This window comes from Thermobia domestica, chromosome 6 (genome assembly GCF_964235325.1).
Source record: "Thermobia domestica chromosome 6, izTheDome1.hap1.1, whole genome shotgun sequence".
Classification (NCBI taxonomy): domain Eukaryota; kingdom Metazoa; phylum Arthropoda; class Insecta; order Zygentoma; family Lepismatidae; genus Thermobia; species Thermobia domestica.
Window position 1 is genome coordinate 248239288 of NC_137459.1, and position 72089 is coordinate 248311376.

General features: G+C 36.3%; 1 protein-coding gene across 1 annotated transcript; it reads right to left on the bottom strand.

Annotated features, from left to right (window-relative positions):
* Positions 1-8574: 8574 nt before the first annotated feature.
* LOC145688468 (tubulin alpha-1 chain-like) lies at positions 8575-45083 on the bottom strand. The gene is made up of 4 exons (XM_081762734.1): positions 44924-45083; positions 31357-31579; positions 20376-20677; positions 8575-9701 (listed from the first exon to the last, which is right to left on the bottom strand). Exons 1-4 carry the CDS (start codon positions 44924-44926, stop codon positions 8877-8879), a joined length of 1353 nt encoding a protein of 450 aa, XP_081618860.1. The 5' UTR covers positions 44927-45083; the 3' UTR covers positions 8575-8876.
* Positions 45084-72089: the final 27006 nt, after the last annotated feature.

Here is a 72089-nt window from a genome sequence, read left to right on the forward strand (position 1 = left end):
AGGATCCAGGTGTTAGCGATCTCTGGACGAAAACGACGGATGCGTTTTCGAAGTCTTTCGAGAATTTCTGTGTGGAAATGTTGATTTACTGTCTGCTCTGAAGGTACCCAATCTTTATGGACAATTTCCCTGAAGTCAAAAAAGCACACAAGAATGCATTTCACCTTGGACTTCGACATGAGGGCTGTCTTTGGTCGTGGCGAATCTTTCCAACACCATTGCGCACTCTGACGTTTCGTTTCGGGGTCATATTGATAACACCAACTTTTAGCACTAGTGATAATTTTAGTAAATCCGGGTTAGATTCCATTTGGTCCAACAAATCAGCCGCCACAGTCCTCCGGTCATCTTTTTGTTGCTGTGTGGCATTTTTTGGAACCACTTTGGCACACACTTTTCGCATTCCCAAATTTTCAGTTAATATCAGAGGCACTGTTTCTCGATTCATATTCAGTTCATTCGCAATCATTTTCACGGTTAATTGTCTATCTGCTCGCACAAGTTCCTCACCCTGTCTGTGTTCTCTTCCGTTCGTGTTGTTGAGGGTCGCCCACTGGGGTGTTCATCTTCGATTTTTTTTCTGCGTTCCGCAAACATTTTGTGCCAACGATACACCTGTGCCATTGATAACATTTCATTTCCAAAGGCCTGCTGAAGCTTCCGGGACGTTACCGCGGCAGTCTCACCAAGTTTCACGCAGAAGATTGCGTAGCGCTGCTCAATATTACGTGCTTCCATTGTTGTGACGGGAGTCCAACATACGACTGCACTTTTCAACCTCTAGTTTCACGTACTGTACTAATGGAGTAGGCTCAAGGTCACACGCTGGCGGCAGTTTCAGTCTGCAGGTTGCCAGCATCAGTTGAAAAAAAAATACATTCTTACTACTTTATTGTAGGACCTCGTATTATCAACATTTATAGTACTTGCTATGAAAACGCATGAGTTTTTAGATTAAACTTATTACTAAAAACTATGAAACCTATGTGTCAGTTCGATTTTTTTAAAAATTAGATTGTTCCTTTCTACTTTTGAGTTCCGAGCGAAGAAAACTTGGTAATTAAAATAATCAACGGATTTACACGTTTTATGTTCTCTGCATACCACAAAACTGAAATTCGGATGTCTATCCGTTCGTTCATCTATCTCGACCTGGTGTATTTAGACTCGCCTAGTACCCATACCGTTAATCGTACCTCAATCAAAAAGTTTGTTTTTAAAGATTCTCTAGGGAGATTTTGATCTATCTACTCTCAAAAAAGTAGTATACTTAAGGATGAGAAAAATGTACAGGGCTGCGGTGGCTCAGTGGTCGAGTGCTCACCTCTAGAGTATGGGATCCTTGGTTAAATCCTAGCTCGTGCCAAGTGAGATTTCTAGTGTACAAATGCCATGTACATGGATTTTCTCAGAATTCTCCTACTTCCCCCAGTTTCTTCATTCTAATGTTTTATCATCATCATCACAATTTTCCTTACCCTCGGGAAGTAACCGAGGGACGTTCAACTTAAAAGAAACGAATTTCTCAAAAACAGTTCTGACGATTTCGTTTATATTTCGTACACCAATATTTCATTAATGACCTTATAATACAGTAACAATATTTTTTTCTAGAAAAATCCAGAAAAGATAATTTATTCTTGGTGTTTTTTCTCGATCGATATTCTCGAAACTACTTAAGCGATTCGATTGTACTTCATAAATACACATTTCATTAATAACCCTACAAAATGTGATTTAATTCGTAAAAGTCCACAATGATTCCGATTTCTGTGTTACTTATGCGGAGACCCATTCAGTTGTGTCAAATTTCTTCTAATGAGAATTGTAATACAAATGCGTAGGCCAAAACGAATTTCAGGGGGCTCAGGCTCCTTCTGCCTATCTCACAGTCGGTGCTCATGAAGAAGTGGTTTACTCTTCTTTTCGGATACCTTTCTCAAAATCGGCGCAGAGGCTTGTGATCATATTTCATTCAACCTTACAATGTGTCGTGATTTTTGATAAAAAACCGAAGAGTAATTTTTTCATAGGATCAAGTTTTCTTTTCAGAAGATTTTATTAAGAAATGCTCAAGCGATATTTCTCTCATATTTTATTAACTTACAATATGGTATAGTCATTTCTAATAAAAAGAGGTCGACAGGTGATAATTTCATCTATTGGGTGTGTGTTGTTTGTACTAAGTTCCCCGTAAACGCCTATTATAATTTTGTTAATATATCAAACATTTCTATAATAGCTACATGCCACAGTGGTAGCGAGAAAGTTCAGTGCAGTGATCCGTACCCTTTATTTCGATTATTCCTTACTGTCGCTTAATATTCAATGGTATGTTTTGCATTGTATTATGTTATATTTGACTTGTACGTTCCGTTTCTCTATTCAGAGTTGTATTATTATTCCAGATCACATTCAGAACCAAATGTGGAAAGTGGCATTACATCGATGTCATCTATGGATGTTACACCAAGCGCTTCTGGTATAAATGATGCTTCTAATATTACACTCATTGTTTCCACATCTCAACCAAGTACATCGGGAATACGTGATGTAGTTTCCACTTCTCAGCCAAGTGTTCCGTTATTAGAAAGTGAGAGAATTAAACTGAGAAAAAAACAAAGTAAAATCCCAACATTTTATCCAAGTAACCGGCCCTGTCCGCCATCGCGAAGGGTTATTGGACGATAAAATAACGAACATTATTGTTGATGATCTCTTGCCATTATCTACAGTCCAAGGTAGAGGATTTCGCGAACTCATGGCAAGTGTTGAGCCAAAATATCACGTTTCATCTCGCCAGACTATCACTCGTTGGGTGGAAGTATTATACAGGAAGTGCAAAAGTGATGTTATGCGGACACTTGCTAATGCAGGTTATATCGCGTTAACAACTGATTGTTGGACCTCTATAGCCACACTTTAACAAAAGAAAATAAATTTTGTTCTAGAAACAGTTGAAATGGAAGAAAGAAATACAGCAAGAAATCTTGCTGACACGCTAACAGACAGTATATATGATTGAAAAATTGAAGACAAAAACTGTGGTATCGTGCATGACAATGCGAGCAACATAGTAGCAGCGGAGGCTTGCTTACCGTATGAAAGTGCACGTTGTTTTGCCCATATAGTGCAATAACCATCAACAAGGGACTATCAATAGTCGAAGTAGATGACATCTTAAAATTGTGTTCTATCCTAGTTGCACACTTTAAACACAGTCCTTTAGCCTCCAATGAATTATGTAAAAGACAAGAACTGTTCGAGCTTCCAAAACAAATTAATACATGTTAAAACCAGGTGGAATAGTGCGTACGAGATGATTGCTCGACTTACAGAACAACGCCGTTTTAATGGCCAGAACTCTCACATCATCAAATGATGTAAGTAAATTTGAAATTTCTAGTGACAAGTGGAAAGAGCTTGTAAAGTGTTTGGAACCTCTGAAAGCAGCAACTACAGTTTTTTGCAGCCAAGAACATGTTACTCTTTCTAGTGTGCTTAAGTGGAAATAGCTGAAGATTTAAAGCTGCGCTTAGACTTAAGTTGCACAGACACAAAAAAGATTTCTAAGTCCGTTTTGATGATAGCAGCTGTCCTTGATCCGCGATACAAGCACTTACCATTTCTTACTAGTGAACGTAAGAAAGAAGTGCAACTTGCTCTTGAAACATTATTCATTGAAGAAAAGTCGAAAAGTATCAGTGACGATTCGAGGAAAGATGATCAAGAAATTCGTAGCGTGGTGGATATGTTGCTTGGAGATCAATACACTACTCTACAATCTTCAAGTCATGCTGATGAAGTAAACTCTTATTTGTCCTATCCACAAATACGACCCTCAGATGACCCATTACAGTGGTGCAAGAAAAAGGACACAGATTTCCCATACTCTCAAAATTGGCCAGAAAATATTTGGTTCTTCCAGCAACGTCAGTTCCCGCAGAAAGAGTTCTCAACAACTGGAATGATTGCAAGTTCGCGGAGAAGTAGAATCACACCTGAACACGATAATATACTGTTTTTTTTTTTTTTTTTTTTTTTTTTTTTTTTTTTTTTTTTTTTCATGAAATCTCAAGAGTAGTCCTTGTATAAGATGTATACTATTGGGTTTATTATTTTCAAATTAGTCCTTGAAACATAGTATTAATAATTTTAATTAATAGTTTTAATTTTTGATGTATAATTCTTGAGGTTAATTTTTCCAGCCCCGGGGCTATAAGAAACGTGGATAATAGGATAAAGTACGTTCCGCACCACTGTAATTCTTTCAATATTCTCTCACTGATCATTGAACCCGGGCCCACGTGCACCAAAGGCACATATGCTAATCACAAAGCCACAGGAAAGGGTTGAATTTTAATTATGTTCATCTATATCACAAGTCACTATTCAGTGAAATCACATTAAAACTATGTGTATATTTTTATAATTGATTTAAATTTTGTTTTAATACTTATTTATGAACAAACGTTGGAAACAGCAAAATCAGTTATAAGCTCCCGAAAATAAGTAACTTTGGATTTTATGTAGTTCAAAAACTATGAACCTATAAAAGGTTGTCCAAGGACTTCCTTAGAGTAAAGTATGTGCTATCCATTTATCAGAATCCTACGAAACATGTATAACTAATATGGTTGAGGAAGTCTACTTACTGAACACTGCATTTCCATTTCTACATTTGTTGCATAAAATGTATGTGCACGTGATGCAAGATTGTAAAACATGTACACATGTCCAAAATTATTGTCGCATACCTATAAATATGTTGTTGCAGGAATATCATTTGATAACGAATTCGCCTGGTATTTCTTACAATGTTACTATGTGTGTAATCGGCAAAGACATGCAATGTGGCAAATTTCATGTCAAAAGAGCAGTAAATAAGAATAAAACTTTCTTGTCCATTTAGTAACATTTTGTTTTACTCATTCTAACTTTCGTATTTATAATACTTTTCCTATGAAATTTACCACAAATATACATTTCCCGATTATACACATAATATCAGTATTTAAAAACCCTGCGAAACCATTACCAAATTATATTCTTACAAGAAGACAGTTATAGATATGCGACAATCATTTTGGACATGAGTGTAAATTTATATGGAGTTCATATTAATTAAGCTTCTTATTAGTTTGTATCAAAGGTTCTCGAACTACTTCGATAGGTACATAGTTTTAGAGCTACAACAGATCAAATTAATAACAATAGTGGTATTTCCGATGTTCGTGAGAGCTTTTTCTGTTCTTTCATTCCAAGTATTTCACTAGTGATTTTTGTATAAAATTAACACCCTATGTATATTAAAATCACTTTATATTTTAGGACTTAATACTAATATATATATACATACTGGTAAATATGCCAAGGATAATGTGTATTTTGGTAATATTTATTCATATAATGCTGATTCTTGATGTTCTTTAACAAGGAGTTAAATTAGCGTTCATGCAATTTACTTGGACTTTAAATTTTGCAAAGAGAATTAAGAACACTGTAATTTTAGAAAATAAACCAATTCGATCTTACTGTCTATAAAACGTCAAGAAATTAGGGATGACCACATTTTTTCGAAATATGAATTTTTCGAAAACGAAAAAAATTGAGAAAACGAAAAATAAATAATTTTTCGAAAAACTAAAAATGAAATTTCCGAAAATCGAAAAACAGATTCTTCGAAAAACGCCATCCCTAATACTAATATTCTTTCGTTCCTATTTATGTTTTCAACAGACCAGTATTTCATAGCATTTTTTTTTTTTTTAAGGTGTTAGTTCACAGTTAAGAAAGATACTAGAGGCAATTGAAAGCACCTCAGGTAATATTTGCTCTGCTCTTCTGGCCGGTATTGAGTACCAACTTGCTACTTTCATTTCGAATACTTGTATATTTAGTTTCGGATGTAAGCTTATTTTTATATTTTATTAATGGAAAGAAATCTAGAACGCCCTTATTTTTGATTACCTAGGTAGAATCATACTTGCAGCATTATTAGATTAGACAAGAAAAACTAACAGAATCAAACCACATATAAAACTCTAATACTACAAGAAATGGCTGTTCCTTCGACAAAAAGAAAAAATTGCACTTAAGATACGAACATGGATCAGCTGATTGATAGGTTAGTATGTTAACCACTACGCCACATATACTCGGGTGCTTGTTTCCTTGCTATACACTTTAAAAATTCAGCTTGTAATTTTTGCTTTTGTCGTCTTACATATTAGTTTCTCTGCTTTCCTTGCTTGTCACACTATTCGTGTTATTTGTTGTGTAAATTGCATTTGCAAACTTAATAGGTTTTTTTTTTTTTTTTTTTTACCAGGATCCGCAGCTTTTGAAGTTTTTAAGGTCGCTGGTTGCAATAACAGTCATTTTGCTTGTAGTATTAAGGTCCTGAGTTTACACACTTTGTCAAATGTATTGTATAGGTTACTTAGATTCGTGTTTAGTTTAACGTCTCACGCATGATTACTAAAAGTTTAGGATTATGGCCAATTAAATATTTGTTCTCTCCCAACGGAATAGAACCCGGGACCAGGTGCACCAATTCCTCAAGCGGTAGCCACTAGACCAGTGGAGAGTTGCTTAAATTCAAACTTGCAGACAAGAATCAAACCAAAAATCTGTACCTGAGAGAATGAAGTGCGTAACTCCAATTTCGGCGAAACTGAGTTAAAACCAGTTTTGTATATATATTTCGCAGGTCTGCAACGAATGATTGGTTGTGTATTGTTGTATACGGGTTGATGTAATTAACCAAGTATATAATGTAGTATGTCCAATATGTATTTAGCGCTTAAGTGTTTTTGCTGTTTTCTGGAAAACAAGGAATTGTGACTTACGCACTTCATACTCTCAGATACAGAAATTTACCCACGATTACGCCCATTAGAGGACACGGATAATTAAGGCAAGTGAATGATTTAATATGGAATGAGTATGTCGGAGGAAAAATGTCCGAGGAAACCCACGCACCAAAGGTAAGCGCTCTGCCACAGCCACCGTCCCCTCTGCATCATAAACCAACAATCAGATGCACACCCATGCCTATTTGGTATAGAACTCCACTTGCACATCGTTCTCAGTTTGGGAAACACTTGTGAGCTTCAGATACATATTAGGTCCTAATGTGCATTCAGTTTCAAAAATGAAGCCATAACACCTATTTTGGGTATGATGATAGTTTAATGGTAGTAAAATTGTTCTTGATATCCTGTTGGAATATATTTGAAGTAGAAAATTTTGTTGTAGTTTTAACCTTCTCTCGCTCGAATCTGTAGCCTGAATAAATTATATTATATTTAATCACTTGTTCCGCGTAACCTACACGCAATGGTGTCCTGCATTTTGAATAAAATAAAATGGAAAATAAGAAATAAGATTTAGTTTATGCATAAATTGTAAACGACATTTTTTTTCATTCAGTCTAAATACTACATCTACAAAATAATTATTGCCATTAAATTTTCTCAAATATTTTTATCAAAGAACATTGTTCTAATTGCTACAAACAATTCGTTCTATCACAAACCATTGAGTTCACCGATTTGTCCTTTTTACTATCGAGTGATCGATTTTTATTGCGTCAAGATAGAAAACGTACTATCGTTTCCTCGTTAAGGTTAAAATTAAAAAAAAAAAAAAAAAATATTAAACAAAACCGCATTGAAAAGAAAAAAAAAACTTCAATTTTTCCAAAAGAAAACTTTTCCAAATCTTTACACACAGTGCTCAGAAACTCCAACTACATGAACTACGCCATTACTGTGGTACGTGGACAAAGCCAGTGTCTACATTACAGAATATCCGCACTAGAATGTCATTTCTTATGAGATCAGCGAAGTCAAATCGCGTTTGACTTGGGCACAAGATGACAGCGTCCGTCCACACCAGGTGGGCTAACTGAGGCGTCCAACAGAATCGTGAGAACAATTGGCAAATTGCTTGAAAAGAACATACTCCAGTGTAGGGCAGCAAATGTGCTGACCGACCACTCATGCCCCCATCCCAAGGTTTGTTGCACCAAAATAACATTGTATAACACCAATTCCTCTATAGGTGGAAATTGAACTATATAAAGGAGTGAAACTCATCCCGTATATAACAATTTGCACCTATACAAGAATTGGCATATTCCTAGATTTATTTATTATGATTATTATTATTTTATTATTATTATTATTATTATTTATATATATATATATATATATATATATATATATATATATATATATATATATATATTTTTGCAACCAGTATGTCAAGTTGAATTTCGTAACGACCTTAACCAAACACGCACTATAAACTCAAACCGGACTAACCGGATTTCAAATATATTGCGACAGGATATCAAGAATAATTCTCAGCCTATTTTCTCAAAGAAAAACTGCGTAGGCAATTATACATTCATATAACTTCAGAACTTATGATTTGACATCTTACAGGGTTTTGTTGCACACCCAAGTATGACATATTGTAAACAAAATTTGGATTTCATTTAACACGTATTAAAAAGCTATACTCACTGTATCTCAATTATGCTTCACGGTGGTTAGAGACTAGTACTTTTTTCCTTTTTTTAAGAAATTTATTTCTGAAAAATATAGAATATAAGAACCAAGTACAAAAGTCAGTCATCGGGATTGAGTATCATAATAATTGAAAGACAAATGTATGGAACTCAGTAACAAAATTACATTACAAGCAACTTGGCATTTTAACGAATATACTAAAATAAAAATTAAGAAAAAAAAAACGTTAATGCTAAGTTACATAAAATTGCATATACAAACACTAAATGAAAAGCACTAATATATAAAATATATGTATCTTGGTCTCATTTAGGAATGAATTTATGGAAGCACAGCTTAATATTCCTCAGCACCTTCTCCCTCGCCTTCAACGGAATCCATGCCTACTTCCTCATAATCCTTCTCAAGTGCCGCCAGATCTTCACGAGCTTCGGAAAATTCTCCTTCTTCCATGCCTTCACCTACATACCAGTGAACAAAGGCTCTCTTAGCATACATCAAGTCAAACTTATGATCCAAGCGGGCCCATGCTTCTGCAATAGCTGTAGTATTACTTAACATACACACGGCGCGCTGGACTTTGGCAAGGTCTCCTCCTGGAACGACTGTGGGAGGTTGGTAGTTTATTCCTACCTTGAATCCTGTAGGACACCAATCAACGAACTGAATCGTGCGTTTTGTTTTGATTGCTGCAATTGCAGCGTTCACATCTTTTGGCACAACATCTCCTCGGTATAGCATGCAACATGCCATGTATTTACCGTGACGTGGATCACATTTCACCATTTGATTAGCAGGCTCAAAGCATGCGTTAGTAATTTCAGCAACAGACAATTGTTCGTGGTACGCTTTTTCTGCTGAGATTACAGGTGCATAAGTTACAAGAGGGAAATGAATTCGAGGATATGGAACTAAGTTCGTTTGAAATTCAGTGAGATCAACATTTAAAGCCCCATCAAAGCGAAGAGAAGCTGTTATAGAAGACACTATTTGCCCAATAAGTCTATTGAGATTAGTATACGTTGGTCGTTCTATGTCCAGATTTCTTCTACAAATATCGTAAATAGCTTCATTGTCTACCATGAAAGCACAGTCTGAATGCTCTAAGGTTGTGTGCGTTGTCAGAACAGAATTGTAAGGTTCAACAACCGCAGTAGAGACCTGAAAAGATGAAAAAATGAATTATTTCTTCACATATATACGTATAGTACACTTTCACTTTTTGTTTAGTTTCGATGAAAATAATTATCCCTGGATCCCTCTGAAAGAAAACCCACTTAAATAATAGAACTTTGTATTTTCCAGAACTGTATGAAAGCTAAGAATGCATTTTAATGAGAACAAAATGACTAAGAATGTACAAGACTGAACGGAGTAAATATATACAGGGTGAGTCAAAAGTCCTTGGACACCTGCATAAGTTTGAAAATCGACGGGAAAAGTAAAAAGTGATTATGGAAACAGAGGTTTGATGAGGGGCCGCAACTTTTGGAGTGTATGTCATTCATGGCCGCCATTTTGGATTTAAGTCAATTTTTTAAAATGGGAAGGGGGGGGGTATGGCACATCAAATAACACTAGCTTAAGCTCAGGAATTTAGTGGTGTAATTTTTTTTTTCTATCTTGTACAGTTTAGAAGTTATTAATGTTCAAAAGTGGGAAATTACCTTGATACTGACCCAGTTCTCTCTTTGTTCCAGGTGATCTAAAATGGGTCTGACACGTGAACAGAAGATCGAAATCATCCTTATATCAGGGGAACGCAGCTACCGAAAAATAGCAGCTGATTACAACAGACGGCACCCAGACAGAAAACCGGTATCGCACAGCACGGTGGCTCACGTGATCACCAAATTCCAGGAGACGGGCTCTGTTCAAGATAGGACATGTAGTGGGCGACCAAAGACTGCTACCAATGAGGAAACTGCAACGGCGGTTGTTGCGTAGTTTGTGAAAAGTCCTAAACGAAGTACCCGTCGTGTGTCGCCAGCATGTGCAATAAGCCAATCCTCCGTTGTCCGGATATTGCACGCCAATCAGTAGCATCCTTACAAGCTGCACATGCAACATAAACTGAACGAGGGTGTCCCTGATCGCCGGTTGGAGTTCTGCATGTGGGCTACTGAGCAACACGAACTGGATCCTGCGTTTGCCAAGGGCATACTGTTCAGCGACGAGGCGTATTTCACTTTGAACGGGGAGGTTAATCGACATAATTGTCGATACTGGTGCGACGCAAATCCGAACTGGGTTGACCCGAGTCGAGAACATAGTCCAGCGAAGATGATGGTGTGGTGTGGCATATGGGACATCCGCATCATTGGGCCATTTTTCATTTACAACACCTTAACTGCACCACAGTATCTGATGCTGCTGCAAGACCTTGTGTTCCCTGCCACACTGAACGCTGACGGCATTTTCCCCATCTTATTTTCAGTATGATGGAGCCCCTCCACACTATGGACTGTGTCCGTGAATGGTTGGATGATCAACTGCCAAGGAAGTGGATTGGTCGCCGTGGTCGCGTGGAGTGGCCGCCCAGATCCCCTGATTTAACGCTCCTTGATTTTTATATATGGGGACATCGTAAGCAGATAGTGTATGCTGAGACAATCCGTGATTTGAAACACCTGGAGAAATGCATCCAACAAGCCTGTGATCAAATTTCAGGAGACATTCTCCTCCGTGTGCAGTCAGAGTGGTTGCGGCGACTACAGTTGTACATTGCACGGGATGGACAACACGTAGAACGTGTGTTGTAGCATTCAGTATCAAGGTAATTTCCCACCTTTGAACATTAATAACTTCTAAACTGTACAAGATAGAAAAAAAAAAAGAAAAGAAAATTACACCACTAAATTCCTGAGCTCAAGCTAGTGTTATTTAATGTCATACACCTCCCTTCCCATTTAAAATAAAATGAATCCAAAATGGCGGATTTCAAGATGGCGACCATGAATGACACTCCAAAAGTTGCGGCCCCTCATCAAACCTCTGTTCCCATCATCACTTTTTACTTTTCCGTCGATTTTCAAACTATGCAGGTGTCCAAGGACTTTTGACTCACCCTGTATATATATCTGCCATAAATGTAGCTGAACGAAAATAAGAAAATCGTATCAAAGCATTACCAAATTAATGTAAAACTGCATGAGAGACGGTTAATAAAATAAGAAGCAGCAGCAATAATAATAATACAAGGTGTGGCTATTAATATCCAGGACTGACGTCACAACACGAAACCCATCACTCGCCCGAGAGAGGCGCTACTGGTATCCGGAAGGTAATAAATCTGCACATGCTCCCAGAAGCGCGCGCCAGTTGAAAACAAAAGCTTGGCTGGAAAAGACGCGTGCAAACTTATCTGGTGCAGTGTTGTGGAAGTGCAGAAATGGAGCAAAGGGTGAACATCAAATTCTGCTTCAAACTGGGCAAAAGTGCGACGGAAACACATGCAATGTTGAAGCAAGTGTATGATGAGCAAGCATTATCCCGTTCCCGCACATTTGAATGGTATGGACGCTTTCGGGGCGGGCGCGAAAATGTTGAAGATGACGCCCACACCGGAAGGCCGATTTCCATACGTACGCCTAAAACAATTGAGAAAGTTCCCGAGCTTGTAACATCGGATCGGCGACTGACTATTCGAATACTGGCCAGTGAACTAAAAGTCGCCAAAGAAATGGTTCGCCAAATTCTGACGCAAGATCTAGAGAAACGCAAGGTGTTTTCCAGACTTGTTCCGCACTGTTTATCAGACGAACAAACGCAACTCAGAATGGACGCGTGTGGTGAACTCATCGACAACGCTCACGCTGACCCTGCTTTCCTGGATTCGATAGTAACGGGTGACGTATCCTGGTGCTACCAATACGACCCTGAAACCAAGAGATAGAGCGCAGAATAGTGGTTACCCAGCTCCCCTAAACAGAAAAAGTTTCGATTTCAAAAAACAAAAGGTTGAAGCCATATTAATCGCTTTCATCGATAGTGAAGGACTTATGAATTTGTTCCACCAGGCACGACTGTTACAGGACAGTATTACGCAGAAGTTCTTGTCCGACCCCGTTTTCGACAGAATGGGAGTTGGTTTCCGTTGCACAACGCCCGCCTCCACATTGTGTTGCCAGTGAGGCGGTTTTTGGCCAAGTATGAGGTCGTGGAGCTGCATCATTCGCCATACTCTCCTGACCCCCGTTTTTTCTTTTTTGTTCCCACAACTCAAAACTGTGATGAAAGGTACACGGTTTGTGGATGTTGAAGACATCAAGAAGCACGCGACGTCGACATTGAAGAGCCTTCCGAAAGGATTTTAAAAGTTGTTCCCACAACTTTTACAGCCAAGCACAGAAGTCTATTACGCCAGGTGGGGATTACTTCAAAACATTAAAAGGGTACGTTTTTCATATGTTCTGGTGTTATTAGAGCAGTCCTAGAAATTAATAGCCACACCTTGTAATAATAATAATAATAAACTGTCGCCTGGTCTCTTACAACACTTTTTACCTACTTCAATAGAGGAAAACTCATTTTATTAGTTTCATGCAAGCCTATTTGAATATTTGCAAATAACTCAAAATTATGTCTTTAAAAATGTTAAAATTATCAAGAATTCTTAGTTCACTTCTACTCATGGGCATAATTATACGTAGAAAAATAATACATGAGCAAACTTCAATAAAACATTACTTCTCTACAAATGCTACGTAGAGTTAAATTTGTCATTTCACAGTAAAAGGCTAACGTTGTAGAATTAAGCCTTTTTCTACAGCCAGCGATGTAGTTACTAGCAGGGTTTAAAAAAAACTGGTATTTCTGAAAAAAAAAAAAAAAAAAAAAAAAAAAAAAAAAAAAAAACACCTGGGCCCATATGGGTTTTTTCGAGTGTTTTCAGGTTTAATTGTTTTTTTTTTTTTTTTTTTTTTTTTTTTTGTCGAAATATTTCAATGTCTTTGGGGTATAAGTGTTAAAATGTGATTTATATATCAAGATTGTCATTGTCGCAACTTGCAACAGTTTTCTGTTCACTACTGTTTTGGAAAAAAAAAAATGGCATTTTGAAAATTTACATTGGATCGGCGAGAAAATCTATACAGGAAATTTAGATTGTCTCTTGCTTCTACCCTCAATTTCCACTTAAAAGTCCAAAAATTACACCCTGCAGCGTGGATACCCGCTAGTTGAATAATGGCCGCCATTTTGAAATTTTACGTTGGATCGCCGCTAATATTTATATATATATATATATACTAGCAGCGTTCACCCCGCTTCGCTGCGGTCACCCCGGAACGCAATAAACTTTGTTACTTAGATAATTTTTACTTTTTCGCTTTCAAGTGATATGATAAAAACCATAGAAGATTGCACTAATGTTAACATTATATCGCCTGTCATTTATGTTAACCCGCCCCGCTTCGCTGCGGTCACCCCAACCCGCCCCGCTTCGCTGCGGTCATCCCGGAACGCAATAAACTTTGTTACTTAGATAATTTTTACTTTTTCGCTTTCAAGTGATTTATAGCGCCTGTCAGTTATGTTAACCCGCCGAGTCACAGGGTCATGCGGGTTGCATATAAATACGTTTATTTTTATACCTATGATGAACTAATAACAAAGGATTTGTACGTATGGACACCTGAATGGTCAATTATCTCAAGACACTGGTAATTGAAAATTAAAGTGATATGATAAAAACCATCTAGGGTCCACATCCTAACAACCCCCCAAAAATGAAAGAAATCGGTTCAGCCGTATTAGCGTGATGAGCGGACAAAGGATTTTTTGTACGTATTGACACCTGATTGGTCAATTATCTCAAGACACTGGTAATTGAAAATTAAAGTGATATGATAAAAACCATCTAGGGTCCAAATCCTAACAACCCCCCAAAAATGAAAGAAATCGGTTCAGCCGTATTAGCGTGATGAGCGGACAAAGGATTTTGTGCGTTCTCTTTTATATATATAGATATATATATATATATATATATATATATATATATATAGATATATATATATATATATATATATATATATAAAATTTAGAATGTCTCGTGCTTCTACTCTGAAAATTTCTATTTAAAAGACTGAAAATTGAGTTTTGTAGCGTGGATACCCGCTATTTTCTTAAAAACAGCTACCATTTTGAAATTTTACGTTGGTATGCCGCCAAAATCTATATAGGAAATTTAGTATGTCTCGTGCTTGTACCCTGATAATTTAAACTTAAAATATCGAAAGTTGTACCCTGTAATGTGTATGTGGTACAGGGAGAAACGAACAAATGTAGATCGAGTCATCTCAGGAGCCTTAGTAACGTTCGCCAAATATGAAGACCAAATATATTAATTTAAAACAGATATAATTCATGTATTATAAAATAAATGTTTCAAAATTTCTTACATGGCAAATATTTTCCAGCGTAAAATAAATGCTTTTATTGTTGAAGTTACTTCCGATACTTTGCGCGTTCAATTACGGGAATTTCCCTAGCATGTTCTTTTCCGAAAATGAATTTAAAACAATTAACAAAGAGATAATTCATATTTTATAAAGTAAATGTTTGAAAATGTCTTAAATGAAATTAAATATCTTCCAGACCCAATGCTTTGTGCGTTTAACCCGAGCACTCCTTTCACGACGAGTTTTCCCCGAAAATGCAGCTTTCTTCAGTCTACATCGACACTTCCACTATTTCCTGTTCAGCGTAAGCTCTAAACTCCGATAAACAAAATATTTGTATCCTTTCACTTGTCACATACGATTGGCCAGTGAGGTATCACTCCCACTCCCCACGGGGAGGAGCAAATTATACACGTGCATTTTGACAACACTGTCTCGTGTTGTCCAGATACTTCAGCAGCAGCAGAAAAGAAAGAAAAAAGTCGAAAGATTAAAAAATATTTGAATTTCGCTGGTAAACAATTCTTGCTTACTAGGGAACTACATGAGGTGGTACGCGGGGATCTGCAAGTGTTATATATCGTTGAAAAGATCACACCGCGTATACCTCATGTGAAATATCTCGCTTGAATGGGGCCTGTAGGGACCGTGGCGACCATTTCAAAATCAGAAGGTACGCTCCGAAACACCAGAAAACATGAACAAAATAGGAAGCTGTGATGTAATTGTTTTGAGACGCGGTGTATATAGGTTCGAAAGATAGCTAAATACGAATCTAACATCAAATGTTTACAAATCAAATTGGCGGACACAAATTACAAAAAAGCTATGGATCTAAAATTGGGTATATAGATACATTCGACGTAGCTATGAATAAAACGGATATAAAAAAATGTAAAATTCAAAATGACTGATCCAATATGGCGGGCAAAATGCAAAACACTGCTACGGAACTGAAAGCAAGTAGATAAATATTTTCGTGGTCGCGGGGCACGAATCTAATGCTAAAAGTGCAAAATGCAATATGACGCATCCCAAATGGCGGACAAAATGTGCAGAACTACAGAATGAACGTATATGTATCGAGACGAACCTGGGCTCCGTCTCGATTTAGAAAAGCACATCACGGTCTCGAATTAGAGACAAGATCGAAACTACTCTCGATGTCAGTATCATCCCCACTACGGAGAGTGGACATTTGTCATACGTATTTCCCACAAGTGTACACGGCATAATGTGAAACCGGAAAGACAGTTATGGAAGCATAACGATATTTTAAACACGCACTTTTCACTCACTGTTCGGATCTTCAGATGGTATCTGCCAATAGTCGCAATGTATCCTACAGGCGCCATTCTTGTGAGATATTACAGATGTAAAGTATAGTCGATGTGAGCTTTTCAACGATATATAACACATGCCGATCCCCGCATGTCTCTTCGGGGGGAGGGGAGTTGGTAGTAAAATTATTGCAATCTGTTCGTATCATAAAACTTTCATATGCCCTACAAAACCTGCCCTGTATTCTGTACCTCAATTTCAGCATGATTGTATAGCAAACCACGCTCCCTGTTTATCGTAAAACATCATCTGCCCCTATTTGCCCCCTTATGTACTATAGGTATTTTTCTACTATATGTCTAAGAATAACATGTCCGTTCTGTACAGTTTTTTTTTTTTTTTTTTTTTTTTCATTTTACGTCCTCCACATTGGATCCGTCATATTCCATTTTTCACTTTTTACATTCAATTCGTACTCAGCGACCACGAAAACATATATCCAGTTTCAGTTCCATAGCAGTGTTTTGCATTTTGTCCGCCATTTTGATTTTTAACATTTGATGTTAGATTCGTATTCAGCTACCTTTCAAACCTATATATACCGCGTCTCAAAACAATTACATCATAGCTTCCTATTTTGGTGTTTCTGGTGTTTCGGAGCGTGCCTTTTTCTGATTTTCAAATGGTCGCCACGCCCCCTACAGGCCACATTCAAGCGAGATATTTCACATGTGAGGTATACTTGGCATGACCTTTCCAACGATATATAACACACGCAAATCCCCGCGTACCACTTCATGTACTTCCCTAGTTAGTGAGTAAAGGTGTTTCAACACAACACTCACGGAACCGGGATTCATGTCAGACGTCATTCAGACTTAAGAGCCTGCCTTACTAAAAATAAAAAATTTACCATTTTTCTTTTGCTTGTTTATTCATAAGTGAAAGGAAATAATAAACTGCAACTTACCACAATCATAGATAATGTTATTCCACAACAGAAAATATAAGCCTGAAGAATGTTCAGTGTTGCCATCCATAGAAATTAGTGTTCCCAGAATAACAATTCCCCTAAAATCTAAGTTAAGGCAGCGACTAGAAGAACGAACTCAACTGCATTTGATTATGTATCGTTGTTTTGGCTTGCTGTGAACTACTTTTTAAATAGCATTATTATTTAATTTTAATAACTGTATGTTAAAACTATTTTGTTTCTTACAAACCAAATACAACTATTATTTAAAAAGTAGTTCACCGCAAACCAGAACAACGTGATACGTAATCAAATGCAGTTGAGTTCGTTCTAGTCGCTACCTTAACTTAGATTTTAGGGGAATTGTTATTCTGGCAACACTGTAATTTCTGTGGATGGCAACACTGAACATTCTTCAGGTTCATATTTTCTGTTGTGGAATAACATTATCCATGATTGTGGTAAGTTGCAGTTTATTATCTCCTTTCACTTATGAATAAACAAGCAAAAGAAAAATGGTAAATTTTGTATTATTTTTGGTAAGGCAGGCTCTTAAAAGCAGAACACCTCCACAGTTGAATTGGCGCCATAATTACTGCGCATGCTTATTGTTTATTTCTATTGTTTTATTAACCACACTCGATTACAGTTTTATTAGATAACCCGTATTATATTCTTGTCATTTATACACCGTAATAATGTAGCAATTTTATATGGAGATTCATAGTAAAAGTAATAATCAATTACTATGAACTATTTTGCGGAGGAGTGCAGGTGTCGGTAAGGCAACAGGAAGTCAGCGAGATTTAGTTTCACGTGGCTTTGTTTATCGCAGTTTAGAGCTTAGGCCGAACCGGGCTTAGTACGGAACTTCAAATTTAGCACTTGAAGTAGTAGCGTTGCATAGTCTTCGAACTCCGAGCAGTAAGCTTCTTAAATTTGACAAGAATTTTTAAGCTATTGCTGGTGTTGATTCTACAGAATGCTTATTTGAAGAGTAGCAACTAATGACTGAGCTAAACTACTGTTGTTAGAAAACCAAATGTAACTGAAGAATACTTGTTTTATCATCAAATGTATGAAATAATACTAATAGTTTTACTAATGTATTTACATATTTACTGCTGATACAGGCACCTATGGCCTTAAACTCGTCAAATGTCCGAGAGATAACGTCCCCCGGCGTCGCCGAGCACACTATTCACGGAAAGTATTTTCTAAAATATAAAAACGCATAATTTACTTCAAATAGGCTACAAACACAATCCATACATTAATTTGCTCTATAATTATCTCAAGCTAAGGCATGCGCGCCGACTACGTTCTGAAAAACATTTTCAGGGATTTCTGTTAGAATCTCATCATATTTGAGAGGGGGGGGGGTATAACCAAGAGCAGGCAATTAAAATATCCTTGTTTGGGACAATCTGTCAGAAATGCTGTTCAAAGCCGAACCTAAAATATTGAAATATATTGTTTTCAATTTTACAATCTGATAAATTCGGCTACTATTATCTTCAGAGTTCACCACTCAGTTTTTTCCTCTGTGGGAATTTTTTCTCGGAAAAAAGTGTTTCCATTTTGATGCCATTGTTTTCAAAAAAAAAAAAAAAAAAAAAAAAAAAAAAAAAAAAAAACTGAATTGACGTAATGTACTTTCCCAATTTCGTTACCAAGTTTTCAAAGTTGTTTTTTATGTTTAAAAAACATAAAATTGATGATTTTTTAAAAACTACTTTATTTCTATGTTCAGCATTCAGCGTTATTCGTTTTATCTCCACTGTTTAGCACTGGGGTTCCCCGGGCTCGAGGGCCCCTGGCAATTGCCAGGTAGCCAGTCTGGGCCTGTTCCTCGCTTTCATCTTTCCCTCTATGGCGGTATGAAAATTTCTCCGCAAGATGTGTCCAATCCAATTGGCCTTCCTACAAAGGATGCTGGCTAAAAGCAGCGTCTTCTATCAGTTTTAAATCATCGTTTGTTACTCTGTCCGTTTTATCTTCATTTTCCTCCAACACATTTTGAAGCTCTAAACATTTCTCTAACTCCCACAGTGTTTAAGTCTCTGAACCAAAACAGATGGGCAGATTCAGGAAATATGAAGAGCAAGATCACGAAATTCACTGTTGATGCAAAGGACGATAGATAAGAAACGCGAGGCCGTAAGCCGAGCAGACTCGGGGGGGGGGGGGTCTGGGGGCGGAGCCCCCTGCTAACCGAAGGCTAGTTACCATTTAAAAGGCGTACTGCTAATTAAGTCGACATAGGCGAAACATCCGTGTTATGAACAAATTTACTTCGACTTGACATACGGTATGAGAAATTACCCACATGGGCACTGAAACACACCGCGAAAGAAAAGCTACGTTGTCTGGAAGCTAAATTGTGGTTGTCACGAGAGCCCTGAATTAGTGTGCATAAATCCACGCTGTCAAGAGCTCAGACGCTGCAACAGACTCCGATATAAGCACAAGCGACAGCCTCAACACAAAGACTAAGAACAGTAGGAAGACCAACAGATTTTCAAGTGACAAGGAGGGGCAGTCGGTAATGGTTGGATGGGGAGGGTTTTGGCTTTTATAGCGCAACGATCCTAGAGCCTTTGACGTATCGTACGACAGCCACGTACCAAATATTAATCTGTTGCCATTTTCGATGCGAAGTGCTGATGCTCAGTCGATGTTTCAACATGTCAATGCTCCCATCCACGTCGCTGCAACCACTAGACTCTTTTCGGATTTCTTGTACTAGCCTGGCAAGTTAGGAATAAAATTAGATGCAAAACTTGTGGGGTATTTTCTGCCGTTTGGTGTACGCTAACTGAACCAACTACAATAATGTTCGTGATTTCCTTGTGTAATCCTTGCCAAATGGAATCTAGCACCGGTAAACCTATCGTAAATGCAGGTGGATGGCATCCTGAAGTGATATCAGGAGCAGCTAATGGAATGGTTCTTATTAGAAATAGCGCCCATATTTTGCCAACAGAATGTTTCGCCTTTTAATAATCTTATTTACACCGTACCTTCCCTTGGAAATAAACATGTACACGTCTTTTGCACAATCATGCAAATTCTGTATTAATTCGGTTCTACAAGTTTCGTAAAGATGTCGCATATTTGCAGTGTTCTTATTTTGCAACGCATCTTACGAATCCGATCTCTACAAATAAATGGACATACCTGTGGAGCTGGATATATGGCAAATTCCAATTTGCTCTTCTTGCCGTAATCAACTGACAATCGTTCCATCAACAATGACGTGAAGCCTGAGCCAGTTCCTCCTCCGAAAGAGTGAAAAATTAAAAATCCCTGAAGTCCAGTGCACTGATCAGACAACTTTCGAACTCTGTCCAGAACCAGATCAACAATTTCTTTTCCTATTGTGTAGTGGCCTCTTGCATAATTATTAGCCGCATCTTCTTTACCAGTTATTAGTTGTTCTGGATGAAACAACTGGCGATAGGTCCCTGTTCTAACTTCATCTGAAAATAAAGATTGTTTTCAAACACCTTGCATTGTATTTAAAAAAATGAATATTTTAAAGTAACTTAGTTTTAAATAAAACTGAAAATAATACTTCTAATTATATATATATATATATATATATATATATATATATATATATATGCAGAAACTGACTCAAGAATTACAAAAAAAATAAATAAAATAAATAAAAATCACACATTCTAACCCGCCGAAAAAAATACTTAAAACGCATTGCTATCGAATCGAAGTTGCCGTCAGTTTATGTATATAAACAGCATAACGCCTTAATAATCCCCACTGACTTTTTCAAAAAGGAAATGAAATATTTAAGTTTTACGTCCCATACTTATGCTGGTTAGGCTAAAGGAGAGAGAGTGATGAATGAAATTGTGGAATGAAGAAAGTGGGAGAAAACGGGAGAACCCCGACAAAACCCAAGAGCACGGTGTTTGTTCACCACAAAGTTCACACGGCGCGAACTGGAATCGAACCAAGGACCCCAAGCACCGGAGGTGAACGCTCTACCATTGAGCCACCGCGCCTCCAGTTGACTTTTTCAAGATTTTCCCTTGATTTTGTTAATTTTCTTGAACTTCGTGAAGTTTTCTGTGTTCTGTAAATAACACTGCATCAATAAAACAGGAGCTTAATATTTCAAACAACGAACTGCGAGCTCTGGAATGTTTCGTTACTACTAACGCTCGATGCACTGTAGCCAAAGTTCAAAATTCACAAGTGCAACTAAAATTTGGAAGAGTGAACAAGGCTACCAAACTTTTATCGGTTGCTTACAGTTGAAGATACTTAAATTTTTAACTTTTTCATTATCTGGATTCATGTTTCTCAAATCTTTACGGTGTCGCAATTAAGGCCATTAGCAGCTACAAGTTCGGAAAACGTTACATTTCTCGAGTGCTTATTTAACGTCTTCCGAAGTTGGTGATTTTAGTTGGAATGTATTCCTTGTTAGTGTAATATGCCTACAAGGAAGAGCGCTGGAGTGACATCAAGTGAATTTGGCAGAATCAAAGTGGTTAAACCTATACAGACAAAAGCTATCCATCCCTAAGATCATTAGGTACGATCTGGTTTGGACTTGCAACTTGGGTTTGAAAAGCGAGAGCTACACAGCTGAATGTCATGCTCATGCCGAAACTACGCCTCAGGCTACATTTTTTCATACACAAAAGGTGTACAGAAGTAATCCTTCAACATTGTCCACACACACACACACACACTTACACACAAACACAAAGAAACAAAAAACCGAAAATATAGTATGTTAGAATGCCGGATTGAATGTTTCAGATTAGAAGTTAAAGATTTCCCAGTAATCCTTAATGGTATATCAGATTTATTGACAAAGCCATTCTCAGGATTACTTTTAATATATTAACTTTCACTGCTCTAACTGCATTAGTCGTTCACTAAAATGCAGCATATCACTCTCCTAAAGAAACATGTATTAATACTGATCAAGTGCAGAATTTCCTTAGCTACTATATTCTATTGATGTGTATGTTTTTCTTGTCACTACACCTTCAATTGTTGCCGAAATAGAAAAATCATACTGTAGGTTTTAACACGAACTGGTTTTAGTGCCGCAATATGAGTTCACTAGTTTAAACGGGTTAGTAAAATTGATTTGACTTTTGGTGTTTTTGTACCAATCGGATAATAATCATAATCCAATTAATTTATACTCAGGTTCACCTAATTTGAATAAATTGATATGAACACTATTTGCATTAATTCCTGACTGAATAAATTCTTCGCGCATCTTGGGCTTCGCTAGTATAAATTTGATCGAAACAAGCATTGGGAAGCTAAAATGCACACCACGGGGAACGAACTTCAAATCCCTAACCCTATCGTTAATATAAAAGAAAAATTAGTAGCAATATTAATAATACTAAGATCAATCCTACTCTTTTCCAATACTATGTTTGCAAGGCACTAATTAGAATGTAATCAAGAAAATAATGAAGTCCTTCCAAAGGATGTTCACACGCTGCAACGATGAAAAAAATTCTAATTTAGTTTTTCTGCGATTAGTTGTGCTGACACTCCAATAGACAAATTAATCTGAAAATTCAGTTGCCAATACACTTGATTGAATTTCAATTTAAAAAAAAAAATAAAAAAGCCCACGAAAACTATGATTAAATAGTTTACGATCATCAGCTCAGCTATCTCCTAATGAGAATTAATATACAGTGAAACCTCTCTAAGGCGGACAGCCATGGGGAATCAAAAATTGTCCGCTATAAAGAGGCGTTCGCCTTAGAGAGGTTTCAATATTTTATGACAAATTAGTAAACAAGGTAATATGCAATTAGAAAAAATATTTTTGCATGAATCATGTATTTACGAATATTACAAAAATGCCTGCATTGTCTTCCGCCACCCAATACTCTATGTTCAAGGCACAACATGAAAATAAGATGGTATAGTTCCCTGCTCTTTACACTTATAACTACTTACTACATTTTCGGTATGTTGTTTTAATTTGTGAGTTGATTGCAGTCCAGTAGTGTCTTTTTTGAGACAATATGTGTACCCGCAGGCCAAAAAATACCAAACTTGTCTTCTGCTTGGTTACAGATTCCAGTGGGACAGTACCATAATGTGTCATTTCAAACGGTGGGTAACTGTCAATCACTTTTGTGTCTCAAACAGCTTGGGTGGGAGTGGGATGCAAGCAAAAGACATGAGAGTACTGTTAAACAGACTTCGTTTGGGATGCTGAGCAGCCAGTTGAGGCAAAATGTCACAATGCTTCCTTGATGACATGTATGAATTACTAAAAATTTATTTTTACTGTACTTTTCAACTTGTTTCTAGAGAAAGTGTCCGTAATACGGAGGTAAATAATACCTATAAAAGACAGGAAAGACTGTCCGTGTCCGTACTAGTGTGTCCGCTTTAGAGAGGTTTGTCAATGTTTTTTCCTATTACAGTGTTTGGGGATTACAAAATGTCAGTTACGGGAGGTGTCCGCTTTATAGAGGTGTCCGTTAGTAGAGGTTTCACTGTATTTAGCTGAGATCAGGGGCCCAATCTTAATGTTACTTTGCATAAAATAATAATAATAATAATAATAATAATAATAATAATAATAATAATAATAATAATAATAATAATAATAATGGCAGAGAATTTCATGTGATAGTGGTATCAGATTTTCAATGAAAAAACTGAACAAAAACAGCACCATTTAGTTACGTCAGTTATATATGAACAGTAATTTAATTGTACAATTTGAGTAAGATTGATTACAAATTCCTAGAATCTCTCAACCCTAACTCTGTAAGTAGAATCTGATAGATTCAATTTCCTGATGTGAAACGAGTATCTCGAGATTTAAGCAGTTGATCTTTCCAAATAGAACTGTTTCCGAAATACTAGCAGTGAGTCTGAATTACTTTAACTTTTTCAATGCAAGATCTCAATGGTATATCTGGAAATAGTAATATTTGATCTGTACTTGAATTTATATCGCAAATATGTTCATGGCGAACAGCTATTACACTTTTCAAGAAAACTATCAAAGGATTTGAGTGACGAAACAACAGTGTCAAAGGGAAAGTAAGCAAAGTAGAAAGAATGTTTATTAAGATTTTACATTCTTTTGCATTTTAGTAAGTCATGATTTGCTAACAAAAAGGAGTGAGTCAAATAATTGAAAAGACTGATAGAAGAGTTAGAGTTTAGTTTAACGTCCCTTTCACAGCGAGGCTATGAGACGGGACCTACTGATTAACGTGGAATCCGAACCACATGAGCTTCCGCCGGGAATCTAACCCAGGTCTCCCACGCCAAAGGCGCGCGCTTAGCCACGAAGCAGCTCGCTGATAGAAGAGAAGTGAATTCATGGAGTGTATAAGATATATATGTGTTCATGTATGTGAAACAGTTCGATACATAAAACAAGGAATGTGATGTGTGTGTGTATTGGCGCGATAAAACTTTTTTTATTATTATTATTATTATTATTATTAGACAAGCGTCGTTTTTCATCAGGACAAGATTTTCTTTATTTCCATTCATAAAATGGAATTAGTACAATGATTCGTTGTATTTTGACTTGCGCTAAAATTTGAGGATTGGCTTTTAGAAAAACAGGTTGTGCTAAAACATTTTCTTACTGGTGATATCTACGAAATACTAAGTATTTGAAAAAGATTATATATAAAATCGGACACATTACGAATGTTTCCAGCAGGGTGGAAAAAAATCATGATTTTTTAAATAAAAATCATTTTAGTTGATTTTTTTGATTTAAATCGATTTTTTTGATTTAAATCAAATCTTTCTCCTCGTATAATACAAGTCGCGAACTGGATAAAAAACATTAGGAATTAATATTAAATGACAATTATGCCATTTTAGTGAAAGTATTTTGGTTTAATTTCGAATTAATCCTCAATCGTTAACCTATTTCAATCCGAAACAATATTTCATAAACATTAAGGAAAAAACGTACAGCAACGTTTATCAACATGACACTTTTCTTTTCACGAAAGTTCCTGATATTTGGCAGGAGTATATTTTTAAAAAATCGAAACTAGCCAGCGGCACGAAATGCATGTAAAGCACATAAATTTCGCCTAAAATTAACTAATTAACTCTATGGCCTATGGAACCCAGAGGTTCAATGCCGCGTTCACGGAAACTCTCCACTGACTTCTATCCTTAGCCAACTGGATCCAGTTTCTATTTTGTATTCCTATTTCTGCGAGATTCATCTTAATATTGTCATCCCATCTGCGCCTAGATCTTCGTAACGGTCGTTTTCCGATTGCTCTTCCAGTTAAGAATTTGAAAGTATTCCTATTTTCTTCCATCCTGGCTACATGACCTGCCCACCTGAGTCTCGTAGACTTGATGACCCTAGCAATGTTTGGTAAACCGTATAAATTATGTAGTTCCTCGTTATGAAGTTTCCCCCATTCCCGCTCCTCTTGGGTCTGAATATTCGTCTCAGGATCTTGTTTTCAAATACTTTCAGTCTATGTTCTTCCCTCAGAGTAAGCGACCATGTTTCGCAACCATACAGAAGCAGGGTGTCTACCAGTCAGGGAAAGTCAGGGAATTTACAGGGTCAGGGAAAATGTCAGGGAAAAATCTTTTCCAGGCTGTGAGGGGTGAAGGAATGCCAGTAAAATAGTCATAAATTACAGGTAAATGAATTGGTTCGTTTGTACTTTTGTAGAATATTGTATAAGCATATAAACAATGGTGAAAACTAACAGTTTACTTTAAATATAAGTTGGGGGCGCGGTGGCTCACTGGTAGAGCGTTTACCTAAGGTGCTTGGGCTCCCTGGTTCGATACCAGCTCGCGCCGTGTGGACTTTGTGGAGGACAAACAGCATGGTCGTGGATTTTCTCGGGGTTCTCCCGTTTCCTCCCATTTTCTTCATTTCATTCATCACTCATCACTGTCTCCTTTAGTCTAACCGGCATAAGCATGGGATGTAAAACTGAAAGATTTCATTTTCATGATTTAAATATAAGTTACTTTTCATGAGTTACTACGAAAAAAAGAGTGAGAGTCAGGGAAAATTATAATTTTGTCAGAGAAAGTCAGGGAACTTGATTATGCTTGCTTGCTAGACATCCTGAGAACAACAGGCATATACAGGGTGTTTAATAAGTAATGGTCATAAATTAAACCGTAGATAGTACACGCCAAAACTAACAAAAAAGTCTTAGTAAACATGTGTTTGAAAGCTTGTTGTTTGAAAGCTTATTACATCTAGTTTCACATACACAAAAACTGTACTGGGCCATCCAAGCACTAAGGAGATATCCCAGTCAGTGTTGCCAACTGATTGGGAAACATTTTCCAATAACTTCCATACGATTTAACATACCCCTTCCCCCCAAATATATATATATATATATATTGGTATAAGCATTCCTTGGTATCCTGGAAATACGCCTGTAAACATTACCACTCATCCCAAGCAACCCAGTTATCAGTGTTGCCATCCAATTTCAGGCTTGCCTGTCACAGCGTTAGACGTATCTGTGCCACATTTTACAGTAATCTTATTATATCTATTTTCACTATACAAAAATTGTGATGGGCTATACAAGCACGGAGGAGAAATAGTGTTCCGAAAACTTATAGGTAAGGGAAAAAATACAATAATCTAAACACTAAATGGGCATTAGCATTTTTAAATGTTGATCAGATTAACTACCAAAGAAGCAAATATATATTATGTTTTTACGAAATTGGTAGTTCAGTAATTAGCGGTATTAGGTCCACACGGTTTCGTATATTTATAATGTCGCACGTAATAATGCAAAGCGTGGACACATACGTTTAACGCTGTGACACGCAAGCCTGAAATTGGTTGGCAACCCTGATAACTGGGTTGCTTGGGAGGAGTGGTAATGCTCACAGACGTGTTTCTAGGATACTGAAGAGTACTTATACTAATTTTGGGGAGGATATGTTAAATCGTATGGAAGTTACTGGAAAATGTTTATTTCGCAATCAGTTTAAACCACTGACTGGGATATCTCCTCAGTACTTGGATGGCCCATCACAATTTTTACATACGTGGAGCTAGATATAATAAACTTTCAAACAAAAACAAATTCATTGAAATCCATGATGGGGATTGAGAAATAAAGGTTTGAAGCTTACAAAATGCTGTTCTATTTTTTTTTTTTTTTTCCTCCTTATGTTACCTTTCAAGTGACTTGATAAATTTTCTATCAGCTCTAAATAAACTTTTCATGCTTTTAATGGTAAACAACTTCAAAATCTGAATAAATAAAAAAAAAAAAAAAAAAGAATATTTCTGGCATTTTCAGGAAACGAAATATGATTGTTTTAGTGTTCTTCCAAAAGGGAAAAATATCGTGTCACGACTGTTAAAAATGGATTTTCCTCTCATTTTTGAAATGCAATAACTTCTGAACTACTGATGCTATTGCAATAAAATTTACACACTTGTTATCAGCATAAAAAGTTTTATAACACTACCAAATTTCATCCAAATCTAAGATAGTGGGTTGAAAGCCTTGGTTGATCTGACGTGGAATGACCCTTAAACGAAATAATGTGAGACGACTGCACTAGCATTCCGGATGAATGTTATTGCATTTTTTTTTTAACAAATACGCATTTGCCCCAAAATCCTTAGAAATAATTATTGGAGAACTGCCTCCAAAATTTAACACTGATTCTCCATAAGGAAAATTAACTGTTTACGCCCCCAAAAGGGGGCTAAAGTGATTTTCTCTTTTATACTTTAAAAATTGAAAAAATTTAGACATTTTTCAATAAGGATGCCAAATTTCACGTTAATAGTGTGAAGATGTTTTCACACTATTAATATGAAATTTGTCATCACAAAACTATATCAGCGTGTTTAAAATCTCCTCTCACATAAATTACAAGCTACACGGAAAGTCAAGAACCGACACTAAAAATGCTCCGAACTTAAATTCTGTATATTTGATAGTTGACACTTCGTAAGCGTACTTGTATCTGCTTTGCTCGGACAAGTCGTTGCTTTGCGAGAATAGGCACATGGGGCAGTCAGTTGTGGAATAACAAACAGCAGAAAAGTAATCTTATAGTTATGACCTCGAAGTAGGTTTAGACACCAGAAGTTATGGATGTTTATAACCCTTTTTTAAGATCTTGGGTTTTTGGAGTATTTTTTAGACTTTCAGTCAAGCAACTACCGCATCGCCACTATTCATCCTAAGATTATGGTTCATACCTCATTCTCTTCAGAATAGAGCAGGCTTTCAATTAGTACCACTTACATGCCCATATTATATACCAGAAGAGGGAAAAATTGGGGGAGAAGGGGAAATTTCTGGGATTATTTGTCACGCCTTGGGCCTCTCTGGAACGGCCCTGTGTGAACGTAGATATCTGAAAAAAATCTTATAAATACTACTCGGTATACTGAATGTGTGCACCAAATTTCAAGCTTCTATCTTGAATAGTAAGGGCGGGAAAAAATTACCAATAATCCCTACAATGCCCCAGATTACCGCAAAAGACCCTGATCTCAGGTTAAAAAAAAAAAAAAAAAAAAAATCCTGAGACATCCCTGTTTATTCTAAGATCATGGTTCGCCTATCATTCTCTTCAGAATAGCCTTTCAAACGCTACCATTCACATGTCTCCATGTATCTGAGACCGGAAAATAGTGAAAAAAGGGATTTTTGGTAAAAAAAAAAAAAAATCCCCTTTTTTTTGCCCCTCTGGACCCCCCTTGTGCTAACGCAGAGATCTGAAAATATCTGATAAATACTATTCGGTGGACTGAATGTTTGTGCAAAATTTCAATCTTCTAGGTGCAAAAGGAAGCCCGCCAAAAAAATGAAAACAGGCCTAACAAAAGAAAATATTCTTTAAAGTTATGACGTCATCACCACCTATGTCGACGCAGGAAGGCGTGAAACCATACGTAACATTCTAGACTTGAGGAGAAAAAGAGAAACCCGGACCGAAAAGTTCAAATAGGAGAGTTATAACGCAAAGTACCATAGAATACCCGTATGGTATAGGCCGCAGCAACCATGAGCATGTTTGCGAAACTACGCCTAACAGCGAAGGGAATCAACATAACGTCTAAGTGGCACGAATCACGCCAGGAGAAACCTCGGCGTCGTCCCCTGCACATTTAATTTGGAACAGAAGATTTCGTCGTTTCACAATAAACTTACATGCTTTTTTTTTTGCTGTGGACTGTACAAATTGTACTAAAGATCTTAAAAGGGGTAATAGCCATTTGGGAGATCATCGTTGAAAAGAAGTTTACAATTGGTTTCGAGAATGCCGTAAAATGTGAACACCAGAAACCGCACTACTGCTGAGAAAGTCCATGATCAAGTCATCAGGAGGTAAGACCAGAAGCAATATTAAATGGTTAGCATTGAGTACGATATTACATAAAAATTTCAAGGTTGAAAAGTTGGCCAACTGGCCAGAACCTCACTGGGAACACTATATGCATTATTTGAAAGAGAGTTTTAAACACGTTGCAAGGAATTTAAAAACAGGAACTCGATCTATGTCTATTCCAGATACACTTCAATACAGAGGAGTGATCGCTGCAAGAAATGTGAGCAAGATATTACAGCCAATAAAGCCTTGAAAAAAAGTAAATTGTCCACATGTTCAACGGCGAAAATGTACGAAGTAAATCTGGGTGTCGGGTTCTTGCATGCTTGAAATGCTCCGATGACATTCGTGAAAGTAGTTTCCAGTCTTAAAAAAAAGTGTATTATACGATCGAAGACAATTTACTAATGCATAACTTAGAAAATTACTTTGTTAATCTGCCATCGCAACCATACCTTTTCAAGCAATACTAATATGTATTGTTATACTTAATTCTGTACCGGAGAGAGAAATGGTCGGCCATCTTTAGATAGTTTTTATTGGTCTATATGTAATTTTACACATTCTTTTCTATGGAGTGAAGCCTGACGTCACAAATATACATATAGATAGCAAGTAATAAAACGTCACATATCCTTCATTAGTTTCGTGGGAAAAAAAAATAGTTTTTCTTCTACTGTAAAATTTAATGTGACAACCGACCTTATATCTCTGAGGTACGGAATTTGACCAAGTAATTTTATCTTCGAACTCGTATAGTGTTGAAAAAATTAACACTGCTCAAACAATTTTACAATGATCAAAAATTATAAATGCTTTCAAAACCTGCCTAATTGCGAGCGTGCCAAATACGTTTACACTCCCAAGCTCAAATTGCGTATCAGCAGACAACCAAAATGAGAATCTGAGCTACAATTTTGATTCCCGTCTTAGAGAAAGCAAGCTACTTTTAGTGAGTGCTATGCAGTTTTAATGCCTCACTGTACATTAAATTTTCTTCATACTAAATTACTACAAGTTATTAATATATACAAGTCACCTAACATAAGAGGCTGTTCGACTACCCTATATAGGAAGATTTTTCGTAAATATACAAGCCGCTTTAACTTCTGATATTCTGTACAAGAAAAAGAATATGATTCTATAGTAATATAATTTACAATTTCAATAATATGCATGTAATTAACCAATACGAAGAAGATATTTCTACATAAATCACATTTCACAGCAAGTCTACGCCAAATTTTATTTCAAGGTTACACGTTAAAACACGTGTTTTATAAAAGACTACTTAGTTTCTACTTCGGCCAGTCATACTTAAAACTCTTAGTAACAAAGTAACAATTTAAGCACTATGCTCAAAACTATCTTTATCCTTCTGTAAATTACTAAATTAAGTGTCAAGTCACTATTATGAACTAAATTACACAAGTTAAAAGATATTTCGTATCTTCAGCTCCTCCGAAGATATATTACCAAGTTCAAGGTTCAAATGGACATCAAGCTCTGGGACAATAAAAACCTGAGAATAATGAACCCACACAATGGTAAAATCCTGTAAGCCATGCTAAAGAATTGCTGAGCACCCACTTTCCAGTTTCCAGCCCTGAATTTCTAACGTAAGATTGCATCTCATGACGTCCTTGGAAGCCACAAATACTACTGTCTATAAAACGAGTCTAAAAACTGAAAGTGGCGGGTGTCTCCAGTTATTCTGAACACGAATGCACAACATGATCAATAATATTGGATAAATTACAATGCTAACAGTTCAAAAGACCATACTTACCCACTACAGTTGGTTCCAGATCGACAAAAACTGCTCTCGGCACATGTTTGCCTGCACCAGTTTCGCTGAAAAACGTGTTGAAGCTGTCGTCCCCGCCGCCAAGTGTCTTATCAGAAGGCATCTGACCATCTGGTTGAATTCCATGTTCAAGGCAATACAGTTCCCAGCAGGCATTACCAATCTGGACACCAGCTTGTCCAACGTGCACACTGATACACTCACGCTAAAGAAAGAAAAAAAGTATAACCTAAGCGTACATATATCTTTGAACCCTCAAACTATTTTACGTGACCATATTCAAGCAGTGGCTTGGAGAGTGGCGAATTAACTTTTGTTATACTTCCATGGAACTACTTTAATAAACTTAACCATTAAAGGCTTTTCATTAAACCCATTTTTCAACAAGTTCTTAAAGATCAATATTCCCGTCCGTGTCCTATGTTTCAACACGTTGAGAAGTAAAATACTAAAATTTCTTTCAATTATTTAGTGTTTAGAAAATGGTATTCAGTAAAATAGTTTGTCGATATATTATTCTCCACTGTCAATAAATCAGAAAAGCACTGATGTACTAGGCCTAGAAGAAACTAGGGAAGCCCCAACTCCCGCCGGGGCGAAATTTGAACGTGTTACGGTGGTCCGGATTCCACTTTAAACTGCAGATCCGTATCTCATACACCCTCGCTGCCGAGACGCTAAACTAAACCCAATGAACTAGGCAAGAATGAAACTCGCAAATACCTTTACTTACTAAGCAGTACTTTGCGCTTTGGAAAAAATTACAGAATATTCGGGAAACAAAAATTCTGATTTCAGCAATATAATGACTGAAGTTAAAAAAGGAGGAAGGGCTGCTGAACAAGTTTGTCACATAAACCATAGCTGGCTGAACCTTATGTTCAGAAACCTCATACAGTGAAAGCTTACTATATTAGCTATCATCCGTTCAATTTAAGAGCCGTCTTTCCTCTCATCTATGACGGCACATCCAGGTAAGAGTTCCACGAAATATTCATTTCTGACACTTTTTAGTAGCGAACACCAAAAGTGACACCTTTGTGCACTTGGAAACATTTGCTACTGTGTTAGCGAGCAAAAAGTTGAATGAAAATATACTTGCCCTGCTATCTAATTTTTTTTTTTTAACACTTGGAAACTTGAATACGATAATTTGTAAATTTTTGCCAGCCACCAAGGAAAATGATTGAAGCGCGTGCGAAAACAAACAGCAAGCTCAATAAGTTCATCTCGACAAACATTTTAAAATTTAGAATATGAAGCCTTAGTGGCATCAATTTATACATTAAAAAGACAGTCGACATAGAAACAAACAGTACCACTGCCTCTATTTCTGGAAATGTTCCTTTTAATAGACAGGATTTCCACCAGATCTCCGTGGCTTTATTGACCAACCGAAATAGTAAAAGATGTTCTCGAAGGGTTTCTAACAAAGATCTCGTAGGTGTCTAACATAAGGAAGTGAATTTAACAGGATAGGAATAATGTTTCAATGCAACTAAGTTGGGAGTCAGGCGAGCAACTTGCAAAGTAATGACTTAATGGAGCCAAGTTAATAGGTTTCACTACATTAAATAATACTTCGCAGGGTTGAGATCCAGAATTACTTTCGTTTAAACATCTGCCCTGAATAGCAAATCTACTATTGGCAACAGTTTTGGCTGAACTGGTCTTTTCTACACACTCCCACTTTCCCAGTACAAATCAAGCACAAGTACCGAACACAAGACAACCACAACAACTGGAGTGTGTTTTAAGGTAACGATATATATATACATATATATATATACATATATATATATATATATATATATATATATATATATATATATATATATATATATATATATATATATATATATATATATATATATATATTTCATATATATATATATTTTTCAACATATTTAGACATTTTCTACCTGAAAACATTACATAGCGTTCAGGCAAAAGTAGCGAGCTTTTTTGGATCAAAAGACCCAATATATTTCAGGCAAAAATTTTCTTGTAGGCCTTATATTTCGAGAACTACATATAGTGTAGCCAAACCACAACTAACAATTTACTCAGTATGATGTGCTTATTCCGTAAAAAAATACAAAAACTCGATGTAGGGACCGTTCAAAACTTTTGCGGCCCCTGACCCAAAAAATTCAATATATTTCATACAATCAAACATTTTCTTGTACGCCCCATATTTTGAGAACTACTTAGTGTAACCAGGGTTGTCAAAAAACATTGTTTTTATTGAAAAGAACAAGAAACCAGTTTTTTTTTTTTTTTTTTTTTTTTTTAATAATTTGCTCTATGTGTTTATATCACATATGGACAGAAATAAGTTTGTTTCGCCTTGGTGTTGTGCAACAACCGGGTTATGCTGGAAGGGGGGTCACATAAGCTTAAAGCTGAATCTAAACAGCTTCTCGGCTTACATTCGAGAAACTATTCTCCATTTGAGCTGGAAACCGGGACTAACTGGCCACAAATGCGGTAAGTCTGCCGACTCACTCACGAAGGACTCCTGATAAAAGTACGTTGTACTGATCTTTACATACTTGTTAATATAATTCTCAAGAGTCATTTCTGAAGTACAAAAAGATAAAGAATTGCACAAGTGAAACCATTATACAGAATTACATATGGACAATTTCAAAATACTGCAGAGTACAGAAGAACTAATTTAGTCCAAGTTTGTTCACTACAACTTTTATTGGTCCAAGTTAAATATAACGACTTGAAAAAAAAAAAAAAAAAAGTATAATCTCCTTGAGTAATGAATGGGGATTTTAGGTCTGAATACTATACGGGAGTGAAACGTGACTCCACAAATGTGTGTTCATCAAGATTTTACGAACACTACATTTTTCGTTTTTTGGTTTAAACCAGTCAACCCTGAGTGTAGCCAAACCAAAACTAACAATTTACTCAGTATGACGCGCTTATTTCGTAAAAAAATACAAAAACCCAATTCAGGAGTCCTTCCAAACTTTTATGGCCCCTGATCCAGAAACAAATTATTGACCAAGACCGCAATCTTTTGATTCTGGATTATTCCTAAAATTCTTGTTTGATTTATTTGTAAGGAAAGCGTTACAAACACCTTTTTAACAAGTCCGATTTACCGAAACTCCTTTATGTATTGAGTAACTAATCCGTATCTTGCACACCAGTGGAGATTTACAGTGAAACCTGTCAAATTGGCGACCTGCTCATCTTGGCCTGGTTCGTCTTGAACCTGCATTCTCCCATAAGAGATTCGTTATTTATTACTCTATTATTATCGAGGAGTTGGCCACCTGTATCTTGGAAGTTAGCCGCATTGAAGCAGTGTTATCCTATGAAGAGAATGATAAATTTACCTGCTTATGTTGGCCTCGCAAAATACCGTTTTGTTATTTTCCTTAACTTTTTCGTACTTACATATGAGAGATGTTCTGTATTTACAACTGGAGACAAGAAGCATAGATTCCCACGATTTGTTCTTGGAGGTCAATGGCCAGAACGCTACCCTGATAAAGGGATGGTGAAGGAAATGTGAATAAGAAAAAGCACGTACAGGAATTCAGGAAATGGTTGTACGTATTTGGTTACCCTAACTGTTCTGGTAAAACCATTAGCTATATCGGCTCCTTTCATCAGTGGGGAGCTTTAGTCATTACGGAGAATTCTCAAGGTTAAAGCTAACCACCTCAATCGTCAACTGTTGGCTCCTGAGAGCTTGTCGAAAGGTAGCGGAGGTTCTGAATTCCCATAAGATCTCCTCGAAATATCTTTTGCTCCGAGGGAAACACTTGTAGCTCATTAACAAGATGTAGACGATACTATACAAGAATTACAAAATTAGAATGTGCATACGTGCCAAAAAGAATAAAAAATATGTCCCGAATGAACCACCATAAACTGTCACTAATCAGTTCAAATGAAAGTTTCTTATTCTACAGATGGCAAGAAAAAGCGATTTCCGATTTCTGTGTGTGTATTCAGTGGAAGGGGACGTGTTGAGTTCATGAACTCATAATGGATTCAAAACGTAGAAAGCTGAATGAACTGCGCGTAAATAAAAGGAAGAGTTAGATTTGATAAATAAAGATGTGAATCAACGCCCAATATCTGTATAATTTGGGGTACCAATATCTACGGTAGGGAACATTAATAAAAACAGGGACACAATTATTAAAGTCGGGGAAGAAAACTGCAATAATGACAGGAAAACAAAATAACGAAAAACATCACGAAATAGTCAATTCGTTAACCCCTGAATTTTTTCACAAGTGTCGAGCGATGGACATTCCTGTTACGGGGCCGATACTGCAGGAAAAAGTAAAGGAAATTTCCCGAAGATTTCAAATTGAAAATTTTCATGCTAGTAATGGGTGGTTAATCGTCTCGATCCCGTCATTACATTAATTTTCGTTTCCTTTCCGGTGAATCTAAAGGAATAAATAAAAGTAGTCTAAGACTGGAAGTCAAAATTGCATGAAGTTATTAGTGGTTACCCATTAGAAAACATTTAATGCCGATGAAGCGGGATTATTTTATTGCCAACTCCCAAAAGTTTGGTGCAGAAAGGCGAGAAATGCAAAGGAGCAAATCTTGCTAAAGAAAGATTGTCCTTTTGAGTTCCAGAGCTACTGGTGAAAAGCTGGAGCCGTTAGTGATCGGTAGTGCCGCATGTCCCACGGTGCTCAAAGAAAAGCGAATCGACGTGAAGAATTTGCCAGTTCATTGGTACTCGAACAAAAAGGCATGGATGACATATGACATTTTTGAAAACTGGCTTGAAAATTTGAACAGTTCAATGAAAAAGCAAAATTTTGTTGATTATTGACAATACAACCAGTCACCGCAAAACAAATGACTTCAGCAATATCAAAGTGAAATTTCTCCCTCCAAATGTAACAGCAGAAGTTCGGACTCTTGACCAGGGAATAATTCAGAACATGAAACCTCGGTATCGTCAGCACATGCTACAATATGTTGTAACTGCAGCTGAAGCTAGTAGCAATAAGGTGGACTTTGTAAAGTCGGTAACAGTGTTGGGCGCTATCCGTTGGTTAGTCAGTGCCTGGGATCAAGTTTCAAAGGAAACAAAGAAGTGTTTTGGTCGTGCAGGGTTTTTCACCGAAGTGCAAAGTACCGAATCTGGCGATGCTGAGGTTGTTGAAAGACTAAATGAAGTCATCAGCACTTCCCTGTTAAACACTCAAGCAGATTTAGTGCCAGTGGGTGAAATTAATCGTATCGACGATTGTTCCGTTGTTCACGAGGAAATCCCAACTACACCAGAAGAAATTTTAGAAACCATAATAAAGGAAAGGCAGCATAAGGTGTCAGTGTCTGAAGATAGTGAAGATGAGGAGGAATCACAAGAAATAAAACACGTCCCACTAATGAGTCATGCAGAAACTTTGTAATGTGCGTCTCAACTTTTTGCATACACATCCACTTATGAACCTCAGTTTACAGATGTTTCGTCTGTACAACAGAATTGAATCACATTGGATTTTTTCAAAAATGAAAAGAAAGCAAACAAAAATAGGGACTATTTTGCAATAGACAAGAACAGTAGCAATGAAAAAAAGTCAAACTGCATATGAATTGTTTAATTTATAATTTTATTTTTATTGTTCTCAATCTAAACAGTGTGCTACAACATCAATTTCAATGAACTGCGTACATGTGTTTCTATTTTATGGTTGTGTTATTGTTTTCAAAGCGAATAATTCAGTGTACCAGACTGGTTTTCAGGAAGGGAAAGGTATGTGCATATATTAAATATTTGTAGTAATTTTTCTAGTACTATATATTGTCGATTACTCTATATACATTATTTAAAAGTAGCTCTCGAGCCATTGCTTATTAGAATTTTAGAATCAAGTAATACTAGAAATCCTATTCTAAGAATACACCAACCACACTTATTTTCTGTAAGCTGGCCACTTTTCAATGGAACCGATAGTGGCCAAAAAGACAGGTTTCACTGTATTAAGTTACTTGAAAGATTTCACACATTCGTAATGTCAGTGACCAATATTCCTAACGAAGTCGAAAAGAAAATGCAGTCTCTCCGGCCATTCTTCCCAACTGAACACCCTGTGGAGATCATTGGTATATTCATTGATTTAATGTGCATTCTTTTTCAGCATCTAATTCTTGAAGTGATCACGCTGTACTTCATTTACCAATGATAAAATTCCCTGACATTACAGCCCTGAACTGTGGTCTACCAAATGACTTTACGGATAAAATACCAAGGTTATCACGGAGAAGACTTTCGCTTAGAGGGACACCTCGAATCGCTACTTGGTTTACACTTGAAAGATGGGTTGTGGTTCGACCGAGAATTGAACACGGGATCCCCTGATTAAAAAGTGAAAAGTAGATAAACGTAATGCTCATGGTTTGATATGTGGAGACGTCACCATGAAGTTCACACGATTTGAAGCATTTTTCGTCTTTTTATTTAATATTATTATTATTATTTTGGTTTAAACCAGCCAACCCTGCTTGCTGGAATTCCAAAATTTAGAAGTATGTAAAACAGCGGTAATCTGCACGCGCAGCTTTGACTAACAAAATTTCCGCAAGATTTCACTAACTCGTATAGTGACTTCAATCGGTTCTTATAGGTCCAGTCACTTCCCGGAACTGTTTGAGTCTTTGGTGCTGTCCAGTGAGATATAGTGCACTTTTCACACAAAAAGTGACTTACGTTAAGAAATACAGCTGAGCGAGCGAAGGAGTTTAGAAGCTCGTTGTATTCCACCTTTACCCCCATAATACCACGTTACATTACGTCACGATCGGGTGTAGCAACTACAATGCGATTCCTAAACTGCTCCGAGAAACCGGTCAGATGAATTGGTTGCAGTCACTGTCCGAGTCAAAGTAAACATTTACCCGATTTCCACGTAAAGCAAACACGTACCAAAACTATTTTGCCCCATTAACTTACAGATTACAAAAAAGTCCTCCACTCTTGGATAACCTTCAACTTTGCTCATAGGGCAATGTATCTCCAATTTGATTATTGCATGCTGTTGCAAGAACTAACTCCATTCATATACTGTATAACGAAAATAAATGAAATACAATAAATACGCTCGCTCAGCTACATTTATACTACTCGTATGTATCTATATATATATATATATATTCGCGGTTTACAGATTGCAGCTTTCACCTTGAACGTACACTTATGTCCAAAATGATTGTCGCACATCCATAACTAACATAATTTGATAAAGATTTTGTAGAGTACTTTTAATACTGGTACAATATGTATAATCGGGAAATGTATAATTGTGGTAAATTTCGTAAGAAAAGAATTATAAACACGAAAATTAGAATGAGTAAAACAAAATGCTTCTAAACAGACAAGAAAGTTTTATTGCTTTTACTGGTCTTTTGACAAATTCGCCACATAAATGTCTTTGCCGATTATACACATGCTAACACTAAGAAATACCGGGCGAATTCATTATCAAATTATATTCCTACAACAACATGTTTATAGACATGCGACAATTTTGGACATGAGAGTACACACGCAGTAATACTCAGCCGTCCTAAAGTCAGTTTGCACCCATTAATGCAACTACTCTAATACAGAATGCTTTTCGTGCTAAGACAAGCTGGTATTTCATGAATATAACTAATCCTTTCTGTGGGAATCTAGCACAGAAAAGTATTTTTGTATACGTTATGAGATTTTAGATGTCTCAGGGACACTTTTTTGATAAAAGTTCAATTTAACAATATTATAGTAGGGTGTTTTTACAGTCGTTGGAAACATGAGAAAAAGATTCATTGTCTCCGTTATTTCTCAACACACTGCAGTATGCAACTAACACTTGGAAGATACTAATTCTGCGTAGCAATGTAATACATAGGAATACGTATTTAATAAAGTAAAAAGAAAAAAGAAAAAAAGGAATATTTATAAATATTAGTTATGTATAACCTACGCAAATGAAAGAAGTAATTTAGGGTAAGGTATATTAAAACACAGGCAAATCTTTCCTTTAGGCAATCCATTGTTTCAATTCAGTGATTTGGTTCAGTTTGTTGAACGATTCCGTTCCATTCGCTACAGAGTGATCTTGTTTGTACGAAAATAAAATTTTGTAGTGATGCCAGTATTAGTGAGAAGTAGGTAATATTTATCAGGCATGCAGCTCGAATGTATTAGTCTATGTAATTTTTTTTTTCGGTTTGTAGTTATGTTTTAAATATACTTTTTTTTTTTAAGTTATGCATGTAGTAGTAGTAGTAGTAGTAGTAGTTAGTAGTTAGTGTTGGAGGTTACGAGGGCTTCCACCCCTCAAGTGAATAAACTCGAGTGTATCATTTCACTTGCTTCTGTTACATGAATTCTGATATAATGGTTAGTCTTACTCTTAAGTTTGTTATTTTCAGGGTTTGAAAAAACCCGGGTATTTTTGAAAAAACCCAACCCACCTGGGCCCATGTGGGTTTTTTCGGGTTTAATTGGGTTTTATCGGGTTTAATTAGGTTTTTTCGAAATATTTCAACGTCTTTGGGGTAAAAATGTTAAAAATGATTTACATTTCAAGATTGTCATTGTCACAACTTGCAACATTTTTCTATTCTCTGCTGTTTTGAAAAAATGGCCGCCATATTGAATTTTTTTTATTGGATAGCCGAAAAAATCTATACAGCAAATTTAGAATATCTCGTGCTTCTACCCCCAAAATTTGAACTTAAAAAGTCCGAAAATTGTACCCTGTAACATGGATACACGCTATTTTGAATAATGGCAGCCATTTTGAAATTTTATGCCGCCAAAATATATACAGCTAATTTAGTCTCTCGTGCTTTTACTCTGAAAATTTCAACTTGAAAGACCGAAAACTGCCCTTTGTAGCGTGGATATCCGCTATTTTTTTTAAAGAGTCATTTTGTAATTTTACGTTCGTATGCCGCCAAATTCTATGCAGAAAATTTAGAGTGTCTCCAGTTTATGTCCTGAAAATTTAAAAGACCGAAAGTTGAACACTGTGTAGTACAGGCAGACAAACGAACAAATGTAGATCATCCCAGGAGCCTGAGTGACGTTTGGCAAATATGAATACCAAATAATTGTATTAATTTGAAACAAAGACGTAATTCATCAAAATGTCTTATATGAAATAAATATTTTTCAACGTAAAATAAACGGTTTTATTGTTGAAGTTCACTTTTGATGCTTTGTGCGTTCAATTACGGGAATTTCCCGAGCACTTGTTGCAAGACTGTTCTTTTCTAGTGTTTGCCAAGTATGGAAAGTAGAAAAACCGCACCCCCGCAAAATTCCCTATGATATAGGTCTAAGTGTAACGTATCTCTGTTCGGACTCCCTCCTCCATGGGGAGGAAAATACTATCGTGAACAAAAGTGCATTAGCACCTGTATTCTGCATATCCTTGGTACATTCAATAATAAGCTTAATGCTATAAATTAGGAATGGCAAAAATTTTCCGGATTCCGGAAATTTCACTTTCCGGATTTCGAAAAATTCCAGAGCTCAGAAATTTTTCCGAATTCCAGGATTGGCCTTTTTTTTTTTTTTTTTTTTTTTTATAAATGAGAAACTGAAATCGGCATTGATCATTTTTTTTTTTTTTTTTTTTTTTTTGTATTTATCACCACTTATTTAATATTATCGAAACAAATGAATAAATTAATCTTTACTTGACAATTTTAGATTTGGAAAATGAAATTTATTCTTTAAACTTACACTTCAACTAAAGGAAATTGCTTTAAGAAGTCCTTATTTTACTCTCAATAAATGTATAAAGTTCCTTACAAATAAATTTCAAATTTTCCGTGATACAGTCCCTGTCATCTCTTCAAAATTATGTAAGCAGATGAACAAAATATATTAATCGTTGATAGATGGTGAAAGGTGAGTTTTGGATTTACAGAATGAAAGTTACTTTTTAAATCTATACTTTGAACTAGATACAAGTTCGAAAAAACCGGTCATAAATGGGCTGGTAAAAAGTTTGCACCGGTCACCGGCTTTAATCAAAATAACAGCAATATTACCGGCGAGGCCGGTGAAAAACAACCCGAAAATTTAAAACAATTAACAAAGATAGGCCTATAATTCATATTTTATAAAGTAAATGTTTCAAAATGTAATAAATGAAATTAAATATCTTCCAGCGTAAAATAAATAGTTTTATTGTTGAAGTATTCACTTCCGATGCTTTGCGCATTCAATTGCGGGAATTTCCCGAACACTTCTTTCACGACAGGTTTTCCCTGAAAATGCAGCTTGCTTCACTGTACATCGAAACTTCAATTAACACTGAAGTTTGAATTCAGCACTTGAAATAGTAAACGTTACGTAGTCTTGGGAGCTCCTTAAGCTTTAAGCTCCTTAATTTTACAAGAATTTTTATGCTATTGCTGGTGTTGATTCTACAGAATGCTTATTTGAAGGGTAGCAACAAATGACTGTTGTTGGAAAACAAAATTTTACTGAATACTTTTGTTACCACCAAAGGTAAGAAATAATACTAATAGGTTTAATAATGTATTTACATATTTACTGTTAGTACCGGCACCTATGACCTTAAACCCGTCAACGTATAAGGGATAACGTCTCTCGGCGGTGCCGAGTCAGCAAGCACACGATTCACGGAAAGTACTTCTCTAAAATATAGAATTGCTTATTTTACTTCAAACAGGCTATAAGCATAATTCACACATTAATTTGTTCTATAATTATCTCAAGCTAAGGGAAGTTTTTTATTCATTCATTCAGTTTATTCAGAACTTTATCAAGGTCTTATGTTGAATGTTGTTGTCTACCTTAAAGTAAAAGCATCTAATTCGCCCAAACAAAGTTCAAAATCTGATGAAAATAACTTTCAATGTGATCACCTTAGTTGTAACAATAATATACTAACAAAAAGCTCAAAAACCCAGGTGGGTTTTAAGGCGGGTTTTTTCAGGTGGGTCCAACCCGAAAAAACCCGCTGGGTTTTTTCGGGCTGGGCCCGCTTGGGCAAACCCTGGTTATTTTTGTTCTAGAACTTGCTGGAATTGGGAAATTTGGTTGTTCCGGGTGTAGTCTTTTCATTAATCACTTGAAACATTGAATGTTTGAAATATCAGTTTAGGACTATCGTAAGACTGGAAATTAGAATATGGTACATTTTTCATTACTTCAAAAAACAATCCCTAAAGTAATTAGTGAAAGATTGATAGCAGGAACCACGATGATTCCTATCCCAATTCCGATTTGGAGGAGCCGGTTCGTCGGAACATTACAAGAACTGTTGCGCGGATCAATTCCTCTGGAAGCGGAACTGGAATCATTGAGCGAATCGAAAATGAACTGCCTAAAAGAAAAATTTGCCAAAACAAAGGTAATGATTGAGAGATTGGGGGCCAAAATTAATGAAAAACAGGATGATTTACAGAAGCGAGTTGATAGTAGTGAGAAAATATCGTACACAATTTTTTGAAGGTAGTAGGGGACTTATACAAACCATAAAGGTAAGTGGAAGTGATTTATGTGAGAAAAGAAAGTGAACTGTTCATAACGAAGACAGAAAACAACGTATCCCGCAGGGCTCCAACCCGCCTTCACTCGCTAACGTTCGCTTGGCAACACTGAATTAAATGTTGTTGACCTTATGTAATGTATCAAAATCAAAACGACCGAACCGGAATAGAATACTGCAAAAAAGTAGGTCGTTCAATCGCTAAATAGCCAAAACAAATACTAAATACAACATTAAAAACACGCTCATGTGCGTGCCATCTCGGCCCGCCATATACAACTTCCTTCTTACTAATCTACTTTTAGTGTGATACCAAATAACGAATTTTATCCTGATTTCGTAATGGGGTGAAGTTCGTAAGTTGGTAGTCCGTTTACCACGAAGGATTGGAGAGGAAACTTTACAAGACACGCTCCAGCTGCGCATCGATAAGTACAGCCCTTTTAAAAAGGTATATTAGAGTACGGTAGGGTAGAGTAGAGTAAGATATAAATAAGTAGGGTAGGGGTTAGGAACGGTTTGCTTAAGATTAAATTAGTTTTGATACATTTTCATAAAATTATTAGCGTGTAATCTCTCGTTTGAGTGAGTATATCTGCCGGAGCAGGCATTGTAAAGTTAACCCGAAATGGATAGTTAGCTAGTTTGTTTTCTTGATAATTGCAGGGCTGGATTTACCCATCTGGAGGCCAGGTGCTAGAATAAAATGTGGCCAATATTCTTTACCCTAATACATTTCTGTGAAAGTGCAGCAGAAACTAAAGAGAATATGTTTTATACTTTATTTTATGATGATTGTAAAAATGAAAAAAAATCTTTGAGTTTTACGTCCCACGGTTATGCCGGTTAGGCTAAAGGAGACTGTGATGGAGAGTAATGAATGAAATGGCGGAATGAAGAAAGTGGGAGAACCGAGAAAAACCCACACACACGGTGTTTGTCCAGCACAAATTTCACTTGGCGGGGGCTGTGATCGAACCCGGAACCCCAAGCACCAGAGATGAAAGTTCTACCACTGAGCCACCGCGGCCCCATGATGATGATAATTGTATCCTAATGATTTCTTTAGATAGCCAGTTGAAATGTTGGTCGGAGAGCGATGGGCCTTATCTAACTAGAGGCAGGGGGCTATAGCCCCACCCTTAACCCGGCCCTGGATAATAGGTAAAGAGAGCGGAAGTCGTGTTTATCTTTTATACTCTTGTTATAAACATGGAACTATTTGATAAGCGTAAGGAACTACTTAGTGCAAGCTTACCGCATGGTTGGATTGTGGGAATGTAACGAGCATTTGTATTCTGAACTTAGCTACAGACGTACAAAATACTCCAATTGGTACCCTTACACAGAGACGAGAAATTGCATTCTATTAATTTTAACAAAATGGGTCAAAACTTCCGTAAGTTAACCCGATCTTACCCTACTCTAATCACTCTCTTTTTAAGCGGTTCTACAAATTGATAATCTTTAAATTTTCGTAGCTGTTAAGCTTTTTGTCGAAAACCAGGCGGATGACCAACTGCGGAATAAATGTCTCGTAATGAGTTTAAAAAAAATACTTGGTACAAAAATGAAAACTGTACCCTACAAAATGCAAAACTTTATCCCACGAAATTCTACAAATAACATCCTTTTTTTCTGTGGCAATGAACTTTTGCATTCAGTAGATCATATAGTAACCCTATTCCTTTTCAAATGTCTACTCCATTAATGTAGTATGTAATGAAATCTTTGTCCCACAAGTCTAACATATTCATGGGTACATCAGTTATATTTTTCCAACTTTTCTACTTACACTATGCAAAATATGATATTAATTACAATTTATTTTACACATACTATATTAATAGTCCTCTACCTTCCAACATTATACTTTCAAATTAATATGGCGCCTAACACAGAATACCACGTGTTCAGCAAACAATTCACCTAAGTTGAAGATTTACTATTTCAGAAAATAATACTTTAATTAATAATCACTTCACTGCATTACACTATAATATTATACACTTGGCCAAACTAAAACTTACCATTTTTACTTATTAGTATACTAAAACTACTATTTTCCACGCTAACAGTGCAAACCGCACTCACACTCCCGCCTAACCTTCAACGCAATCGCTGTTCTCAAAACCCTGCACAACTCACTTTTCCACGTGACTCACCGCTGGAATGTTCGTTACATTCTAAGAAAAATCAAATCAACCTCCTCCCAATGTTGCCAACTACTGTTTGTATTATTTCAGGTTATATTATTGAATATTTGCCTAATAAGAATAAATGATAACCTTAGAATGTTTTCAGGAAGGAGTGGGTTCCCACGTACCAGATGTCCCAAAATTCTGAGTACAGCACCGTAACGTAAATGATGCAAAAAGTCATTATAACTACTGAACTGATTATTGCAAATTAAATTATAAATTTTCCATTGCAGTGACGCAGATTGTTATGGAAGGTCCTTCAGAGTCAGTAATTTCACTCCAGAATTAGTCCCGAAGTGAAGACGCAATTTTTAGCCGAACTTTTGCGAATATACTGAATAAGCAGACGCGGACAAACGACTAGGAGTGGTCCTTCACCTTGGGGGTTTCGGTAAGGCTAACAACCTCATCCAGTAAAAAAAATGTATTTGTTCAGAAACATTCACAAAAGCCTCAGACAAGGACTGATAACTTGGCACGACCTCAGCAAAAGAAAATGGACATGAGATTTGGAACATGGAATATTAGAAGTCTTTATAGGGCAGGCGCATTAAAATCCGTAACGAGTGAATTAGAGAAATACAGGATGGACCTAGTAGGAGTTCAGGAAGTTAGGTGGAAAGGAAATGGATCTATGAATTCCGGAAATTTTACGTTCTTTAACGGGGAAGGGAATAAAAATCACCAGTTAGGAACAGGGTTTTTTCTTCACAAACGAATATTACCAGCAATTAAACGGGTTAAATTTGTTACTGACAGATTTTCTTTTATTACTCTTAAGGGACGGTGGTGTGATATTATTGTTCTAAATGTATTATCTGTCAGGAAAGTAAATGTACACCTATTTTTCGAGTCTGGCATTCCTGCGCTCCATCCGTGGAGAGTATGAAAATTAAATCAATCAAATATTTACTGAGGGGCAAAAAGAAAAGTTTAATCTGAATAGGACATTGCCAGGGGCACAAGCTCTAAATACGAATACTGCATAGTGTAAATAAAGGACGACATTGAAAGAGAAAGCCAGAAACAGCTGTTAAACTTAGAAAAAAGAGTAAAAATTGTCGAAGTGGGAATATAAAACACAAATACAACAAATACGCCGATAACTAAATGTTCACCATGCCATGATCTTGTTGTAGTGGTTAAAGTGCTGGATTACAACTGCAAAGGTCGTCAGTTCGAATCCCCGTGAAGGACATTTTTAAAAATTTTTTGTTGATAATACATACAGCTCATGAGAGGTTAAAAGAGGTCGTATTTAGTTTTACGTAGCAATTATTATTGGTAATGTTTAGTACTGATAATATTTTTTGTCTTTGCGTATTGCTTTTATTCTTTTCTTCATTTCGAAAGAGAAGAATATCCGAACAAATGCCACCAAAATTTCTCTTATTTTGAATGTAAACGCCATTTGCGATCAGTGAAGAATAAAAATTGAACGTTCCGAAGTAGCTGCAAAAAGTAAAAAGAAAAACATGGAAATGGACCTTACTCATGGTTATTAAAAATACAATTTCTACATGCCTTACACCTCCCGACCACATTTCTACGTTAGCAAGTAAGAGGCTTGTGTTTAGGTTAGGCTGGTCAATACGTTTTGCAAAGGGGCCCGGTTCAGCTCTGACGCACAACAGGTGCGAGAAGGGAGCAAAACAATTTTTTCTCTCTCCCTCTGTGTGTCTATTTATCTATCTATCTGTGCATATATATAACGCTATTTGTGAATGCCATAACCACCCTAATTTACAGCGGATTGAGACGAAACTTGGCACAAACATTAATTGTTGAAATATCTTGATGAGTTCGTTAACCAGAATAATCAGATGAAAATGTTCAAAATGGCGGCCCTTCAAACTCTTAAAAAGTTCCAAGGGAACCAAATTTCGCCCATAAATAGGTATTCAGAAAGTTTGAATATTTGTGTGCAGGGACTTATTGAAATATTGGACCCGATTAATCGCCTAAAGAAGGTTCACACCCTTTCGCTACGGTCAGGTTTTTTTTTTTCAGGAGGGGGTTATTTTCGTATCGGAACAAGATGATTGTTAGTGATGATATGAAATTACACATTGAAAGTGAAGTAACTTGTGAAACGTGGTATTTGAAAGAATAATAGAATAAATGTGCTTTCCTCTAACACAGAGAACTGTAAATCATGTATTTCGAGTTGAGTTGAGTTGATTTTGAGTTTTACGTCCCTTTTCAGCAGCGAGGCAATATGAGTTGTTGAGTTGATTTTGAGTTTAACGTCCCGTTCAGCAGTGAGGCTATATGAGACGTGGACCTACTGATTAGCGGGGAATCCGAACCACATGAGCTCCCGCTGGGAATCGAATCCAGGCATCATGTATTTCGAGTTCGGGAGCGTGAATGGCGAGGAGTGTTATTTGATTTGCTTTTTAGTAACACATTGCAATGCAAATAATGGTAGGCAACATTAGTGGTAAGTAAAACAATAATAATAATAATACTAATAATAATAATAATAATAATAATAATAATAATAATAATAATAATAATAATCATAATGATAATAATAATAAGTGTTGTTTGTGGCAAGGCAATATCTTCCTCAATTTTTCTTCAAACGTAATGGTTGTAACGCCATATCTCCCTTACAAACAAAATATTAGCAATTTATATCGAGAGAACGGGAAATTGTATAGTGATGGGAGCAACGTTGGACAGTATGCACTCATAGTACTCAGAAAAATAAGCGATTTCAATGCAAAATGAACGAAGAGTCATTGTCATGGGGAGTCAAGGGGCCACGGCAGAGCTCTCTTTAGGCAAAATGTCGATAACTTATATCGAGAGAACAGGAGGTGGTGGGATGGGACCAACGTTGGACATCATGGACTCATAAGGCGCATCGAAAAAATTCGGGGGGCGGACGCCAGCGAGCCTTACTTATTTCCACGTAATAATATAAAATTATATTGTTGAAATACACACACGAGTTAGCTACTAATATTTTATATTATTATTATTGTTATTATTATTATTATTATTATTATTATTATTATTATTATTATTATTATTATTATTATTATTATTATTATTATTATATCAACACCGTGTATAATCTTTAAAAGATATGCGGTTTGTATCTGAATAGTAAAAGCTAATTGACTGTCGATCTCGGTCGTCGAGAAGTCTTCAGGAGGCAAGGACATCGGTCACATTCTGGGTTTGAGTTCCGAAGAGGCAAGTATTCGGGCTAGAGCCAAAAATTGTTAAAAGTTATAGGCTTCAGCCAAACATGTTCAAAACAGCTGGGACTGGGTTTAGGCTTCTCAACGGTTCGAGCGGCTCGGCTTACAGCCCATTCACTATCGAACCGAACCGAGAAGTGAGCCGAGCCAACAGCTCACCCAACCGAGCCGATTTGAGCCATCGGCTTAGTTGAGCTGAGTCGAAACGTGCCGATGGACTAATTTCAACTTAGCTGTCTCGAACCGGTTCACATGAGCCGAGTAGGTGACCCATCCCAACCGAGAAAGCTCGACCCATCGGCTCAATTGGGCCGAGCCCACGGCTCATCCCAACCGAGCTGACTCGAGCTGTTCGCTCAGTTGATACGAGACGAGCCGGCTGATATCACTACCCGAGTTGGTCTTCTGCTTGGGGCCGTGCAGGTCTCAGCCTTGATTTTAAGAACTACAGTATATACTTATATTGGTGATTACGGCATTTGACGCTGTCTCGTAATAATGAAAAAAAACTCTTGTCTTCTCGTTATCTAGACGAGACGAGATATACTAAAAGTGCCCCACGAGATGCACTAAAATTACGAGACAAGACGCATCGCTGTCGTGAGCAACACTAAAAGTATTCCACGTTACTGCTTACATTTCTCATGGCTTTCGCTTTCCAGTCTAATCAGGCCATCATTTCTAAACGAGTTAAAACGAGCTGAACGAGCAAGCGAGCCATTATCAAACTCAACTCAACTCGAAACTCGACCTCGGAAACAGCGACTTGTCTCGGAACTTAACTCAAAAAAATTACCTTTGACTCGACTCGAATTGAACTCGAGTCGAGTCGAATTTTCTCTCGACTCGTGCTCATCCCTATTCGTATTTGTATTTTATGTTTCCACTTCAACAATTTCTACCCTTTCTTCTCCGTTTACCTGCTGTTTCTGGATTTCTCTTTCGGTGTCGTCCTTTATTTAGACCATGCACTATTCTTATTCCCAGCTTGTGACCCGCTTCAATGTCTTATTCAGTTTAGGCTTTTCTCCTTACCTCGACTAAACATGTGATTGATTTAATTCTCACTTTCCGCGCAGGACTGATGAAAATTTATTATTATTATTATTATTATTATTATTATTATTATTATTATTATTATTATTATTATTATTATTATTATTATTATTATTATTATACTATTGAACTTGCACGGCGAAATTACTGTATAATACGATATTATTTCTGTAATTTTACTCCATTGTATGTTATTTAGTTTATTAATGGGCACTAAATTGTCTCTAGATCAACGAATAAATTAACTACGGCATGCACTTTGGTGGAAATATCATTACAGACACATTATTGGTTCGTTCCAAACATGTTCATGTAATGATATTGGCTGAAGCCTATAACTTTTAACACTTTTTGGATCGAGCCCGAATACTTGACCCTTCGGAACTCAAACCCAGAACGTGACCGATGTCCTTGCCTCCTGAAGACTTCTTGACGCCGAGATCGACAGTCAACTAGCTTCTACTATTCAGATACAAACCGTATATCTTTTAAAGATTATACACGGTGTTGATATAATAATCTATTATATAAAAGAGAACGCACAAATCCTTTGTTAGCTCATCACGCTAATACGGCTGAACCAATTTCTTTCATTTTTGGGGGGTTATTAGGATTTGGACCCTAGATGGTTTTTATCATATCACTTTAATTTTTAATAACCAGTGTCTTGAGATAATTGACCATTCAAGTGTCCATAACGTACAAATCCTTTGTTAGTTCATCATAGGTATAAAAATAAACGTATTTATATGCAACCCGCATGACCGTGTCACTCGGCGGGTTAACATAAATGACAGGCGATATAATGTTAACATTTACTGGAATCTACTATGGTTTTTATCATATCACTTGAAAGCGAAAAAGTAAAAATTATCTAAGTAACAAAGTTTATTGCGTTCCGGGGTGACCGCAGCGAAGCGTGGCGTGTTAACATAAATGACAGGCGATATAATGTTAACATTTACTGCAATCTTCTATGGTTTTTATCATATCACTTGAAAGCGAAAAAGTAAAAATTATCTAAGTAACAAAGTTTATTGCGTTCCGGGGTGACCGCAGCGAAGCGGGGTGCACGCTGCTAGTAATAATAATAATAATAATAATAATAATAATAATAATAATAATAATAATAATAATAGGAAGTATTTTACTGTATGTTTTAAGGAAAATAACTGTAATAAATATAACTGAATATCACGCAACAGTAAGGTATATGATAAACTAATTTTTAGGATATGCAGAGGTAAATATAAAAGCTTTGTTACAAAATACCTACACAGAGCATAATTCAATGAGCTCTGAAATATAATGTAACGAAATAGCCTATGAGATTCAGTCTACAGAGCAATTGTTAGTTAAAGAATGGACATACACTATTTAGAGAATCGAGACAAGACGGGAAATGTTTACGATACTTTTCGTCTCGTCTCGATTCTCATCTCCAAAGAGAGACGAAAATTTTGAGTTAGCCTTGACCCGTCTCGAATGTAAAATGTTAATTCTCATGTTATTTTATTTATTTTAGAAACAAGAAGAGAAATTCCTCTTCTCGTGAGCAACATTAAACCAAACCAAAATATTCTTTCCAAATGTCACGTTTCTGCTTGTAATGGTAGGAGCGATAATTAGCTCCTAGCTTTTAATCTTGTACGAGATAATAATAACTATTATTAGTTTATTATTATTACTATTATTATTCCTGAAGATTTGATAGTTCAAGTATTGAAACATCCGAGTATTCAAATATGTGAATATAATAAAACGTATGTTATCTCGGATCAATCGCCATAAAAAAAAAACTGCATTCGCACAAGCACCTCGACCACTGAACCGCGATCGCTACGCGGTAAACGATTCGTTTTTAGTCTGGTTACGTTAGGTCTCTTTGTCCCCGCTTGCAAACTTGTATGTTATATTTGTTCGATTCAAAATTTCTTTCGTATTTCTTTTATGAAGTCGTTTACATTAATAACTTGACTTGTTCTTGAACCGTTGGTTTACAAGTTTGTTTCTTCTCCACACGAAACTACAAATATAACAGATTGAATTCTCATACTCTCCATTTCTTTCAAAGCAGTCGCCATTACCTGGACAAAGACTTATTTCCGCCACGATTCATATTAACCAAAATAAATTCATTTTTCGGAAGCGGAAATTTCACTTTCCGGATTTCGGAAACTTATGAAATTCAGTTAAACTCCGGAATTCAGAAGAATTTCGGAACTCGGGAAGAATTCGGAATTTAGGAAATTCCGGAATTGAGAAAAACTCCGGATTTCGAAAAAAAATCCGGATTATTTCGAATTCCAGAATGTTAACGAAATCAGAAATTTCTATATTCCGGATTTTTCCGAATTCCGGAATTATTCCAAAATCGGAATTTTCCGAATTCCGGAATTTGTCCGGTTTTACTTTCGGGAGTGCGAAAAGTAATAATTCCGGAATTGGCTATCCCTAGTTTATACACAATCTTTCAGAACACTAAGCTAGTAGCTGTCTACAAACAAACAAGTAATGCAAAGCATTTTGTATCCTGCAATACGTCATGTATTAAAATCCGACAGCAGTTTCAGTATCTAACCAGAAATTGCATGTATCTAGCTACTGGAAGCTAAGGTATGAAGAATTGTATTGTGTCTTATACAACCCTGCAAACCATAGAATATCTAAACGGCTTTCGTTAAATCCAAGTTGTAGTACTCACAGTTACATCCATTTGTGTCTACATGATCGTGTTACTAAAGCTTACCATATGTCAGTAAGTCTTTCTCTGCTCTCCCGTAAAGTTGTGATACGATCTACTACAGAATAAAGAACCAATTATAAATTTAACCAAGTTGATGTATTACTACACATCTGCTTCCGCCTCTGTCAACACTGATCGATCTCGTTGACGCGACATATTTGCTTTTTGTTATACCCCATTCTTCGTTTACTGAACTAAACAGTAACTATTCTGAAATATACTACTGCGCATGCCTCGTAGATAAATATTTCTGATGCCAATAGTTTCCATTTTGTCCAAGGAATGTTCTTTTTCTTATTCCCAGCATGACCCTTTTATTACATTATATGAAGAGCATGTAGGTCTAAATACCTCATGTATTACATAGAATGTAGGTTTAACTCATCCAGCAAAGAAGAAACATGTGATCAGTATACAACCCACAGAAACGATAGCTGGCAATACAGTGGACGTAATCCCTAACGACACAGGGGGTGAACTATGCCCTCCATGCTGGTCTAGTAGCTAGCATGTGTGCCTTTGGTGTATGGTGTCCCGGGTTCGATTCCCGGCGTGAGAGAATTTATGATTTTTAACTGTTCTCAATGTTTCTGTGTTCGCGTCCCTGTCTTTATAAGATATTAGAAAAAGCAAGTTAAACGAGTGAAGCAATTAAAATTAGCAATAAGTAAGTTACTGAAACACGTTCGGTGAGTCAGTTAAAAAAAAAGTGGGCAAAGCACTGGCTTTTCGCGCCTTCCATGCGAATTCGCATCTATCTCGGCTTGATTCTTTTAACATTTGAGAGTAAGTATTGTTCCAGGTAATCACTCTTTTCGTATTTTTCGCTGTCGCTCACAGTTAAAGTAACTGACTATTCTTATTCTTTCTACGAATGATGGATGTTCTCTTTGGCTTCATGTCAAACATGCTCACGTAATGAAAAGACGCTGTCGATAATAATAATAATAATAATAATAATAATAATAATAATAATAATAATAATAATAATAATAATAATAATAATAATAATAATAAATATTAGTAGCTAACTCGTGTGTGTATTTCGAAAATATAATTTTATATTACTATGTGGAAATAAGTAAGGCTGGCTGGCGTCCACCCCCCTAATTTTTTCGATGGGCCTTATGGGTCCACGGTGTGCAACGTTGGACTTATCCCACTATCACCTCCCGTTCTCTCGATATAAGTTATCGACATTTTGCCTAAAGAGGGCTCTGCGGTGACCCCATGACTCCCCATGACAATGACTCTTCGTTCATTTTGCATTGAAATCGCTTATTTTTCTGAGTACTATGAGTGCATACTGTCCAACGTTGCTCCCAGCACTACAATTAGCCATTCTCTCGATATAAATTGCTAATATTTTGTTTGTAAGGGAGATATGGCGTTACAATCATTACGTTTGAAGAAGAATTGAGGAAAATATTGCCTTGCCACAAACAACACTTATTATTATTATTATTATTATTATTATTATTATTATTATTATTATTATTATTATTATTATTATTATTATTATTATTATTATTATTATTATTTTACTTACCACTAATGTTGTCTACCTTTATTTGTATTGCAAAGTGTTAATAAAAAGCTAATCAAATAACACTCCTCGCCATTCACGTTCCCGAACTCGAAATACATGATTTACAGTTATCTGTGTTAGAGGAAAGCACATTTATTCTATTATTCTTTCAAATACCACGTTTTACAAGTTACTTCACTTTCAATGTGTAATTCCATATCATCACTAATAATCATCTTGTTCCTATAGGAAATAACGCCCTCCTGCAAAAAGAAAAAAAAAAGCCTGACCGTAGCGAAAGGGTGTGAACCTTCTTTAGGCGATTAATCGGGTCCAATATTTCAATAAGTCCCTGCACACAAATATTTCAGTAAAAGAGGAAAAGTTATTCAAACTTTCTGAATACCTATTTATGGGCGAAATTTGGTTCCCTTGGAACTTTTTAAGAGTTTGAAGGGCCGCCATTTTGAACATTTTCATCTGATTATTCTGGTTAACGAACTCATCAAGATATTTCAACAATTAATGTTTGTGCCAAGTTTCGTCTCAATCCGCTGTAAATTAGGGTGGTTATGGCATTCGCAAATAGCGTTATATATATGCACAGATATATAGATAAATAGACACACAGAGGGAGAGAGAAAAAGTGTTTTGCTCCCTTCTCGCACCTGTTGTGCGTCAGAGCTGAACCGGGCCCCTTTGCAAAACGTATTGACCAGCCTAACCTAAACACAAGCCTCTTACTTGCTAACGTAGAAATGTGGTCGGGAGGTGTAAGGCATGTAGAAATTGTATTTTTAATAACCATGAGTATGGTCCATTTCCATGTTTTTCTTTTTACTTTTTGCAGCTACTTCGGAACGTTCAATTTTTATTCTTCACTGATCGCAAATGGCGTTTACATTCAAAATAAGAGAAATTTTGGTGGCATTTGTTCGGATATTCTTCTCTTTCGAAATGAGGAAAAGAATAAAAGCAATACGCAAAGACAAAAAGTATTATCAGTACTAAACATTACCAATAATAATTGCTACGAAAAACTAAATACGACCTCTTTTACCCTCTCATGAGCTGTATGTATTATCAACAAAAAATTTTAAAAATGTCCTTGACGGGGATCCGAACTGTGGACCTTTCCATTTGTAATCCAGCACCTTAACCACTACACCAAGATCGTGGCATGGTGAACGTTTAGTTATCGGCGTATTTGTTGTATTTGTGTTTTATATTCCCACTTCGACAATTTTTACTTTTTTTTCTAAGTTTAACAGCTGTTTCTGGCTTTCTCTTTCGGTGTCGTCCTTTATTTACATTATGCACTATTCGTATTCATAGCTTGTGCCCCTTGCAATGTCTTATTCAGATTAAACTTTTCTTTTTGCCCCTCAGTAAACATTTGATTGATTTAATTCTCATACTCTCCACGGATGGAGCGCAGGAATGCCAGACTCGAAAAATAGGTGTACATTTACTTTCCTGACAGATAATACATGCTCCAACTGAAGATAAGGGCGACGATATAAAAGATAGTTTTTACGAAGAAGTGGAACGGATATTTGACCAACTCCCGCGATACCATATGAAAATTCTATTAGGGGATTTCAATGCGAAGGTAGGACGAGAGGATATTTTCAAACCTATTATAGGAAACGAAAGTCTGCATCGGGAAAGTAATGACAACGGTGTTAGACTCGTGAACTTTGCAACATCCAAAAACCTAATCGTGAAGAGTACAAAATTCCCACATCGCGACGTTCATAAATACACTTGGACATCACCAGACGGAAAAACACAATCAAATTGATCACGTTTTAGTAGATAGAAGAAGGCAATGTAGCATAATTGATGTCCGGTCGTTTAGAGGGGCTGATTGTGATACTGATCACTACCTGGTAGTAGCGATAATACGAGAGCGATTATCGTTGAATAAAGGTAATATTCAATGTCCGAAAATGGAGAGATTTAATTTAAAGAAATTAGAAGAGAGACAGGTAAGAGAGGAATATCAGATTGAAATTTCGAATAGATTTTCGGTTTTAGAAGACTCGGAGTGCACTAGTGTTGAAGACACTTGGATTGAAATTAGAGATAGCATTAAAAGTTCAGCAATAGAAAAAATGGGACACGCGGAAATACGTAGGAACAAACCATGGTTCGACCAGGAATGCCTTAATCTAGCAGAGAAGAGAAAACATGCAAAATTACGCTGGCTACAAAATCCGAATGAAATAACTATACAAAATTTCGCAGATATCAGGCGGGAAACTTCCAAAACTTTTAGAACAAAGAAACGCGATTTTTTGAAAGCTAAAGTTAAGGAACTCGAAGATAATAGTAAAATAAAAATATTCGCAAATGTATAAGGGGATCAGCGAATTTAAGAAAGGCTATCAACCTCGTGCTTATATATTAAAGAAAGCTGACGGAACAGTTCTCACTGATACGGATAGCCTCTTAAATAGATGGAAAGATTTCTTTGACGATTTGCTGAACACGCAGCCAAAAACTAATGTGCGTGGAGAAAAGGAAATACACACCGCAGAACCGTATATTCCAGAACCCAACCGAATAGAAGTAGAAGCCGCTATAAAGAAATTAAAGAAACACAAATCTCCGGGTGTAGATGAAATTCCGGCTGAGTTAATTTTAGCTGGAGGCGAAAAATTGTGGAACAAGATACACAAACTCATTCTCCTTATCTGGAACAAGGAAGAATTGCCACAAGAGTGGAAAGAATCAATCATTCTTCCAATTCACAAGAAAGGCGACAAAACTGACTGTAATAATTATCGAGGCATTTCTCTTCTGTCAACATCCTATAAAATCCTTTCAAATATTCTCTTAGCAAGATTGACCCCATACGCAGATGAAATTATTGGAGATTATCAGTGCGGATTTAGACGAAATCGATCAACTATCGACCAAATATCTACCATTCGCCAAATACTCGAAAAGAAGTGGGAATACAATACCCCGGTACATCAATTATTTATTGATTTTAGAAAGGCGTACGACTCGGTTAGGAGAGAAACATTATACAACGTTCTTACAGAACTTGGAATACCGAGAAAGCTAATTAGATTAATTAAGATATGTTTAAATGAATCCCAAAGTAAAGTCCGGGTAGGAAAATTTTTGTCCACGAGCTTTCACGTCGAAAATGGCCTGAAACAAGGAGATGCGTTGTAGCCATTATTATTTAACTTTGTGCTGGAATACGCTATAAGGAAAATCAAAGATAGCAACCAGGGCCTACAGTTGAACGGTATTCACCAGGTTATGGCATATGCTGATGATGTAAATTTAATAGGGGATGATAGGAGAACAGTAGAAATAAATGCAGATATCTTATTAAACGCTTGCAAGGACATGGGCTTAGAAGTAAATGCAGAGAAAACTAAATACATGGATGTGCGTCGGGACCGTAATACGGCAAATTGTGGATGCGTTAAAATATTAAATAATACTTTTGATAAAGTGGATACTTTCAAATATTTAGGATCAATATTAACAGACGAAAATCATATTCACGAAGAAATTAAATGTCGACTAAAAGCAGGGAATTCGTGTTACTATTCGGTTCAAAATCTCTTGTCGTCAAAATTTCGAATTCTTTCGAGGAATTTGAAGCTTAAAATATTTAAAAGTATAATCATGCCTGTTGTTCTGTATGGTTTCGAAACATGGTCCCTTACTCTGAGGGAAGAACATAGAATGAAAGTATTTGAGAATAAGATCCTGAGACGAATATTCGGACCCAAGAGGAACGGGAATGGGGAATGGCGGAAACTTCATAACGAGGAACTACATAATTTATACGGTTTGCCCAACATTGTTAGGGTCGTCAAGTCTAGGAGGCTTAGGTGGGCAGGTCATGTAACTAGAATGGAAGAAAGTAGAAACGCTTTCAAAGTCTTTACTGGAAGACACATCGGAAAACGACCATTAGGAAGACCTAGGCACAGATAGGAGGACAATATTAAGATGGATCTCGAAGAGATAGGAATACAAAGTAGAAACTGGATCCAATTAGCTAAGAATAGAAGTCATTGGAGAGCTTTTGTGAACGCGGCATTGAACCTCCGGGTTCCATAGGCCATAGAGTTAGTTACTATGATTTATATATATATATAAGGTTTTTCAGCTGATCTTACGCTTCTTTCACATTGAGGCGGCAATTTGCCGTCGCCGCATGCGGCAGTTTGCCGCGTGAGAACTGTACCCTTTCATATTACGCGGCGTTTTGCCGCGAATGAAAAATATGCGAGCAGGGTTGATGTGCAACTGAAGAAACAATACCTTGTGACTCTTATCGTGTTGTGGTGGTTGCAATGGAGAGACGCTAAAAGTGTCTTCTACTCGCCTTGTTAAGACAGAGAGAAATAAATAAATAAATAAATAAATAAATAAATAAAACAGTAAGAGAAACATATAGGTTTACTTTTTTTTTTTTTAGGGAAGTGGTACCTTGAAAGAGATTTTTCTATACTGTTTCTACAATTGATAGACTTGAGCAAAATAGCGGCAAGGTTCTGGATATTTAAAATACCATCCCGATATTCACAAGTTGTGACTGGGAAAACCAGAATAAAGTCCTTTCGGGATAGTCGGTGGTTGAGATCTATTCCAGAATCCCAAGTCAACACTCAGGCACTGAGCCCAAGGCTGGTCTGTTGGTATTATTATTATTATTATTATTATTATTATTATTATTATTATTATTATTATTATTATTATTATTATTATTATAGTATTTCGGGTTTATTAGTTTGTTTTAAGCGTTCCGACTATTGACTCAAGTCTCTTTAAAGCACTGCTCTAGTCCCTGAATTAAAAGGAATATTCAAGAAATTACAACCATAGAAGTGTTAAGATAGTTATAAAATATATAAAATATGGTATATTTATCAAATATCACGTAATGAATTCTCTCTTGCTTTGCTAAGGTACTGTACATGATGTTTGCAAATCTCATGTCACTGCTCAAAAAGTACCGTGAATCGCTACAATTAAAGCAGATTCCAGATTAAAACATGAGATTAGTATTGGAGAACAGGTTTTAATTAGCATATATATTCATTATACTGCTTTCATATTGTAATGATGCTCTTGAAGATATATTGCTCTTGAAGATATATGTTATTTAATTCTATCTTTTTTTTGTAAAATAATAATGGTTATGAGCATAAAGAAGTAAAAAAGGAAAGAAAAATATCATGGTTTTAATCTTTTATTGTCATTTGTGTGTGTTTTATTATGTAAGAAATGATTCTGCTTCTTCTTTTTTAATTTCTCCAGTGGGGCCTCCGTTTGAATTCTTCGTATAAATCTTTCTTCTTCTTCGATACCGATATGAAATCGATCGTCGACCTCCCTATGTAAGGATTATCGTAAAGTCTGTAATTGCTACATTGAGTTATTTATCCCTGCATGTAATACTTTTATAATAATTCAATTGTTGATGTGGTCTATTTTAAATGCAAGTAAGGTAGGTGACAAAATATTATGCAACATTATTTCTGTTAAAACATACCGGTTTAACAGACATCCAACGGATTTAAGTGGAGGATGAAATGAATATTAGAATGTACATAGTAGTATATTGACCTACTTAGTTTTTGGCGTGAATGAACAGTATGTTTCTAGGATTACTCATTTTTATGTTGGGTACTATCATCATTGTTATAATTTTTGTAGTATTTTTACTGTGAAAGTGGAATGAAATCTTAGTTAAAATAATACTGATCCAATACTTTCATTTTAATTTTTACTTTTCTCAAAAAGGTAGATTTTTGTTTTGAGTAAACAGAAGGAGTAGGTGAGGATATAACGTATAGTAAATACGTTACAATTCATTAAGTTGTCGTTTATTTTTCCTCAACATATATTGGTATATTCAGTTAAATGTAATTTTTGCAAGTGGTTCAAATTCTAACTCAGACAGTTATGTGCCAATGGACCCGTGACCCATAGTTTGAGAACTCTCTGCAGTTTTGAACACTGGGTTACGTAACATCTACTAATGTTGCCGTCTACAGGCCATTTCTGAGTAAGAACTTCTAGCACTTGAGTTAGACATTGTATCCGGAAATGTATAAAGAGGAAGGTTTTCCTGCGATGGTCTTATTGAACGTATAGTTTGAATAGATAATTATACGATGTTTGTATGTATCGCAACCAATTTCCTTGCAAAAAATGTAAAGTGTCTACAAGAAAGTCATATAAGTAATTCAGATTGTTCGGCGGATAAAATAGTCATATTAGCCGAAGTAATTAATATATAAAATATGCTTTCTCCTATAACTTGAAAGTGTGAGCCTTTTTTGACCTATCCATTAACAGTGGAGTTGCTCTTGAGTGGATCAGCCACTATGCCGGCAACTAAGTACAGATATACATATGCATATTTTTTTATTAGTAACTTTTCGTAATTGCTTTAAATGTTCAGAATATTTTGAGAGAAGTAATTTTGTAAGGCTATTTGAGATTCGAGATTTAGCTATTTTCTTTTGGAATTAAAATATATGCTGCAATATTGTCTGAACCTCAGTTAAGAGTCCCGGTTATTGCGAGGTCAAACGCGGACATTGCAATCTAGGATTTTGGCTGTATTTGATATTTTAGCATATCGTGATTTCATATTCAATTTGCTAATATTATTGAAGTAATAATTTTGAACATTCTATTTTTGATATTTAGGTATTGATAGTCGCATTTAAACAATCCTTTCATATTTGTTAAAAACCAAGTTTAATAATTGGTTTGGGTAATATTTTTTTTCTGAATTCCTAACCTTTATGTTTCTTTGTTGGTTTAAAAATATACTTGCAATCTATCATTTGAAAATTGATCTTACAGTTATTCAACAATGAACTATAATCTTACAATTCCATATTCTGATAGTGTTTGTAACCGCTTTCCGGATATGCCCCCTGCTGTTCAGTAGAAATTGACAAGATTTTCTACGGGTACCGTTATGTTTAAATTTAGTAGTGAAACTCCGTGTCCTTCTTAAATGGATGTGTTGGCAGAGGGTCGGGTAGGTCATTAGGGGTTGATGCTCTGATTACGTGTGTGTATTGTTGGAAAGGTCGTGTCCTTTTTTTCGAGTGTGTATACGTGTCTGTATATGCTGTATACTGGATATTTTTAAAAATAATAATGGAAATTTAAATTTGAATTTTAATTGGTTCGATTTGAATTAAATCTGTTGATATGTTAGTTAATTAGAATATTGGTAGATATGATGAAACGTTATTCTGTATTACTTACTTCCGTAGCAGTGATTAAATTAATAATATTGAATATATTTACATTATTGACATTGAGATCAAGACCCGCGTTCGAATTTCGTATTATACAGCTGGTTTTTGAGTAATAGAAACTTACAATGAGATGAAGGCCCGTGTTCGAATCTCGTATTATACAGATGGTTTTTTGACTAATAGAAACTCACAATGAGATGAAGATCCGTGTTCGAATCTCGTATTATACTGATGGTTTTTGACTAGTAGAAACTTACATTGATATATATATATATATATATATATATATATATATATATATATATATATATATATAATTTGGAAAAAATGAAATATTTGAGTCCCACGGTTATGCCGGTTTTTATATAGCTTCGCTTTACAAAGAAAGCTCTTAAAAGTTTATAGAAAGTGGGATGAAACCATTTTATAAAAGGTATTGAAAAATATATATTATAAAAGTTTATGTGGTGGGTGCTGAGAATGAGCCCGGGACCCTTAGCACCAGAGGTGAACGGTGTATGATGGATGTGAAATATTTATTTATTTATTTGTGAATATTCATTTTTATTGATTTGTTCTTGGCTTATAGTTAACTTAGTTTTTACAACATGTTTTTAAGTTTGAAAATGCAGAGAGACTGAATTGTTCTTCCGTCTCTCACAGATGCTATCTTAGAATGAACACTCAGTTTCATTTTTTGCAAATGGATTGACTTCCGGGTACTTGACCTATAGACGGTTTCCCTTGCCCCCGTTAGAGGTCTGAGTGGCGACACAAATAGTTATAGAGTATCAATGCACTTTCTAATTTTATTTCCGCTTTCTAATATGTACTGAAATATCCTCCATTAACTATGATTGACACTGCGATAGTTATCTGCAGTGATGAAGACAGATAGATAGATAGAAATTTAATGTTTCCCCCTTTACAAGATGTTATGGACAAACACATAAATGTATTTTGTGGTAATATCTGATTTTGGCAATGTGAAAGTTTTACTTGTAACCATTTCCTTAATTAGTTGAGAAAGTGTGTATATTTCAGAACCGTATGGTATCTTGTAGTTGTACATGACCCAATGGCGACACCATGTCCTGAATGATGAAAAAATGGTAGCTTTCCCTTGAAAGGTCATTTAATGTTAAAAACCCTACAGCGGTTGATGAACTTGTAAAAAGAAATTTTTAGATTTCCTGGTGGAGCACTGAATACTTTGATTCTATCGATTTTTAAACATGATGAACGATGTTATCGGACATGTTGACTTTATTTATAATTAATGGAAAAACGGTTTTCGAAAACATGATGAAAAGATGATAGAGGGGGGGGCACATTGAAATGCCTTATAAATACCAGCGAAATAAAGTTGATTATTATTAATATATACCTACTGCACGAGTTTATTTGTTCTTGTGTTTGTTTTGAAGTTTTCGGTCTTTGATTCTGACAGAAGGAAGTTTGATTTTTAAGGTGAGAATCATTTAACTTTTTTAAAAAAATGCTAAACTTGATTGTATTACCCACTTAATTATTTTCGAACTACACGAATCGCATTGTAGGTGTACTAGGAAATTGAACTCGGGACTAATTGTGTTATCAGGAAATAAACCTAGGACCATTTTGTAATAAATTGCAAGAGGGTTAGGATTGTGACAGACGGGGAACAGTGGAAATGTAATTGCGATTTTCTATTACTAAAGTTATTATTATTATTATTATTATTATTATTATTATTATTATTATTATTATTATTATTATTATTATTTTATTGTAGGAGTACATATTTTGGGGGAGGGAGATGAGATATTTTTTATTGGTTTGTATGCCAGAGTATACTCGTAAAAAATGAATATACGGACATTTTTCCCTTAAGAACCGCCACTATGATTTTACCAAGGGCTAAAGACGTATCATTTACCTGTAGAGTTTTATTTGGTTAATTATAGTTTGCTTAATTACAATATGTTTGATTCATTTGTTACGAATTTTAACTGTTACACCGATTGTGTACTGAAACATGATCACTTTAAAATCACTTATACCCGATATATATGTACGCCGTACAGATGGGGCTTGAACTGCTTAAGTAAGATCATTTTGTAACTTTCGATGTCATACAAGTAAACTTGGTACCATAGTTGATAATCTTTTAGGAAAACAAATGTTTGAACATATTTATATATGTACTAGGACTAGTATTCGCAGAAAGAAAGAAAAAAGTTTCAGTTTGGGGGAGGGAGCGCACTGTCTTAGAGTTTTTGTAACTTATATGTGGATGCCTAGTACTTTTTTTAAATTTTCGTGTTTTAATAGTAAATATTACTGAATGTTAGTTATTTGCGGGGGTGGTAGCCACATAGCGCAAACAATAGCTTTAATGTTAAGAAAGAAAGGATAAAATTTTAGGGGTGAAGCCCTCCCCTAAATACATTAGTTATTGGACACTGTTTTTTGATCTTGGTTTGTATTCTCGAAGTGAAAAAGAATTATGTACTCCTATTTGTATACACGACTCCAAAAGTGCATTACCAACTGCAATTCTCCCTTTCCTGCAATAGCAGGCAACCCAAAACGCTCAGTGGTTGGGTTGGTTGCACATTCGAAAGGCGTTGGACCAAACCTCAATTTTGTTACAAATATATCAGTGTGGCAAACTGCAAATAAGAGAATAAAATAAATTGTTAAGACTTACCATTTTATTATCGTGATGGCAATGGATGACATAAAAGTTACAAAATCATCTTACCTAAGCAGTTCAAACAAGGTGAACTGTAAGCAACACACATAAGAGGAAAGCAGTTTCTTTCCTTTTTCCAAAAGAAAATCTCGTAAACAAGAAAAAGATTTTATAATGTAAAGGTTTAATATAAAAGCCTAACAACCCCAAAACAAATATCCACACGACACAGAAAGAGAGAGAAACACAGAATAAGGAACACCAATGGCTTAGCTGACTAGCGGGCCTCTCATACAAGATAAAGAGATGGGACCCTAGTTGTAAACCTAATTGTTATAATACTAATAATAATAATAATAATTATTATTGTTATTATTATTATTATAAAATCGTCTACTTTCCCAATCTCTGACCGTACCTAAGAGCATGTCTGTATATAGCGGTCATGTGAGTACCTTTTGTCAATGACTGGCCCTAAAGGTCAAAAGGGATGCAAATCTCTTAGAGAGAGGAACACAAAACATTCTTATGATAAATTCTAGGAGAAAGTTCGAGGAATTGCTTTTGACGGGTGCTTTCTTGTTTTTCGCGGACAGAAAAAATGTATCGGCTAAGAAATTACAATATATAATATTGCAAATTTGCAAGTGCATTTATTTGCAATGCAATTTGAGGTAATAAAGAAATTGAAGAATTCGGGGCAAACGACCTGTCAGGTTCAAAAAGTGAAAGTATAAAGGAGATAGCTTCACAAGGATTTCTCTTCATCTGCTTTTCTTAAAACTTGGCACATATATACTAGACCGAAAATAAATGCACACATGTTTTTTTGTTTCTTTCGGAGAACAGGTTAAAGGAGGCAAAGGGTTCCTTTTAAAAAAGGGTACCTTTGATTTAAAAAGACCAAATTAAAGAAACGAAACTCTGCCGATGCAAAGATGACTTCCAAGTACAAACTACGGGTTTTGAAGTTTTTCACAGAGAAGTTTTGCAGAGGCAATGCTCCTTCGAAATGAGAAAGGACCCCGAACAATCTTTATGGAAATTGGATTTCGGTGGAATTGCTTGGAACCGTGTTATGTTGTAGACATGATGTTCCTGAGAAAAAGTCTCAATGGGCACAACCAAAAATCGTTGGCCATTTGGCCACCACGAGGCCACTTTCTTAAAAAAAGGCCGAAGAAAACGACATTCGAGATTTTGGACAAAATTACTAAAACCGTGATGTTGTAGATATTGTGATTCCGAAAAAGTCCTAATGGCCATTACCACCAATCACTGATATTTGCCCACTAAACGGCCACTTTTTTGAAAACAGCCAAACACAGTGATATTCTGGATTTCAATGAAAATCAGTAAAACTGTGATATGTTGTAGATGTTGTGATCCTGAGAAAAAGTCTCAATAAGCACAATCACCAATCACTGACCGTTTGGTAACTACAGAGCCACGTTTTTACAGCAGAACTTAACGTTATTTTGGATTTCATAGCAAATGCTTGAAACGGTGATATGTTGTAGATATTTTGATTCTGGGAAAAGGTCTTAAAGAGCACAACCACCAATCACTGATCGTTTGGCCACTACGAGGCCATTGTTTTGAAAGTAACCGAAGATGGTGATGTTCTTGATTTCGGTGAAATGACTAAAACTGTGATATGTTGTAGACATTGAGATTCTGAGAAAAGGCCTTAATCGGCACAAACACTAATCAATGACCGTTTGGCCACAACGAGGCCACTTTCTTGAAAGTAACCGAAGATGGCCATGTTCTGGATTTCGGTAAAAATGACTGAAACTGTGATATTTTGTAGATATTGTGATTCTGAGAAAAGACCTTAATGAGCACAACCACTAATCAATGACCGTTTGGCCACAACGAGGCCACTTTCTTGAAAGTAACCGAAAATATTGATGGCTTGGATTTCGGTAAAAATGACTGAAATTGTGATATGTTGTAGACATTGTGATTATGACAAAAAGTCTTAATGGGCACAGCCAACAATCACTGGCCGTTTGGACACTACGAGGCCAATTTTTTGAACCTAAGCGAAAATGATGATGTTCTCGATTTACGTAAAAATGACTGAAACTGTGACATGTTGTAGATATTGTGATTCTGAGAAAATGTCCTAATGGGCACAACCAATAATTACTGACCGTTTGGACACTACAGGGCCACTTTTTTGAAAATAACAGAACATGATGTTCTGGATTTCGGTAAAAATGACTGAAACTGTAATATGTTGTAGATGAGGTGATTCTAAGAAAAGATCTTATTAGGCACAACCATTAATCATTGACCTTTGACCTCTACAGGGCCACTTCTTTGAAAGTAACGGAACATGGTGATGTTCTGGATTTCGGTAAAAATGACTGAAACTGTGATATGTTATAGATATGGTGATTCTAAGAAAAGGTCTTAATAGGCACAACCATTAATCACTGACCTTTGGCCACAACCAGATCACTTTCTTGAAAGTAACCGAAAATATTGATGGTCTGGATTTCGTTAAAAATTGACTGAAACTGCGATATGTTCTAGCCATTGTGATTGTGAGAAAAAGTCTTAATGGGCACAGCCAATAATCACTGGCCGTTTAGCCACTACAGGGCCACTTTCTTGAAAGTAACGGTATATGGTGATGTTCTGGATTTAGGTAAAAATGACTGAAACTCTGATATGTTGTAGATCTTGTGATTCTGAGAAAAGGGGACAACTACTAATCACTGACCGTTTGGCCACTACAGGGCCACTTTTTGGAAAGTAATCGAAAATGTTGATGTTTTGGATTTCGGTAAAAATTCCTGAAACTGTGATATGTTGTAGATATTGTGATTCTGAGAAAATGTCCTAATGGGCACAACCAATAATTACTGAGCCTTTGGCCACTACCGGGCCACTTTCTTGAGAGTAACGGAACATGGTGATGTTCTGAATTTCGATAGAAATGACTGAAACTGTGATATGTTCTAGATCTTGTGATTCCACGAAAAGGTCTGAATGGGCATACCCACTAATCACAGACCGTTTGGCCACCACCAGGCCACTTTCTTGAAAGTAACCGAAGATGGTGATGTTCTAGATTTCAGTAAAACTGACTGAAACTGTGATATGTTATAGATCTTGTGATTACACGAAAAGGTCTCCATGGGCACACAAACTAATCACTGACCTTTGGCCACAACCAGGCCACTTTCTTGAAAGTAACCGAAGATGGTGATGTTCTGGATTTCTTTAAAAATGACTGAAACTGTGATATGTTGTAGATATTGTGATTCTGAGAAAATGTCCTAATGGACACAACCAATAATTACTGACCGTTTGGCCACTACAGGGCCACTTTCTTGAAAGTAACGAAACATGGTGATGTTCTGGATTCCGATAGAAGTGACTGAAACTGTGATATGTTGTAGATCTTCTGATTCCGCGAAAAGGTCTCAATGGGCATACCCACTAATCACTGACCGTTTGGACACAACCATGCCACTTTCTTGAAAGTAACCGAAAATATTGATGGCCTGGATTTCGGTTAAAATGACTGAAACTGTAATATGTTGTAGATTACTGATTCTGAGAGAAGGTCTTAATAGGTACAACCACTAATCGCTGACCATTGGCCAGAACCAGGCCGCTTTCTTGAAAGAACAGAAAATATTGATGGCCTGGATTTCGGTAAAAATGACTGAAACTGTGATAGGTTGTAGATGTGGTGATTCTAAGAAACGATCTTAATAGGCACAACCATTAATCATTGACCTTTGACCTCTACAGGGCCACTTCTTTGAAAGTAACGGAGCATGGTGATGTTCTGGATTTCGGTAAAAATGACTGAAACTGTGATATGTTATAGATATGGTGATTCTAAGAAAAGGTCTTAATAGTCACAACCATTAATCACTGACCTTTGGCCACAACCAGATCACTTTCTTGAAAGTAACCAGATAATATTGATGGTCTGGATTTCGTTAAAAATTGACTGAAACTGCGATATGTTCTAGCCATTGTGATTGTGAGAAAAATTCTTAATGGGCACAGCCAATAATCACTGGCCGTTTAGCCACTACAGGGTCACTTTCTTGAAAGTAACGGAATATGGTGATGTTCTGGACTTAGGTAAAAATGACTGAAACTGTTATATGTTGTAGATCTTGTGATTCTGAGAAAAGGGGACAACTACTAATCACTGACAGTTTGGCCACTACAGGGCTACTTTTTGGAAAGTAATCGAAAATGTTGATGTTTTGGATTTCGGTAAAAATTCCTGAAACTGTGATATGTTGTAGATATTGTGATTCTCAGAAAATGTCCTAATGGGCACAACCAATAATTACTGAGCCTTTGGCCACTACCGGGCCACTTTCTTGAAAGTAACGGAACATGGTGATGTTCTGGATTTCGATAGAAATGACTGAAACTGTGATATGTTCTAGATCTTGTGATTCCGAGAAAAGGTCTGAGTGGGCATACCCACTAATCACATACCGTTTGGCCACCACCAGGCCACTTTCTTGAAAGTAACCGAAGATGGCGATGTTCTAGATTTCAGTAAAACTGACTGAAACTGTGATATGTTATAGATCTTGTGATTACACGAAAAGGTCTCCATGGGCACACAAACTAATCACTGACCTTTGGCCACAACCAGGCCACTTTCTTGAAAGTAACCGAAGATGGTGATGTTCTGGATTTCTTTAAAAATGACTGAAACTGTGATATGTTGTAGATATTGTGATTCTGAGAAAATGTCCTAATGGGCACAACCAATAATTACTGACCGTTTGGCCACTACAGGGCCACTTTCTTGAAAGTAACGAAACATGGTGATGTTCTGGATTCCGATAGAAGTGACTGAAACTGTTATATGTTGTAGATCTTCTGATTCCGCGAAAAGGTCTCAATGGGCATACCCACTAATCACTGACCGTTTGGACACAACCATGCCACTTTCTTGAAAGTAACCGAAAATATTGATGGCCTGGATTTCGGTAAAAATGACTGAAACTGTAATATGTTGTAGATTACTGATTCTGAGGGAAGGTCTTAATAGGCACAACCACTAATCGCTGACCATTGGCCAGAACCAGGCCGCCTTCTTGAAAGAACAGAAAATATTGATGGCCTGGATTTCGGTAAAAATGACTGAAACTGTGATATGTTGTAGATATTGTGATTCTGAGAGAAAGTCTTAATGGGTACAGCCAATACTCACTGGCCGTTTGGACACTACGAGACCACTTTTTTGAAAGTAAGCTAAAATCGTGATGTTCTGGATTTAGGTAAAAATTACTAAAACTGTGAGATCTTGTAGATATTGTGAATCTGAGAAAACGTCCTAATGGGCACAACCAAATAATTACTGACCGGTTGGCCACAACCAGATCACTTGAAAGTAACCAAAGATGGTGATATTCTAGATTTCATTAAAAATGAGTGAAACTTTCATATGTTGTAGATATTGTGATTCTGAGAAAAGAACTTAATATTCACAACCACTAATCACTGATCGTTTCAATACTACAGGGCCACTTTTTCGAAAGTAACGGAACATGGTGATCTTCTGGATTTCGGTGAACATGACTGAAACTGTGATATGTTATAGATCTTGTGATTTCGAGAAAAGGTCTCAATGGGCACACCCACTATTCACTGACCGTTTGGCCACAACCATGCCACTTTCTTGAAAGTAACCGAAGATGGTGATCTTCTGGATTTCGGTAAAAATGACTGAAATTGTGATATGTTGTAGATATTGTGATTCTGAGAAAATGACCTAATGGGCACAACCAATAATTGCTGAGCGTTTGGCCACTACCGGGCCACTTTCTTGAATGTAACGGAACATGGTGATGTTCTGGATTTCGATTGAAATGACTGAAACTGTGATATGTTGTAGATCTTGTGATTCCGAGAAAAGGTCCGAATGGGCATACCAACTAATCACTGACCGTTTGACCATTACAGGGCCACTTTTTTAAAATAACGGAACATGGTGATGTTCTGGATTTAGGTACAAATGACTGAAAAGTGATATGTTGTAAATCTTGTAAGGTCTCCATGGGCACACAAACTAATCACTGACCATTAGAGATGCAAAAAAGCCGGCTTTTTTTGAATCGATGGGTTTTTCACATAAAAAGCCGGCTTTTTTGGGAAAAAACGAGAATATTGGAAATTTTGTTTTTTTTCATTTCCATGATTTTTCTATCTAAATAGCTTTCTTATAGTATATTCTATAGTTAGATAAGAATTCCATGACCTAAATGCCATATTTCGCTCTAAAATTCACCAGCAAGGTGGATGGAGCACATGTTTTACGAATTAAAGCTAACGTGAAGAATGTAGTATTTGAGGGCAATTTTAGAGGCTATTTAACTTTATTTTAACTTTTGAGTTATCGACATTTTTTTTCTTCTCGGGATCATTTCAGTTTGTCATCCGTGTTTCATTTCTAAGAGCTTAGTACTCTAGCGCAAAAGTTAAACTTACGTTTTTCTATATATCCGTCAAAGCGTACGTTTTTCAATATATCCGTCAAACCGTACTTCCACATTTCTGTTATACTGTAGCTGTGCAACGATTTAGCAATAATTTTCTGGATACAAACTTGAATACTAATTTATACAAATAATCTGTAGCGAATTTAGAAAAGTACTTTGGGGGGGATAGTCACAGCACACGCACTATTTCTACTTCACAGATGGAATGAAGAAAAACTTTGTCAGAATGATCGAATGCTGAGTTGAATCCCGGACTTCCCGATAGAAGCGCAAAAGCTCCTAATTTAAGAAATTTACTGACCGGACTTATTTAAGCTGATGTGACCTCTTCCAGCACAACTCCATTGTTGCATAATAACACCGACGTGAAACAAACTTATTTCTGTCAATATGTAATATAAATACATAAAGCAAAATATCTAAACCCAAAAAAGCCTGGTTTAAACCAAAAAAGCCTGGTATAAACCAAAGAAACCTAGTTTAAACTCCTCCCAAAATACGGGGTTTTGTCATTTTTAAAAACAACCAAGGTTCTTGCTAACTCAGCTTACTTTTGTATGTAGAATGTTAAAAAAATCTTATTATATACATTGGTTAATCCTTTGGAATTCATAATGTAAATATGTTGAGAAGTAAAACTGTTTGAAATATCTTTTCGAAATTCATGATTTATTTTCGAAGTTTTATATTATTATCGACATCAACCACTAATTAAATGACTTTTTGTGTTATAGAGAAGCGAAACAAAATCTCGTTTATCAATTTAAAGCAGAATTTTGAAAAAAAAAAAAAAAAATTCCCAAGCAAAAAAGCGAAGCAGAAAAAACCGAGTTTTTTTTCAAAAAAGCCGGTTTTTTTCCGAGCCCTTGCATCTCTACTGACCATTGGCCACAACCAGGCCACTTTCTTGAAAGTAACCGAAGATGATGTTCTGGATTTCGAAAAAAATGAAACTGTGATATGTTGTAGATCTTGTGATTCTGAGAAAAGGGCACAACCACTAATCACTGACCGTTTGGCCACTACCGGGCCACTTTCTTGAAAGTAACGGAACATGGTGATGTTCTGGATTTCGATAGAAATGACTGAAACTGTGATATGTTGTAGATCTTGTGATGCCGAGAAAAGGTCTTAATGGGCGCACACACTAATCACTTTCCGTTTGGCCATTACAGGCCACTTTCTTGAAAGTAACCGAAAATGTTGATGACCTGGATTTCGGTAAAAATGACTGAAACTGTGATATGTTGTAGATTGCTGATTCTGAGGGAAGGTCTTAATAGGCACAACCACTAATCGCTGACCATTGGCCAGAACCAGGCCGCTTTCTTGAAAGAACAGAAAATATTGCTGGCCTGGATTTCGGTAAAAATGACTGAAACTGTGATATGTTGTAGATATTGTGATTCTGAAAGAAAGTCTTAATGGGTACAGCCAATAATCACTGGCCGTTTGGACACTTCGAGACCACTTTTCTGAAAGTAAGCTAAAATGATGATGTTCTGGATTTCGGTAAAAATGACTGAAAAGTGATATGTTGTAGATATTATGATTTTGAGAAAATGTCCTAATGAGTAAAAACCAATAATTACTGACCGTTTGGCCACAACCAGGCCACTTGAAAGTAACCAAAGATGGTGATATTCTGGATTTCGGTAAAAATGAGTGAAACTGTGATATGTTGTAGATATTGTGATTCTGAGAAAAAGATTTAATAGGCACAACCACTACTCACTGCCCGTTTCGCCACTACAGGGCCAATTTTGGAAAGTAATCGAAAATGTTGATGTTCTGGATTTCGGTAAAAATGACTGAAATGATGGAGTGTGTCAGTGGGTCAATTGAATTAAGATTTTTAAGTGGGTTGTGGGTCAACAGGATATGACTCACTGCTACACCACTTTGACCCAACAATCTATTCTGACCCACACTGACCCACCGAACCACTGTGACCTACCAACGCATTCTGCTCAGTGCATTGTAGACAGCTTCTTCTGAGCACTGGTGA

What these genes read in the sequence shown, in the direction of transcription:
- LOC145688468 (XM_081762734.1), bottom strand. An exon ending in TCTGGAACCAACTGTAGTGG is followed by an intron (nt 20,678 to 31,356) that starts GTAAGTATGGTC and finishes CTTTATTTTCAG; the next exon opens with ATGAAGTTAGAACAGGGACC. An exon ending in CCATATATCCAGCTCCACAG is followed by an intron (nt 9,702 to 20,375) that starts GTATGTCCATTT and finishes TCATCTTTTCAG; the next exon opens with GTCTCTACTGCGGTTGTTGA.